This window comes from Girardinichthys multiradiatus, chromosome Y, assembly GCF_021462225.1.
Source record: "Girardinichthys multiradiatus isolate DD_20200921_A chromosome Y, DD_fGirMul_XY1, whole genome shotgun sequence".
Taxonomy (NCBI): domain Eukaryota; kingdom Metazoa; phylum Chordata; class Actinopteri; order Cyprinodontiformes; family Goodeidae; genus Girardinichthys; species Girardinichthys multiradiatus.
This window is the reverse complement of record NC_061818.1, coordinates 7,837,842-7,909,930: the sequence shown is the minus strand read 5'-3', so window position 1 is coordinate 7,909,930 and position 72,089 is coordinate 7,837,842. Positions and strand designations below refer to the sequence as shown.

Here is a 72,089-nt window from a genome sequence, read left to right as displayed (position 1 = left end):
TTACTTACATAAGCGTCATTAGTCAGCAGTAAATTTCAACCTGCTAAAATGCATTGGAAACACATTTGTTTGAATGAGATTTATTGTGCAACATAAATATCTTTGTCTCCAGCTATAATCCTGATGACCATCTTGCAAGGGCAGGGCAACAATAGGAAGCATCACAATGTTAATGTTTTACAGTATGTGTCAGCAGAATATCTAACAGTTTTATGCTTTGGTAAGTAACAGCAACAGTTACATTTTGTTTTAGTTTTTGCTTCTGCCAAACAACCTTTTAATGTTTCAAAGTTTCAATAAACATTACCCTGTTAGCAAAAAATATATACTTTTTTTTGCTTCCAATTGATATAAGCCTACAAATTACAACCCTATCATAGCTCATAGACTAAATGAATTGTGCGTGTCATTGTGAGTCAGTCGCCACTACCAGGCAACTGTGCCAAGGCTGCGAAACGACCAGCTGGTGCAAAGAACATTACATCCAAAAAAACGTGTTTCCAAGGCATTTTGCATTTGCTTGTGAAATTATTTAATTCTGCTCCCGAGTATGCACTCTGTTAGTCAGTATCAGTTGCAAACGGATAGAAACACGACTCCATGCCTGGCAGGTATACCGAAAGGACAGAGTAAATTTCTCTCATTAATTTCCTTTGCATATTAAATCTTTGAGCTCAAGAGAATTTGTGCAAAGAACAAATAGACCAAATATTTATATTTTGAGCAAATTTGGGTCTTAAAATCTGACTTTATAGTGATAGAAAGCAAAAACAAAATATATTCTGTTTGCCATTGATGCACCTTCCTGTTTTTTCCAAAGCCCAGGCATGAGGATTTGATTTTTTCAGCAGGATCTTTCACTCAATCATATCTGAGTCCTCTACAGTGTTGTTATGATTCATCACTACCATAGATGTTTTAATTAGTAAACTTAAATGCTGGTTAAACATTAAAGTTAGTAGTTGCATTGTCAAAATGGAAGAATTAAAGAGTTCATCCTATCCTCCTGTGGAGTGCCTGTTCGATCTGTACCAAGGCTTTGGTAGCACAACCCACTTAAACAATAATATACATTATATACTGAGGATTTTTTTTTATGATCAACTGAATAAAAAAAACATAATATGAATGTAACCCAGAATCTAGGATTTTCGCTTCAGTTTTTCTTATTTGTTTCTTATTCTCTATTTCTATTCTTGCTCTTTTCCAGGTACAGCTCCTGTATCTTGTTTGCTGATTAATGCACCTGTTTTCCCTTCCTCTTACTTTACAGTTCAACTGCTTAACTTATCAATTATCACAGGTGTATTTATGAGCCCGCTATTCCTTTCATGCTTGATTGAGTGTTTAGTTTTAAAATTTGTGAAATTAGTCCTTTTAGTCAGTGTTAACTTTTACATGGATCCCATTTCCAGTCTGGAGTCATGCAGGGTTTTATGAGTGATCACTTGGTTCTGTAAGTACATACTTAGAAAGCAGCAAAATGTACAAGGAGCATTGATCAAAATAAAACCTTTCCCAGGGATCAACCTTGAAAACTGGGTCTTTAAACATAAGCTCCGCATGGCAGAATATACATTTAAATCTGCATCTGCATCTATATAATGCCGACCATTGTGAGTTTATGCAAAAGAGGTTAATGCTTGTGAGATAAGAATGAGTGTGCAATTTTGCAACCAAGAAGGGACAATGCAATTAGCTGGATGTTATTTCCAAAAAATTATAAAATGAACAAAAAGAACTAAAAGCCAAAGTAAAAAAAAAAAAAAAACTGTTATCTTTCATCTTAGTGGTTCAATTTGTGTACAGCGTGAAGCCAACAATTAACAAATTAAACAAATTATACCTGACTCTATTGGTAGAAGAGGCATCCCAGAGTTCCGTCCAGTTGTCTTCAGCAAGCACACATTAAACACATCCCTTCAATGGACAGGATTTTCATACCCATCTGATAAGGCGAAATATCTGGCTCCTACATATTTGGGTAACCCAACACAGAGTCATCACTAATGAAATCGTGTGCACGACACTTATTTCCATATTTCTCTCCACCTTTATTCCCTATTCAAACACAACATTGCGAGTCCAAAGGATATTAAGTTCTAAAGCTGCAGCAGAAACAATGGGTCTGCTGCCATAATTATAAGTCATGGTTGCATTAATTGTGTAAGAGTGGTACGCATGTTTTTGGTATAACAGGGATTTTAAAGGAATACACAACACCAGCCTGTTGAATAAAAACATGACAATACAAATAACACACCACAAATCATATTTTCGCATACATAGAGATTTGCAGATTGAGGCAACTTGGGGTTCAAGGAACATGACATGGTGAGGAAGCTGGAATTAAACTGACAACCTGAAACTATCAAACAATTAATCAGCCCACCATGAGCCACAACCAGATGTAGATGTGTAAATGATTAAAGAATATTAATAAATAACATATGTCACTACGGATTTGTACAATTGATAGCAAAATATCTTCATACATCTGATCATAAAACATTGCAAAACAAATCTGCTCTCTATATATTTAGTTACTTTGCAGGTATGCCATGTTGGTAGTTCTTGAATGACTATCTCTGTAAAGTACAGCACAGAAACACTTCCTCCCTACAGTTCAGTTGTAATTTAATTCCCAGTGGACTGCAATTTTGCTATCTTACTATGAGTACGTCCAGGGTCATAAATGAGACCAAGACCTGTACTTTTTACCATAGTTTTCTATTCAACAAACCAGCATCAGAGACACTGGTAAGTTAAAATTATCAATAACTGGGCATAAAGTGGAGCAGATTCAAAGCGCGTGAGATCCTTGATAAGCCCTTTATGAAGTGGATGATGGCTAAGCCACACATTGAACATAGGTTAACACTTAATCAAAAAGCATTTATCTTAGATGTGATACAGTGTGCAATCCTGTTTTACAATACACAGGATGAGCTGATAAATGACCGCATTGTCAAATGAACTGGGAGAAAAACTGGGGGAGGAGAACCAATTTGAGATGAAAGGGAAGACATCAGGGATGGAGAGAGAACAGTAAGACCATAAAACATCCCCTGCCCTGCTGTGCCTGATTCCTAATTGTTTTTCTCTGTTGTTCACATTTGTTACTTTGTATTCTGAAACTGAGGATACATGACAAATAGGTTTTGACAGTTTACATCATCAAATTTAAATAGATTCACCTTTATTTGGTTGTACTTTATTTCAACGTGTGTGTTTGATTTGGAATTGTACTGTTAGAGCATAAAACTGGAAACAAAGAACAGAGTGTTTTAAAACTTTATTGATCTTTATTTCCTTTGTGGAGAAATTTTGTTTTGTTCTCCTGTAAAATCTCTTCCATCAGTGCTTAAGCCATTTAACATTGGTGAACTTCTTTAAAATAAATGTTATGATTTTTATTTTTATGCTAAACAGTTGGTTTACACAGAATTTTCTATTTTGTTATTTTGAAACACTCTCTTTGAAAGTAAGACATACCCTGCCTCAAAAAAGTATTCTTACCTTTTTTAATTTTCTACATATTCCAGCATCAAACCTCCATGTATTTTATTGGGATTTTATGTTATCCATTTATACCCAGCACCTCTGAGTCAATAATTTGCAGTCACATTTCCCTGAAATTATAGCTGCAAGACATAGATAGTACAACTCTTGCCCATTCTTCTTTGCAGTATAGTAAGGATCATCTGACTGAGCTTCCCAAATCCCCAATGCCCAGAATAGGACACACAATCTTCAACAGGTTAAAGATGTGACATTCAAGATGAAAGTTAGGATCAAAGCTAAGAGCATGAAGGTGGAAGTTTGAATCACTTCTTCCTTCAGTGGTCATTTGGAATGTCAGATCCTTGGCAAAAATAACTGTTAAAGACCTGACAAGCACACATTTGTAATGCAGTTTTATTCCCAAATGTCTTTAGCTCTGCTCTACAGTCACATGACAGCTAAAAACTAAACTAGACTGTATTGGGTAGATGGTAGAGCAACAAGGAAACACATATGCATAAAACATAAAACACACTATGACACCCATATATAAAACCAGTGCAACTAATCATCTGGAGATGTTATCCAGCTAATTAGTAAAGCTCTCAATATGAATCCAGCTATTCTGTGAAGGCCTCAGAGGTTTGTAGAGATTAGTGAACAAACAGCATCATAAAGACCAAGAAACACAGCAAACAGGTCAGTTATAAAATTGCAGAGAGGTTTAAAGCAGGGTTAGGTTGTAAAACAAAATCCCACATCTCACAGAACATTGTTCAATTCATCATCTGATAGTGGAGAGAGCATGGCACAGCTGCAGACCTACCAAGACATGTCCAACCACCTAAACTGAGAGGCTGGGCAAGGAGAGCATTAACCACAGAGGCAGCCAAGAGGCCCATGGTAAACCTGGAGGAGCTGCAGAGATCCACCAGATTAACTGACTGAACTTCCACAAACTTTTATGTAGTGGCGATTTATGAAAAGGCTTGAAAAAAGATGTTTACAGACACTCTTTCTCCAATATGACCGAACTTGAGCTACTTTGCAAAGTAAAAATGAGTAACAGCCTCAGCCTCTAGATGTGCAAAGATGGTAGACATATGCCCCTTTTTCCATGGGCTCCACTTTGACCCTCGCCACTCCACTCAGTCTGCTTTGCCACCATTTCCTTTACTGGTTTTTCCAGCCTGGTACGGGCTTTCTTGATCCTTGCTCTTCAGCAGGTCCAATCAGAGCTGAGCAGGGCCGAAATGTGACGCGAACAAGGTGCTGCTCACTGATTGGTCATGAGCGTGGTCAGCCATATGTCAGTGGCATGAGAAAGTGTTCATCGAGGTAGCGAAGAGATTGACAAGCTACGGATATTAAACTCAAGTGCCACCGCAAAATTATTAAGAACCACAAGGGCCAGAATAGGTCATACCGAAAGGCTCCATCGTCCCACGAGTTTTTTTTACGGCACGGCGTTCTGGACTCTGCAACCTCACTGTTTTAAAAGGACATGATGTGTAACGGTGAGTGTTTATTTTGCTTTGCACAGCACAAGACGCTGAAATGCGCAGGTGCGTCAATGGAAACACTACAGGTTAAGTGATGACCAGAGCGAGATAGAGTGGAGTGGAGCCGTGCGGTGCTGGAACCGTGAATGGAAAAGAGGCATTACACCTAAAGATTTGCAGCTGTAATTTCAGCAAAAGGTAGTTCTACAAAGTTACTCAAGGGGGTGAAAAAATATGCATGCCACATTTTCATGTGTAAAGATTTTACTTTCAGAATTCTGCCCTATTTTTGTTGGTTTATCACATAAAATTCCAATAAAACACATTGAAGTTTGTGGTTGGAACATTACAAAATGTAAAAAACGTTTCGGAGAAACACATACTGGAGCAATATAATATCCATTTAGGACTTGTTCAGCTCCCAGGAAGAAATAAAACATAACAAATTGTTCATATGTCAAGTCATTTGAAGAACATTAGTTCTTAGCTCTTATCAAAGCATTTCGCTTGAGAGCTTGCCTTTATGCAGGGGAATGTCCCTGGCAGCATTAGCATCCCTCATCCCCACTTTGTTTGTCCTTGCTCTGGCAGGATTTAAGTTTTTATCAATGTTTGAATTACTGGGTCATAACAACCTCTTTCCATTGCTGCACGGCAAGATACCACATTACAGTCATTTATCCAAATCCAATCGTCTCACATTGTCAAACACACAAAGTGGCGCTTGCCCCGGCAGCCGCCCACACGGGGCACTGTCTCACATCGGTGGTCTCTGCTTACATTAAACAGTGGGAGCAGATGCACGCAGTGGCACATCTGTGAACACAGAATTACAGCACAGATATGAGCCCAATCTGGAGTTAAAATGGTGGAGAGAAGGGGTGAGATAGCGGGGGGATGTAGCTGTTTTGAATTGTGTCATGATTACTTTTCACTATGGAGATGATGCCTGCAGGCTACTTGTATGACATACACCAATAAATCCGTGTGTTGTCTAACACAGTGACACAAGCAACAGTGTAACATCAGGAGGTTATCACAGCAGTTGTGTCTAATAAAACTCAGCTCTGCTGCATCTGTTGTACTCGTGCATCTGCAGTGGTAAATGAAGGAGTTATGCATATTTCCCTAACTAGGCCACAGGGGAAGAAGGGAGGGAGCACGATGCGGTTGAAGGAGGTAATGTGATTGCCAAGACATGCAGAATTCCCACTTTAGCTGTGGCTCTGTGTATTGGAGAGAAGAGAAGGAAATAAAGAAAAGATGCATGAAGAAAGACAGTGGAAGATGAAAAAGCAACCAAAATTCTAAGACTTTAAATATTAAAACATGGGATGAAGCTTGACTTATTTTTTGCCCTTCTACTTTTTTCTTTCTCTAACTGACCCATAACACAGCAGCGATGGATAACTTCTTCCTCCTTTTCATTCCTGTGTACAGCTTTCTTAACTCTAAGTCCAAACAACCACAAACATGAGCATGCGCTATATTGCGTCGCGAGCAAGGTGGCACACTCAGAGGCCAGTTTGTGCAGAAGATGTATGGATGTTTTACAGGTTATGCTGCAGTTCAGATGCTCACATAAAGGAGAGGCAAAAGAAGAGGCAAAGGGGGGCTGGAAGAATGGGTGCTTTTGTTGCTATGCAACCAGGCTGTGCTGTTATAGAGTATAAGCATTCGCTCTGATATGACTTAATGCATGTCTACACACTTTCATGTATACAGAAACATGCACGCACCCACGCACATGCAAATGGTGCTTTAATCTGACACACAAACAAGTGTCCAGAGGTATCCTTGTCTGTGTGATCCTGTTGTATAAAACTCTCTCTCTGCCTCTTTGCCATTGAGAAGTTAATGCTTTTATTGGCTGTTCGTCCCCAATTGTTTGATTGTGCCTCTGTTGTCATTGTGATAGAAATCCCCCCTAAGGAATCCTAAATCAGAAAAATAATCTGAACTCTTGTCAGAAAGTTTTGTTCTGCTCCCATGTGACTGACCAGAAAAGTCTCACAAATGTATAAACCAGTCTGCAGGTAAATCACCAGTAAAAGTAGTAGCTTGGGCTTTCAGTTTTTGATATTAAATAAATATACTTGAGTGTTCTCCGCTTTTGATTTAATAGGCATATTCATGTTTAACATAGGCATTATTTGTTGTAACAAGTACTAGGATAGCAATGTTTATTCTTAAATTCTCATCTTCAGGAAAAAACACGCTCATGTGACAAGAATGCAGATGTAAGTTTAACCATGTTATGATTCCAGGACTGCCAGTAAAGACCGGCAAGAACCTGCACTTGTTTCCAGATTGTCCGGATCGTCACTGGTAGCAATAATTAGGCCAAGACACTTTATAGAGTTCTTCGGGGGGGGGGTTTTGGGGTGTTTAGTTTTTTTGTATCTCTTTTAGATTTCTTCCATCTGATTAAAAGCCAAAAGAGTGCAAATTGCAATTCAATTCAATTCAAAGATACTTTATTGATCCCCGAGGGGAAATTAGAATTCCAGTACAACCCATCCGTGATGGGTCACCGAGGCTTTGCTGCCCACTCACAGGCGCTGCCCTTACATCCTATACTGGTTTGTTTACACCAGTATGAATGAGATGCGAGTAGATAGAAGGTAGTGTTCAACATTGTGAGGTAATGCAGTTCAAAGTTAGTGGAGGAGGGCTTTTTGTCAAAACTGTCAAGAAGATATTTGACAATGTCAGCGAAGAGAAAACAGATAAGGTTTAAATAATTCATTGGCTGAACAGCACCAAGACCAGCTATTGAGTAGGTTGTTATTTTATCAGCATAGGATTTGGCATTACTTCTTTACCATTATTGCCTGCTTTTGTTGACTATGGTGGTTGGTTCAGTTTTCTCCTGTTGTTCCTTTCCTACTCTGTTCATTACACTTTTCAGCAGTCCATCTCTCTCCCTGGAGTCCTTGGCCTCTATTTCGAACATCGGCTCTTTCACTCTCCAACACCCCCACCCCACCCCTCTCTTGGTCTTCAAAGCAGCAGGCAGAACTCTACAGAAGCTCTGCAGCTCTTGAAATATAGATTTTATCACCAGTGGGACGCTGCCTGCTGCACTGATACACTTAAAGACAAAAACACACTCAGCTTTATGTCTCTTGGCTTGTTAGTTAAGGAAACAAGGGTAATCTCTCAATATAGCATAAAGTCGGATACAAATAAAATATGTTATTCATTGACTTATTTTACTTTGTTTATTACTTTGATAGTATTAGTTCATTAGTATAGACTGAACTGCAGCCTTTGTGAATATCATTCCAGACCTCTAAACTCTGTTACTGCTGATCTCAACAAACGTTGCATAAAAAAGCACAAAACTGCACTGAACTGAAAGAAGCATTACTAAACAGAACATGTGTACACCCCAGAAATCTATTTCAGAACAAATGAATAGTTCCCTCCTGTTATTTGCAAGAAATTCATCATCAACTGTTTGTAATCTGTTTTTAATTGAACTACCAGAATACAAAAGTCTGTGTCTGAGAGGCAGTTATGCCAGATGCAAAAATAAAATAAAAAGGAAGTTGTCTGCACAAATAGAAATTGAATGCTATTTTAATAATTTCTTAACCATAAAAGCTCATTCTTAGTTATCTAATAATAGAAAGTCTACAACTGGTGACCTGTCCAGGGTGTACCCCGACTCTTGCCTGCTGGAGATAGGCCCCACGACAAGATATGGAAGAAGCGGGTATAGAAAATGGATGGATGGATTTTCTCTACTTTATGTAAACAAAATGTGTGTAAAACTATTTGCCATAGCATTTGTAACAAAATGTCTACTATGTTCATTTAAAAAGTGTTTTCAATCAAACCTTTTAATGGAAAAAATAAAGACTAGTGACCAAAATATTCGTCGAATCGCAAAAAAATTCCTAAGAGGAATTTTCTAAAGATTACAAGGAAATCACAGAGAAGAAAACAAACTAAGTGGATAAGACAGAACGAAAAGAAAATAAACTGGAAGAAGGCATTTGAGGAGATTGAGGGGAGTTTTCTTTTACATGACTAACTAGTCCCTACTGGAAAACACACAAAAACAATTCGAAGCTTCTTTTATTTCTGCAACCATTAGCAGAAAAAAGCGGTGTTCTTGCTCGTCCCTTGTGCTGCTGGTGGCTGATGAGGGAATGACGAACAGGTCGGTAGATTGACGATAGGCAAGCTCCACCCAAAAGAGAGAGAGAGATATCAGCAGTTTCACTCACAACAGGTAGGGGAGCGGCTAAGAGATGGGAGAGGGACACGAGACTACCACAAGTCAGCCAAATCATTAAACATTTATGTTTAATAATAAAGCAAAACTGTTCATTGCATAGCATCTATTTGGATCTGCAATGTTCTTATTTGGTTCAAATTTCCAGAAGCAAATTTATGAGATCAGACTTGCAAATTGATGTTGGATGCAAAGGTCTGACTCAAAGTCTCTGCTGTATTTCTTCCTAAAGGTGCTCTGTGGTCAGGACTTTGTGCAAGGCAGTCAAGTTCTTCCACTCCCAGCTCACTCATTCATGTCTTTATGGACCATACTTTGTGACCTGGTGGTCATCTTGGAACAGGAAGGGGGTACCCCATACTGTTTCCACTAACTTGGGAATATTAATTTGTCCAAAATGTTTTGGTAAACTGAAACATTAGCAGGTTCCTTTAACTGTAACTAAGGGGCAAGGCCCAACTCCTGATTAACAGCCCAACACCAGATAAACTTCTGAACCACAATGCACACTTGACACAATTCAGTAAGACAAAGGTTGTTCTCCTGCTAAAAAGACTCATGCCAAAGACTCATGCACTGGATTGCCAGACAGGGAAGCATGATTCCTACCACTCTACAATCCAGTGTTTAACACCACTGCATCCAACACTTTGCATTGGACTTTATGATGTGAGGCTTGGATGAAGTTGCTCAGCCATGTGAACATACTCTGTAAAGGTGCATACACACTGTTCTTGAGCTAATCTGAAGCCCTCATAAAGTTTGGAGGTCTGTATATCTTACAGAAGGTTGGTGACCCTGCTTTGTGATTTTATTTGGCCTACCGCTTCATTGTAGTGCTGCAGTCATCCTGAATTGCATCCACTATGTGATAATACCAATAACAGTTGAGTTCTGAGAGCGACTTACCTTTCACAACTGCTCCTCCTATTTCCATCAGTATTTTAAGAATCCATTTGAACAAGTTTACAGCACAGCAAATGCAAGTTGGTAACTGCAGGGCTATCCCGAGCACTTCTCTGTTGGTTTACAAGAGAGCAGACCATTTGTCCACTGAGATGCATTTTGGGATAATGGGCCTCTATGGTTTCATAGTAAACTGGGCTTTCATGTAAATAACTCTCATGGGATGCTTGTTCCATGCCACTGTCTCTTTCTGTTTTATCATTGCCATTTCCCTCCAGTAATTCTTGTTCAACCACATGTTCAAGCTCTTGCTTTCATTTCCTGTCCTCAGTTTGTTCATTATTGATTTGTTTCAAAAACCTCTCACATCCCACAGAGTTGCCCTGCTCTACATCAGTACGTTTGTGGAGCAGGATTTTAGTAGTAAATTTTCTTGACTGACAACAGCAGTTGCGGGTGACCCTATTGTCTGGGTGACGGCCATTATGTTGTCAGAGAAGCACTCAAGCTAATGGAGAAGCCATCTTGATGATGATGATGGTGTGTCCCCTCCATCTGCAGTTGTTTTTTACTCTGTACGCATCTAGATATGCATGCATAGCATTCATAATCAATGGCACCTTCATTCCTCTGACTCCAGCTATAAACTGATGACACTTGTACTTGACCTCCTCTTTTACTCATTTGTCGATGCACGCATAGGCACAGTTGCATTGATGGGAACTCCAGGAGAGCCCTGTCCCCTATTGATTAAAGTTTTATGGAGGACAAGTAGTTAATTTCTGTAAGCAAAAAGAAACTGCAGACAGTGTGATAGGCATGAGCTGTTTTTGTGTAGCAGACTTATGCACTCGGTGTACTCCAAGCAGAAATAAATCATGATCAGTCAAATGGTGATGCCACATAAATTTTTTAACACAGATGGATACTAAGAAGGCTTGTGCTGAAAGGAAAGCAGGTTAGTACACATTAGTTGAAAGGACTTGCATGTACCAGGGTACCATTTTTACTGTTTTGAAGCCGTTATATGTCTGTCACAATATATCTGGCTCTCTATATTGGTACTTTCCAAGCACTGCCAGATCTTTGTGACGTAGGAAATCGAACATGTCAGTCTGAGGAAATATCACTGTGGGGTAGAAAGGAGCATGATGGATGGTTGATGGATGTATGGATTCAGCTGGTAAGCAAAGAATGCCATGTATGTTGTGCATTTTAATTCAGTAACAACTTTCTCAGGATTTATGTTACTTTTTATCCATCCATGCGTCAATCCATCCATCCATCCTGCCAATGAGGACGTTTTTTTTTTCTGTGACCCAAACACATAAACACATTGAGAAATGTGGCATATATTTGTGCTAAAATACACACCACAACTGAAAATGTTTAAAGGCCTCAAGTCTCTTTCACAAAGATTTAACCGACAAAGATGAATGTCTCTCTCAACTGCCTCAGGTCATATCTAAATCAAGCAGGCGAAATCCTGTCCATGTGAGTTTTCAGAAATCAAGCCCGGTGTGAAGTGGAAATGAATGCAGTCAATGTAGGACATTACATGTTGAATATCTTTGTCGAACATATCCCTTTCAACATTTTTGTTTTATTCTATTTTCAAGTAGTAATTCTGCAGAAGAAACTACCCTCTGGTATAGTAGCAGGACAAATTTACACTGTGTGTAAAAGAGAAGTTGCTGCAGAACAGGGTTTTACTATTTAGAGAGAAAATAACAAATTAAGTACAATAAGATTACAGAGTTGACACTTTGAACTGTTATTAGCGACCTAAACAAGTGATTAGCAGAGTTAGCAATACTAAAACAGCAGTCTCTGTGTATATGCAGAATTAGGATGCTTACCTTAACCATGAGATTTCCAAAAGGCTGCTAAAATTTCCCAATCCAGCATGTTGCATGACTTACTGACGTTAAAAGCTCAAAATGTGAAAACAGAACAATTTTGCTGTACTCAATTCAACCTTCCTGTTGTCTGCTTTAAAACTCTCTCTCGTTCTCTTACAGCCTGAGTGAACTGCAGACATGTCTGGGCATGCAAGACAAAGAACAGTCAGGCAGCCACTTGATTTCACATTGATGAAACAGAGATAAGTTTTCCAACTCGCAGTTTTCTAGAACAGTAAAGCAGATTAAAAAAACAAAATATGACAGGTGTAAACACTATTGTTTTATACACTGCCTTACTTTCTATAAGATAACAACTTTTGGTTATTGACAGTGGATGATCTGCATCTCACCTTATCTGTTGCGTCCTCCTCTTTTTATTATTCAGCGCTGCTAAATGCAGCACAATGAACTTGTATGAAACGTGTAAAATGCCTGAGAAAAAGTCAATGCTATCTAAGCATACTGTTCAGTGATACAGCAGATTTTCAATGGGATTTATCATCTGTTGAAACAGATGCTCAGAAACCTTTAGAAAGGTTTGTTAATTTGAATAGTTTTTTTCTTCAACTATATAATGTTTTTTGTAATTGTTTTATGTGGTAGATGATAAATGACCCAACTCTGCTAATATTTCAGCATTCTGGCTAAGGTTCAGGACCTGATGTGGGAATATCCTGTGTAAATTGCCCTTCCACCCTGGAATGGGATTTCCCACATTCATCAGCTTTGAACCACTATAGATTAGTTCTGGCAACTGAATTATGTATCTGATTATTTCACTTTGTCCATATACAGGGTAATCATGTGTAATGACTAACTGATGATTTTTAGTGTCATTACACACTAAACATGCCATAGTTTGAGCCTTCAGAGGTCCAAATGGCACAGCTTTTAGATTTACCTGCTGTCTTATAGTAAAGCCACCTGGTGTGCAACCCAAATCTTTCAACATTTCCAGTAAAGAGGTTTTTACCATGTTCTTAAAGATCCTCTTTTTGCTTTTTGTGTTGTTTTTATTTGATAAAATACAGTTTTATATCAGACCAAAAAGCTTGAGTAAATAGAATAAGATGTTTCTAATTTAATTTATTAATGAAAAATAAAACCCAAAACAACCTGCCTCTGTGTGACAAGATTGTCAGCTGGCATCACACGCCTGTAGTGATTGGCAATGAGTATTTTATATTGATGTGGAGAAATTTAAGCCCATTCTTGCAGCTTGTTTTTAATTCAACACCCTTGTAAGGGTTGTTGAAAAGCCTGTTTAAAGTCATGCTACAGCATTTCAATCCGGTTTAAGTCCAGACTTTGACTAGGCTACTCAAAAACTCTTTCATTTTTATTTTTCTGAGCCAGTGGAATGTAAGGCATTCCTAGAGCAGGTTGTTTAAAACGAAAATAATAGAAAATAATAATTTTCTGGCCTGTGTCATGTGCCCAAAATTGGGTGTTGCCTCTGTTGGACCACTTGTTGCTGAATATTGGACTACTTGCACAGACACCAGGCCTCCTGGTGCTTTCGGCCATTTTGTATCCAGGACATGGCGGCTGTTATGACATGCCCCAAGTCTGACGTCACAGGGCGCTATATATGGAGGCCTCCATGTTGAAAACCCCGCCTTCAGCTGGAAATCTTGACACGGTTACCACGCAACTGAAGCATCCTCTGGAGAAGAAGAGATCCCACGTGGAGTCTTCATTTATTCTCTCTTGTTGGCCAACGAACAATTCATAACTGAGGTTTCTGGACTAGGAAGGCCAGAAATTTCACTTTGCCGATCGAAGACGTGAGTTTAACACATAACTAAAAACACGGAGTTCGAGGAACGAACCGCCACCGTATTTTCATCCCAAGTCGACTTTGATGGTCAGATCATATTTTTCCTTTTGGTCAAGAAGGCCAAAGGACGGGGACTGACCGCTTTCCTGGAGTTGAGCTGCGGACGCCCACAACGCTTCAACCCCCCATCTTTCCCTCCCACTCGCTGACCCAGAAGGAAACTTCACCAAGTAAAACCCATCCTTTATTTCTATTTCTTTATTAGAAGGCCTGGGCAGGGTCAGAGGTTGTAGAAGCGATCAGAATCGCTAGTTAGGATCTCATGTGTTCTGAACGATATATGCATGTAACCTTGTTATTGAAACTTTGATGTGTTATTTTGATATCTGGAGCTGCCGCGTTCCTAGCTCTGTGCGTGTTTTACCACATGAGAGTCAACGCAGGTGTGTGGTAAGACTGGACTGTTAAAATCACCTCATGGTAAAATTCTCCATTTTCCTTTGTCTTCAACCTCACTGCTTGCTAGCTTGCCGCCAAAAGGTTTATAACTCTTTGTCTGCTCAGGAGTTGGGGGAAGTTTTATGATCAAGACATCACTGAATACAGTTGGAGTTGCGCCCCCGCCCACTCTCCACTCACCCCACACCTCTTCGCCATATTCTCAATTTTGCCATAAATTCTGGTTGATTCAACACCCACTGCTGTGTTCTTTATTTTGCTTATTTAGATGTGTTACCCTTGTTATGTAGAATTTTGCATGTTGAGTAGGTGAAGATTAATAAATATGCACATAGATAAAGAGAGAGCGTTTTGTGTTCATTGTGTGCAAAAAGTGATTTGTCAAGATAAGGTTAAAAGTTCCACACGTTTCGGCAGAAACGGTCGATTAAACAGTGACATCTCCGGTAATAGTTATTAATTATTACTGAGTATTTAACTGTTGTAATTGTCAAAGGAGTTGAGCCGCAATTACAACACCAGAAACATCTCTGGTCTCGATTCATAAATGAGGATTTTGGTTAAGAAATTGATTTTGTCAAATTATGATTTGTAATTATAATTATTGATCAAGATTAATCAATCAATAATCATAACCCCCATCACCTCTAAGAAGTCTGTATGACTTCAACAAAATTAAATTAAATGTGAAACTTGAACGTTGTTTTGATGATTAATCTAAATAACGAAAATACTTAACTACTAACACAATAAAACCAAAATACATGCTTTAAATATATGAGTTAAAAAAGGGTACAAAACAGAAGTATGAAGGTATGAAATTGGTCTACAAGTGAGGGCCAAACTGACCCTGCAGCTGGTTGATTTACATGAAAACAGTCATAAACAAAAATGCAGCAGTCACTTACCTGTGACTTGCATATAGAAATAATCAATCCCTGTTGTCCAAAGGTTGAACATCAGAGTGAGGAAGTAATTGTCTAGATGTTTTCTGGAAGTAAGCTTTAGGCCATCCTTGGTCAACAGTTTTACTTCCCAGTATTTTCCACGCATACAGCGTCCTCACTCGCCCAGCTGGGTCACGCCCTCAAAACTCTGCCATGTAGCCCCAGTTCCACAACAAGCTATCCACCATCATTGAAGGTCATCCTTGTCTCTGTCGAAAGCCAACATGTGCATTTCAACACTTATCCCAAAATTAACTTAGTCTTTAAAGTGTGCATGGACATACAGGTCCTTCTCAAAATATTAGCATATTGTGATAAAGTTCATTATTTTCCATAATGTCATGATGAAAATTTAACATTCATATATTTAGATTCATTGCACACTAACTGAAATATTTCAGGTCTTTTATTGTCTTAATACAGATGATTTTGGCATACAGCTCATGAAAACCCAAAATTCCTATCTCACAAAATTAGCATATCATTAAAAGGGTCTCTAAACGAGCTATGAACCTAATCATCTGAATCAACGAGTTAACTCTAAACACCTGCAAAAGATTCCTGAGGCCTTTAAAACTCCCAGCCTGGTTCATCACTCAAAACCCCAATCATGGGTAAGACTGCCGACCTGACTGCTGTCCAGAAGGCCACTATTGACACCCTCAAGCAAGAGGGTAAGACACAGAAAGAAATTTCTGAATGAATAGGCTGTTCCCAGAGTGCTGTATCAAGGCACCTCAGTGGGAAGTCTGTGGGAAGGAAAAAGTGTGGCAGAAAACGCTGCACAACGAGAAGAGGTGACCGGACCCTGAGGAAGATTGTGGAGAAGGGCCCATTCCAGACCTTGGGGGACCTGCGGAAGCAGTGGACTGAGTCTGGAGTAGAAACATCCAGAGCCACCGTGCACAGGTGTGTGCAGGAAATGGGCTACAGGTGCCGCATTCCCCAGGTCAAGCCACTTTTGAACCAGAAACAGCAGCAGAAGCGCCTGACCTGGTCTACAGAGAAGCAGCACTGGACTGTTGCTCAGTGGTCCAAAGTACTTTTTTCGGATGAAAGCAAATTCTGCATGTCATTCGGAAATCAAGGGGCCAGAGTCTGGAGGAAGACTGGGGAGAAGGAAATGCCGAAATGCCAGAAGTCCAGTGCCAAGTACCCACAGTCAGTGATGGTCTTTGGTGCTGTGTCAGCTGCTGGTGTTGGTCCACTGTGTTTTATCAAGGGCAGGGTCAATGCAGCTAGCTATCAGGAGATTTTGGAGCACTTCATGCTTCCATCTGCTGAAAAGCTTTATGGAGATGAAGATTTCATTTTTCAGTATGACCTGGCACCTGCTCACAGTGCCAAAACCACTGGTAAATGGTTTACTGACCATGGTATCACCGGGCTCAATTGGCCTGCCAACTCTCCTGACCTGAACCCCATAGAGAATCTGTGGGATATTGTGAAGAGAACGTTGAGAGACTCAAGACCCAACACTCTGGATGAGCTAAAGGCCGCTATCAAAGCATCCTGGGCCTCCATAAGACCTCAGCAGTGCCACAGGCTGATTGCCTCCATGCCACGCCGCATTGAAGCAGTCATTTCTGCAAAAGGATTCCCGACCAAGTATTGAGTGCATAACTGTACATGATTATTTGAAGGTTGACGTTTTTTGTATTAAAAACACTTTTCTTTTATTGGTCGGATGAAATATGCTAATTTTGTGAGATAGGAATTTTGGGTTTTCATGAGCTGTATGCCAAAATCATCTGTATTAAGACAATAAAAGACCTGAAATATTTCAGTTAGTGTGCAATGAATCTAAAATATATGAATGTTAAATTTTCATCATGACATTATGGAAAATAATGAACTTTATCACAATATGCTAATATTTTGAGAAGGACCTGTAATAGTGATATTCGAATTTTACTTTTTTCGCTATGATTATTGCAAAAAATTCTGGATTTGGGACTTTTATTAGATGGGACCCTGTGCCTAAAAGTAATGATTGGTAAGCAACCTGATTTTGTGACCGCTCTAAGAATTCACTGCCTCCACCTTATTTCATCCTATAAGCATTTAGCCAACACTTTCATGCTGACGTCTCTGAGAACAACAAATAAAGGGATGAGCCTAATTCCAGTAATCCACATTACAAGAAATCAATAGTGCATCACAGAGCACTGAAAGCATGATAGATGTGCAGAATAACACTGGAATGGACAAGAAGCTGAGATAGTCAACAAATCACTGAGATAGTCAACAAATCACAGATAAGAATATTGGTTTCAGTATTAAAATGTTTTCCACATAAACAGAGAGTCTGCCTGTTACAGTAAAAAGCATCATGACCTTCTATTTCATCCACTGGGAGCTCTGTAAACCAGGCTGACCTTAAAGATTGACTCCAGTGCTGAATATTTAAATAGCCCCCTTCCCTTTTTCCTACTTAACAGCTGTTTGATTTGCTATTCTATTCTCATTGTATGCTTCCTGATGGAGCAAGAAAGCATCTGACTCTTTTAAGCCAGTAGCTTTTTCAACTCTCCCTGTATTTTACTCCCGTGTCACCTTGCCCCCTCCCTCCCTCCCTTCCTTCTCTCATCTCTGGTTGTCCTTTCCTCTGTAAAGGACAGTAGAGGTTACAACATTCAGTGTTAGCCTGCAGGCAAACACTGCTCTCAAAAATTGAGGACAAGGCTAATGTTTCCTAGAAATGTTCTTTATAAGGGCCTCTCTCACCAGTCATTCACCTTTAATAACTGACTGAGTTTTGGTTAAGGTGGTTTAGAAGAGGAGTGTGTCTAAGGGAATTTTCCATAATGGTTGCACCCAGTAAAAATGTGGCCCCATGTGGATTTTGCTAAGAAATGGGAACTAAGTGGGCCTGTGCTCATAACAGGCTTCATGTATGGGACCCACTTGGATTAAATACATACAAACTATTTTGGCAAAACCAGTTGAGCACCTTCTTTAGGTATTTAGAAAATAGGCAATGCTTCCAAGACATATATGGCTCCCACTTTTTAGGTAGATTTAAATTGAACTGATCATGCAAAGAAAAGTAATATGGAGCCATTATCTATGTAAGCCCCATATGTAAATGCTGCTAGGCTAACTTTTGCTCAAGAAAGCCAAAAAACACTTTGTTCTACAAAAAGAAAAGTGAGGAAAAATGTGTTCAATCTTTAGCCATAAAAGGTAAAATTTCGGAAAGAAGATTAAAAACCCATGTGATAGCTTACAGTAAATAGTTTAAAACAGAGCAGAGAGGGTTAAGTAAATTGGCAAAATAAACCAAAGTGGTGGAAGTGGGTGATAAGGGCTGCCTGAGTACATAAAGAAAAATGGTAATTGTTTATTTGACTGTATTGATAATATAACCTCAGTCAGTCGTCATTTTCTACCACTTATTCCATAGTGGATCACGGGGAAGCTGGTGCCTAACTCCAGCAGTCTATGGGCAAGAGGCAGGGTCCACCCTGGACAGGTCGCCAGTCCATCGCAGGGCAACACACAAACAACCATGCACACACTCATTCATACACCTAAGGGCAATTTAGAGAGACCAATTAACCTAACAGACAGAGTACCTGGTGAGAACCCACGCATGTACAGGGAGAACATGCAAACTCCATGCAGAAAGACCCCCCGGCTGGGTATCGAACCCAGGATCTTCTTGCTGCCAGGCAACAGTGCTACCAACTGCACCACCGTGCAGTCCGATGATATAACCTTTTGTCAATAATTGTGTATTCTAAAAAAATAAAATTCAAACCCTACATTTTATGGTTTTCTAGGCATGTCCCATTGGACAAGGATGCCAGGGCAGAACCGGAACCTGAGAGACGGGGTAAGTATCTGTCTTGAGGACCCATATTACTGGATGGATGGATGGATGGATGGATGGATGGCCAACAAGATGAATTACACTCAAGAAGAGGAATATTACAGCATGTTATGGTAAGAGTGTTTCATATAGGGGCCTCAAACCATGCTTAACTGATTAGGTCTCTTTCATTTTAAAGAGGTGATTCTGTTCCATACGCTTAGAAATCAACAAGTAATTATTGTGCAATATCCCTCTGGGCAAACGTTTTTTGAGAATACAATGAAAAGCTGGTGTAATATTTTGCCCTAACATAGTGCAAAGGTGAAAACTGAAAGGTGCAGAGATGCCCACAAAAAGACATTTATCACTGTCTAAATGTAATTAGAGTGAATCAAGTGTGGAAGTTAAACTTGACTTTTAATGTATTTGTTTATGGTTAAATTTGATTCTTATATATGAAAGAAAAAGTGTAATTTTAGTCATTTTTGTCACATGACTTGTTGACTTGTATTTTGATGCAGTTTTACCATCTAACATTAATTTTAGTTAATCCGATTTACCTGAAATAAAATTCAGCAGTGATGGCAAAATTATCTCTTTGTGCAAAGGTATTAGTCAGGAAAATGTTACAAAAAACATGGCACAGTACGGACAGTTATTTCAAGGGAAATTTAGGAAAATCCTAAACTGAATGATAAAAAGCAAATAACAAGCAGTGAAATAACTGAAATAACCAAAGGAAGTGAGTCAGAGAGTGAATGAGTTACAAACAAGATTGTAGCTTGGGCACCAAATCAAGCATAAACAAAAGAACTCACAGGGAAAGACAGTGGTGGCAGCATAATTCTGTGGGATTCAGTTTTTTTCCAGATAGAACTAGTGAATGAAATTTTGTCGTACTCGTACTCGTCAGCCGAGCGTCCTGGGCCATCCCCTAGGCCTCCTCCTGGTGGGACGTGCCTGGAACACCTCCTGAGGAAGGCGTCCAGGAGGCATCCGGTATAGATGCCCGAGCTACCTCAACTAGCTCCTCTCGATGTGGAGGAGCAGCGGCTCTACTCCGAGCCCCTCCTGGATGGCCAAGCTCCTCACCCTATCTCTAAGGGTGTGCCCGGCCACCCTATGGAGGAAACTCATTTCAGCCGCTTGTATCCGGGATCTCGTTCTTTCGGTCATGACCCAACGTTCATGGCCATAGGTGAGGGTAGGAACATAAACCCACCGGTAAATCGAGAGCTTCACTTTTCGGCTCAGCTCTCTCTTCACCACAACAGACCGGCACAGTGCCCCCATTACTGTGGCAGCCGCACCAATCCTTCTGTTGATCTCCATTCTTCCCTCACTCGTGAACAAGCCCCCAAGATACTTGAACTCCTCCACTTGAGGCAGGAACTTCCCTACAACCTGAAGAGGACCCTTTTCCGGTCGAGTACCATGGCCTCTGACTTGGAGGAGCCGATCTTCATCCCAGCCGCTTCACACTCGGCTGCGAACCGCCACAGCACATGCTGTAGGTCTTGGCTAGAGGGGGCCAGCAGAACCACGTCATCTGCAAAAAGAAGAGACGAAATCCACTGGTCCCCAAACCAGACCCCCTCCGGCCCTTGGCTACGTCTAGAAATCATAAAAGTTATGAACAGGACCGGTGACAAAGGGCAGCCCTGCCGGAGTCCAACATGAACCGGGAACAGGTCCGACTTAGTGCCTGTAATGCTGACCAAACTCCTGCTCCGCTTGTACAGGGACCGGATGGCCCCTAATAAAAGGGTCCCCGATTCCATACTCCTGAAGACCACCATGGGGCACCACGAGGGACACAGTCGAATGCCTTCTCCAGGTCCACAAAACCCATGTGGACCAGTTGGGCAAACTCCCATGAACCCTCAAGTACCCTGCAGAGGGTTTAGAGCTGGTCCTGTGTTACATGGCCGGGACAAAAACCACACTGATTCCTGCCAAGTCTGTCTGGCTTTCTCCTCCTCCAGCGGATCCAACTCACCACCAGGTGGTGATCAGTGGACGGCTCAGCCCCTTTCTCCACCAGAGTGTCCAAAACATGATGATACGACAACAAAGTCAATCATTGACCTCCTGCCTAGGGTGTCCTGGTGCCAAGTGCACTGATGGACACCCTTATGTTTAAACATGGTGTTCACTATGGACAATCCGTGACTAGCACAGAAGTCCAATAACAAAACACCACTCGGATTCAGATCGGGGAGGCCATTCCTCCCGATCACGCCTTTCCAGGTGTCAATGTCGTTTCCCACATGGGTGTTGAAGTCCCCCAGCAGAATAATGGAGTCCCCGGGAGGGGCACTATCCAGCACCCCCGACAGGGACACCAAGAAGGCCGGGTACTCCGCACTACTGCTCGGCCCGTAGGCCGAAACGACAGACAGAGACCCATCCCCGACCCGAAGGCATAGGGATGCAACCTTCTCATCCACCAGGGTAAACCCCAACACGAGACAGCTGAGCTGGGTGGCAACAAGCAAACCCACACCAGCCCGCCGGCTCTTCCCATGGGCCACTCCAGAGTAGAAGAGAGTCCAACCCCTCTCAAGGAGATGGGTTCCAGAGCCCACGCTGTGCGTGGAGATGAGCCCGACTATTTCTAGTTGATATCTCTCGACCTCCCACACAAGCTCAGGCTCCTTCCACCCCAACAAGGTGACATTCCATGTCCCTAGAGCCATCCTAAGCATCCGGGGATCGGGCCGCTGAGGTCTTCACCTTCATCCGCCACCCAATCATCTTTGCCCCGGTCCCTCACGTTTCCAACTGCATGTGGTGGGCCCACTGGGGGATGTCCTCGCGTCTCTCGTTCGGGCTTGGCCACCAGGTGCTCTCCGGCGAGTCCCGACCCCAGGCCCCAGACAACATAGCCTCTAGGATCATTTGAGCACTCAAACCCCTCCACTACGTTAAGGTGGCAGTTCAAGGAGGGGAATAGTTCCAAATGACAATCAGTCTTGACCGAAAACTTACATCCAAATCAATTACAGAATGACTCCACAAGACCTGGAATGCCCAGAGTCTAGAATTATATTGCACAAAAAATCTGTGGAGCAACCTGAAGAGGACTGGGAACCAGAGATATCCTCACAATCTAAAAGGTTTAGCAATTTTTTTGAAAGGTACAGTATTGCCAAGTCAAGATATGGTATGCTCATAGACCCCAAAAAATAATAAATGCTGTTATGGAGTTGAAAGGTGCAAGAAGAAGCATAAGATTGTGCACCAACAAGCTTATTGCTTTTACATTTTTTACATGTTCCCTTCATCACATCTGTTTGTGTTTCAATTGAATCCTTCAGGATATTTCACACTAAAGCTGTGCAAGGTAACCTAACATTTTAACTGGTGTGTGCACTTTGGAGATTCACTGCACACGTATTACATGTGAGCCTTTCCACAGTCCAGTTTCTAAGTGCCCCCCTGCGCTATATGCTTTACATGTATAAACAATGGTTATTTGAGTGAATGAGCTCATTTTCATTGGGCAAATGTTGATGTAATATTTATCTTTTACTCTAATGCTCAACATGACACTGAGTAAGAATATGTACTTTCAAATACATGTAAGCCAAACACTGGTGATTAGTAAACCTGGTCACAGCTGTAGAAGCTTTTATGACATTGCCCAATATTTTAATAAAAGGTCCGATTACAGACAGATAAGCCCTTGAGAGACTCTAAGTCTGAACCAGAGACATTTGGAGAGAGTCAAAGGCAGTTAGGGCTGCCGGAGAGTGGGAGGGGAGGGGGGGGGGGGAGTTTAAAAATACAATGTGGAGTTTTGGTGCCTGTCCCAGAGGGAAGACAAAATTCTAACTGGGCCAAATATGGACCACACATACACACACACACACACACACACACACATGCACCCATGCACTGACAAACACTGGGGCACTGAAAAAATGTCATGCATGCTAGATGCAGTGCATTCTAGGTAAGGCGATGAAAAAGAACATTTAGACAACAAATGGTTTAACCAGAAACAAAGGCAGGTGTCGAGAATGAGCAGCAACAGCAGCAACTCAATAAACTGGGTTTGAAGGACAGCAACAAACAGCTAGGACTTCTGTTTTCTTAAGAGACAGAATGTCTCGACAGCTGCAGATGTCTCGACATCAGTAGTTGACTTTAAAAGCCACCAGAGGATGATGTGGAAATAATGTGTATCATTACTCATACATCTCTACAGCAAGACCTCCTCTAGGCAAATCAGATCACAATCTTGTTTTTCTCTGCTCGAAATATAAGCCCCTTGTTCAGAGGCAACCTGTAATAAAGAGGACTGTGAGAAAATGGTCACAGGAAGCTGAAGAAGCTCTGCAAGTTTGCTTTGAGGCTACAGACTGGAACGCACTGTGCCAGCCACATGGAGAGGACATCAATGCCATGACTGAGTGTGTAACCGACTATGTAAACTTCTGTGTGGATAACATCATCCCCACCAGAACCGTGAGATGCTTCCCCAATAACAAACCTTGGATCACCAGTGACCTGAAGGACCTGCTTAACAAGAAAAAAGAGCCTTCAGTGAGGGAGACAGAGAATTATTGAGAAGTATACAGAAGCAATTTAAAGTCAAAATAAGAGACAGCAAGGAGGTGTACAAGAAGATGCTGGAGAGCAAGCTCCAGCAAAACAATATCAGAGATGTGTGAACAGGGATGAAGAAGATCACAGGCTTAAAGCAGAAGGATGATCAGACCAATGAAGGTCTAGACAGAGCCAATGAACTGAACACATTCTTCAATAGGTTCAGTTCAGAAACAAGCTTTGCATCCTCCTCTCCTGCTCACAGCCAAACAGACATTCCACCCTCCTTTGACCCACAGGACCCACAGCTGTCCAGTAACACCTCAAATGTTTTATCTTCCACCTCAGCCCTAGACCCTTCTGCTTCTACATGTTTGCCTTCAACCATATCAGAAGATGCTGATGCTCCCTTTGCTTCCCCCTTCCACCTGTGTGTCTCAAGAAGTCAAGTGAAGATGCAACTGGAGAGACTGAATCGGAATAAGGCTGCAGGTCCAGATCATGTCAGCCCTAGAGTCCTGAAGGCCTGTGCAGAGCAGCTCTGTGGGATTCTGCAGCACCTCTTCAACCTTAGCCTGGCCCAGAAGAAGGTTCCGGTGTTGTGGAAGACCTCCTGTCTTGTTCCGGTACCAAAGAAAGCTCATCCATCAGTCTTCAATGACTATAGACCTGTTTCCCTGACATCCCACATCATGAAGGTCCTAGAGAGACTCCTGTTGGCCCACCTGAGTAAGCAAACAGTAAACCATCAGGACCCCCTTCAGTTTGCTTATTGCTGTGGAGTTGGAGTTGAAGATGCCATCATACACCTGCTTCAACAAACCCACTGTCATCTAGACAAAGCCAGCAGCACTGTGAGGATCATGTTGTTTGATTTCTCCAGTGCATTTAACACAATCCAACCTGATTTGCTTTGTCAGAAACTCCAGAAGACTCAGGTGGAGGCCTCAACAATCTCCTGGATCAAAGACTACCTGACAAACAGACCACAGTTTGTGAGACTGAAGGGTTGTGAGTCTAACCAGGTAGTCAGCAGCGCAGGAGCACCACAGGGGACTGTACTCTCACCATTCCTTTTCACTCTGTACACCTCAGACTTCCAGTACAAGACAGACTCCTGTCATCTGCAGAAATACTCGGATGATTCTGCAGTCGTGGGGTGGATCAGAGATGGACAAGAAGCTGAGTACAGGAAGGTGGTGGACCGCTTTGTGGCATGGTGTGGAAACAATCATCTCATTTTGAAGGTGACTAAAACAAAGAAGATGATTGTATATTTTAAGGGAAACAGGAATAAGTCAAAAACTATTTCTATCATGGGAGAAGAGGTGGAGGTGATGGAGGAGTATAAATACCTCGGTGTTCACCTGGACAATAGACTAGAGTGGAGATGCAACTGTGAAGCCATCTACAAGAAGGGACAGAGGAGACTGTATTTCATGAGGAAGCTTAGGTCCTTTGGTGATTGCAGCAAGATGCCAGGGACTTACAAAAGCTCAACAAGCTGATAAAGAAGGGTGGCTCTGTTCTGGGGACTCCTCTAGAACCTCTGGAGATCATTGTGCAAAGAAGGATTCTTCATAAAATGAAGAACATTATGGAGAACCCTGAGCATCCTCTTCATGAGACTGTCCTACAACAACAGAGTGTCTTCAGTCGGAGGCTTCTTCAGATCTGCTGTAGGACGGAGCGCTACAGGAGATCCTTCCTGCCATCAGCATCTACAACGGCTCTTTGAAGAAACCTTCGTAATATGAGCTACAACATTTAATTTCCCTTTGGGATTAATAAAGTATTTTTGAATTGAATTTGAATTGAAAAAAAAAGGATAGATGTACAGCACAACCTGTTCTAATAGCTAGACTCATTTTGAATAAAGGATTTGTGTGGCAGCAGAGATAATGATTTTAGATGCAAAAAGATTCTAAGGAAATATTTCAGCTAATCACTTTAAACCCCACCTATCTCACCACCTTCCTACATCCACTGCACCAGATGTGGTGGTTGCTTTTACTATCAGTCAATCTGCTCATGATTTCATTCATTTCTTTTTTGCTGATTACAATATTACTCAAGTCAGAAATACAGAAGTTGATCAGCAGCCTAAAATTAGGCAGTTGTCCTCCACAATAAAGAAGGAGGTGATGGTAAAAGTGTCATTCATGCTCAAACCTGTATGTGTGAATGTCAGATTGAAGTGCTGTGCTGGTAGTTGCCTGATATCGCAGGAAGACCAATTTAAAATGTAGTTAGGCTTTTAAGCAAAAGGATCATTTAAAATGCAATAAAAGCAAATACCACATTTGGAGATTACCCATGAGTCCGCCTTACTGCTTTTGTTTTATAGGTATGTCATTGTAGATTAAGGCACAGGTATGACATGGAGTATATAAATTAATTCTGACACAAGGATTAGCTTACATTTCAATTCAATTCAATTCAATTCAGTTTTATTTATATAGCGGCAATTCACAACACATGTTGTCTCAAGGCACTTCACAACAGTCAGGTACATACATTCCAATTAATCCTAACCATTGAATAGTGCAGTCGGAGTTAGCTTTTTATTCAAATTGGATAAAAAGTTTTTCTGTCTAAGGAAACCCAGCAGATTGCATTCAGTCAGTGACTTGCAGCATTCCCTCCTCCCGGATGAGCATGTAGAGACAGTGGACAGTCACTGGCGTTGACTTTGCAGCAATCCCTCATACTGAGCATGCATGTAGCGACAGCGGAGAGGAAAAACTCCCTTTTAACAGGAAGAAACCTCCAGCAGAACCAGGCTCAGTGTGAGCGGCCATCTTCCACGACCGACTGAGGGTTTGAGAGAACAGAGCAGAGACACAAAAAGAACACAGAAGCACTGATCCAGAAGTACTTTCTATGGGAAGGAAAAGTAAATGTTAATGGATGTAGCTGCTTTAGTTGTTTCACCTAGAAAGAAAGAACAGATAAACTCTGAGCCAGTTTTCAAGGTTAGAGTCTGAAAGAGAGCACATATAATTAGTTACAGTAAAAGCCCAGTCAATTTCCATGTCTAGGAGAGAGAAAGGGTTAAACACTAAAAGACGGGGCTATGTGGATCATCGGTAGAGGGTGAGCATTAAGTTGTTGCCAGCAGAAGCTCGGACAATTCCCCTCTCCAGAAAGGTGTCACAGGCAGACACAGAGCCAGGCCAGGTGTAGCTTCTAGGAAGAGAAAAGAGAGAACAAGGTTAAAAGCTGAAATAACAGCAAATAATGCAAAATTGGAGAGTAGTGTGAGAATGTAGCGAAGAGGGTGAAAGTGGTCATTATGTCCTCCAGCAGCCTAAGCCTATAGCAGCATAACTACACAGATAGTTTCAGTTCAGATTATTTAGTTAAACGCTGCTTATTTACAACAATGTCATCTCAAGGAACCTCACAAAGGGTCCCACTGATGGTCATTGTTATACTAAAAACCACAATGATTGGGATACCTCCCTCTGTCAGACTGATTATAACCCTTGGAAAAGAGAAGGGGTCATACAGGTAGTAGAAATGGAGTGTGTGTTTGCACCTCAACCATAACTGAGCCGGTTTAGGCTAAACCTGACTCCCCCTTACTCCAACCAACAGGGAGGGAAGAAGACGGAGGTAAAAAATAAGGAAGATAGCTCAGGATAAACTAAGCCACTCTAACTATACATTTGAGGTCAGAAGTTTACTTGACACTTTTATCAATCTGAATTTATGGCATTTGGCTTGTCCATCTGGGCTGGTGCACATTGTTGACCTTAAAAGTGTGGACTTATGAGCAATCGCTGATTTCTTAGTCAGAAACAACTCAGCCCACTGTAATGGTAAAACTTTAACTTTACCATTACAGTCACACTGATGTCTCTGCATCTTCTAAGTCATGTTAGACTTGAACTTTGATGGTTCCTGTGTTGTTCTTGAACATCCCTGTCGTAATGATTCTTAAAGATTCTGAACTGGTCACAATCATGACAAAGCAGGGAAGGTGTAAAAGATTTATTTTCCGTTCTTTCAACAAGATGAGAGAGCAGATCGGTGGGACTCGAGGCAGGTCTCCAGGTGGCCACTAGGGGGAGAGGAACAGTTAGGCTGGGTGTGAATGAAAATGAGGAGTTAATATAAGTGTAGACATTCTTACTGTTCTTGGGTTGGAGGATGAACCAGGGAAAAGTAAGTCACGTCACTGAACTGATTGATTGACTGATTGTTACCCTCCTGTTTGACATGAGTTTGGGCTGTGATGATATTCTTTTTCTTGTTTCAGATGGAGGGGGGACAGGCAGGTGAGTACAAGGGAGGTGATGGTGGAGGTTTCTGTGTGAGCACCAGATAAGCTGTGAAACTGGGAAGGAGGTCAGCGCAATGATTCCCCAGTAGATGCCTGTTTAAGGAATGAGACTTCCGGGTATTCAATAATAAAGCTTAGATCTTCAGGAGGATCTGAAGAAGGACAAAAAGACGATCAAACTTGGATAATGGAGAGAAACACACATAAAGAGGTGAGCCTGTTTACCATTCATGAGAACAAACAATCTTGCGTTGGTTCTGGGGATCCAGGCCCTCTTATTCATATCCTAGCCTTAAAAAGCTGCTGCTGCAGAGGCTGCACCTGCCTGTCACACCCTGGACAAAGTGAGAGAGCAGAAACAACCCAAACAACCTGTGCACAGAAACAGTAATATTACAATCCCAGACAATTTATTTTCATCTAAGGGTGAAACCTTGGGTCAGATGGTGAAAATGTGAACATAATTTGGTGGTAAAACGATCTCAAATATACATCAAAACTAGATTTGAAATACTCTCAACCTCTAGCCATTTGAAAATAATACTAAACCTTTTTACTATTTCTTAGCAAAAATACACCAAACACAAAAACGTTTCTTACCTACCCCAGTGTAAAGACGTGTTGAAAAAAGACAAGAATAGCAGTCAATGTATTAAAATTACTTCTTAACAAACGTATACATACAGAGTAAAACTTGATACTTAATACAGTTGCACATTTACCCATTAGATGTTTTGGGGTTTCTTCTGTCAGTCTTTCAATCAGAAAGTTGTGGGTTTACTTAAAGGACCCCACCATGTCGATGTGCTGTTGGGCAAGACACATGCATTTTAAACTAAATAAATGTCCCTTCTGCATTTTCTGTGCCACTGACTCCTGCTCATAAAAAGGCTGTCGCAATAATGAAGACGAGATGAAAAAAAAGATCATCTCTAAATCAGCATTTGACACCATAGTTCAGTTAATTATAGTAATTTAATTTTAATGTGGATACACCAAATTTCTATGAAAATTTGAGAAAACATATGTTACATAAAATTTAAAAAATAATTTGCCTGAAATAAATATTTGATCCCCTACAACACACTGAAAATTCTGGCTCCCGCAGATTAGCTATGTTCATATGCTGAACACAGATACTCCTGACTTTAACTTGTTATGTATTCAAAGCTTACCTGTCCACTAAGAGTCAGTTTTCCTCATTTCCAACCTCTCCACCGTGGAACAATTAAAGAGCTGTCAAAAGTTGTCAAGCACAAGACAGTAGATCTGCACTAGACTTGACTGGGCTCCAAGAATATCAGCTGGGAAACTGATGAAAGAAAACATGACCATTTGTCAGCAGCAAGCAAGAAACTAAAGAGGAGTGGGCAAAAATACCCGAGATGTGTAAAAACCTGTCGATCAGCCACAGAAAATGACTGGAGGCTATGCTTGTCAATAAAGTCATGCTTTGATAGAAGAACAAATATTTATTTCACTCAATGAAATAAACATTTTATCAGCCATTTCTTTTGAATTTTATTTGCTACTCTGTTTAGAGACTGTGCTTTTGTCTGAAATTGAGTAAACCTAGAAAGAATTGGATTGATAAGATTAGACAGGAGAAAAAATTAAATCATCAAAATTTGCAATTAGGGGGTTGAAAATGTGGAAAACCCATGCATTTTTGTTGTGTGTATAAAGAACTGAAGTAATAATGGTTTGAATTTCAAAAAATAGAAAACATATGCTAATACATAACATCAAATGCACCATTAAATCGGAACGAAAGACATTCCTTCCTATAATGGGTTTACCAAAATTTGGCTGAATGATAACACCTCGGACTGCACACTTCTGATACTGGGCTTTCAGCTGTTTAGAGCAGACCGCAAAGCGACTTATTGGGGAAAAAAGGTGGAATCTGCTTTTACATGAACAAAGGCTGGTGCAGAGATATCAACGTGTTGAAGAAGACATATAGTCCTGACCTGGAGTCCTTTTTCATAAACTGTAAACTGTTTTATTCAATGAGGGTGTTCTTCTCAATTAAACTGGTTGGCGCTTACATACCACCTCAAGGCTCCACTGTAAATGTTGAAAAACAATTGGCTGAACTGATAGTAGACGTGGAGTAAAAACATCAAGACTCTCTCATCGTTATTCTGGGAGATTTTCCCAAACACAGACAGCACATTAAGTGTCCTACCAGGGATTTAAAAAAAACTCTGGACCACTACTACACAACTTTAAAATATGCATATCATGCTGTCGCCAGGGCTGCCTTGGGACTTTCTGACCACTCTCTGGTCCATCTCACCCAACCTACAGGCAGAAATTCAAATCTTTCAAACCTGTGGTTTGGACTGTTAAAAAGTGGACTGATGAGTCAAAGCAGATGTTACAGGCCTGCTTTGACTGCACAGATTGGACTGCTTTTGAAACTTCAGCCACTGATTTAAACCAACTAACTGAAGTGATGACATTATGCATCAGGCAGAACCCAGCCCCACCTGCCCCCATCACCCTCTGTGACTCCACAATTGACACTGTGGAATCTTTCCGCTTCCTGGGAACCATCATCTCCCAGGATCTCAAGTGGGAGCCAAACATCAGCTCCCTCATCAAGAAAGCCCAGCAGAGGATGTTCTTCCTGCGGCAGCTGAAGAAATTCAACCTGCCAAAGACTATGATGGTGCACTTCTACACAGCCATCATTGAGTCCATCCTCACCTCCTCCATCACCATCTGGTACGCCGCTGCTAAAGCCAAGGATAAGGGCAGGCTGCAGCGTGTCATTCGGTCTGCTGAGAAGGTGATTGGCTGCAGTCTACTGTCGCTCCAGGAACTGTACACCTCCAGGACCCTGAAGCGGGCAGGGAAGATTCTGGCTGATCCCTCCAAGCCCGGTCAAGGACTCTTTGAGACTCTCCCCTCTGGCAGGAGGCTGCGGTCCATCCGGACCAAAACCTCACGCCACAAGAACAGTTTTTTCCCATCTGCCACCAGCCTGGTTAACAAAGCCCGGAAACCACCCTGACACTCTCCCTTTCCCCCACACCCCCCCTTTTTTTGCTGACAGGACACCTGTAACCTGTAACTCTATGCGTTACATTAACGCTCAGCATGGACTCCTGCTTTACTTGCACTGCCATACTTGCACAATGATCACCTGCACTGTTGTATTGCTCTTGCATCTTATACTGCTCTATATTTACTCTCACTCACTTAAAACTGTGCACATATATTTATATTATATTGTAGATATGTTTATACTGTTTAATTTGTACTGTATTGCACCGACTACGCCAAAACAAATTCCTTGTATGTCCAAAAACGTACTTGGCAATAAAGCTTTTCTGATTCTGATTCTGATTCTGATCAGTTTCTGTGAGGACATGTGTGTGCAGACCACAACTTTCTGCACAAACAATAACAATAAACCTTGATTCACTTCTTATCTGAGGCAGCTGTGCAGGGATAAGGAAGAGGCTCACACCCATAGGGACCAGGCCCTGCACAAGCAGGCCAGGAACAAACTGACCAAGGAGATCAAAGCAGCAAAGAGAAGCTACAGTGAGAAGCTAAAGAAAAGCTTCTCACATGGAAATGCTTCTGCTGTTTGGATTGGTTTGAAAAACCTGACAGCCTACAGGAGCCATTCACCCAATCCTGAGCAGAAATCCTGGGAAAGCAGTTGAATAGCTTCTACTGCAGGTATGAAAAGCAGCAGTTCACACCTCAACCCAACTCCTTCACATCCCATTCAGAGACAAATTCTTGCCATACGCAAACCACCCCCTGGTGTTGAAGCATCTGAAGGACATCACAGGCCCCCTGCTGGACCCTCTGCAGTTTGCCTACCAGCCAAACAGGTCAGCAGATGATGAATTCAACTCTGAACTACACTTCATCCTGCAACACCTCAGCCACCCAGGGATGTATGCCAGATTCCTGTTTGTCGGCTTCAGCTCATTCTTCAACACTATAAAACCCAGACATCCTCCACCAGAAGCTCACCCAGCTCAAAGTCCCAGCCTCCACCTCTCACTGGATCTCCAGCTTCCTGAAGGACCGGCAGAAGCAGGTGAGGCTGGGAAGCATCTTCTTTTTCACTTAGCTTTCTATTAACATTTTTTCTTTAGTTCTTCATCAATCATTTTCCATCTCTTCTCTTTACTCTCTTTACCGTCGACCCCACCTTACCCCCTGCCCACTTCCTTCCTAACTTGGGAGGTAAAGTTATTTCAGTTCATTTAAAGAACTACTATAGATTAAAATGACGAAGATTTGATCAAAAGAATTGTTTTATGCTAATTATATAAATATGTCATGACAGTTTGCTTCCATTTTCAAAAGCCTCTTGTCAGGACATTTCCACCATAAAAGCACTGGAAGCAGAGAACAAAATGTCACTTTCAATAACATATCACGCTATGGGCTTTCATGTTCATCCCTCTGATACATGCCTTTGGCCTAAAAAATTCTATAAGCACACTCTGGAACCATTGACTCAGTGAAAAAGTCCAAAGAAATTGAATCCCACCTAGCCCAAAAGTGGCCCCTTTGGAGTGGCTGCACTGCAATAACTTTTACTGGCCCACCATCCATGAAGCTGTCTGAATCTAAATCAGGCATTTGGCAGAAACGAGAAGGGCTGCAGAGATGGGAAAGGGAAAGAAAGGGGGTCAGAGAGCTGAGACAAAACAGAAACAGGCTAAACAGGGACATGAAAGAGATAGGCAATGGGAGCATGAGGCATCAAAGCTCTCAAGATGAGTCAGAAAAATCAAATAAGGTCCAATTTGGTCAGTAAGAATGAAAGAGGTATTAAAGGAATGACAGAGAAGTGCTTATAAGGTCACAAAAACTGATGGAGATAGCATTACAGGTGAGGGGCTGGAGAATATTATGCCAAAAATGTATTGGTACTAAAGGAGGAGATTGAGAGAGATAAATGTAAATCTTTTGTAAAGTGACAAGCGAGTAAGACGAATCACAAACTGCTGTTGGCAAAGAGTGCTGAAGGTACAAAACCGATACAGCGTAGATGAAAAAGGAATGAACCAACGGTGGTTGAAAAGAGAGCTGCTGTTTGGGGAGCATCAAAGGTCAGAGGCTCAGGGTGGGCCTCCGAGTCAGCTGGATACACAGAGACCTATCAGACAGGCAAGAGAAAAAAGGGATGAATAACAGGGGAGAATAACAACACAGACCCTGGGTGGGTGGGGGTTACTGCTATGTTTGAAACAGCTGATCTGGCCACACCCAAAAAATAAAATAAAATACAGCAAGTGATTTGAACATCAAGCCATGGGGTTTCAAATATCTGAGAGGGAGATTTTTGAATAAATTTTGATCATAAATCCATCAACATTCATCCGTCTCTAAACTGTGTGGTTAATTTCATGCCCAAGGCTTTAACATAAGGAGCAATGAAACACAGACGCCCTCATCTTGTATGAATACACTTGATCTTAACTTTTTCATCGTAGTTCTGGCGTATCTTTAGGATTGTCCTGCTGCACTATATTTAGTCCAGCTTTCCATTAATTCTGACAAGCTTCCTAGTCCCTGCGAAAGAAAAGCATCATCACAACATGATTCTACCACCACCATGTTTCCCATGGGGTTGGTGTGCAGTGCTGGATTATGATGCACATATTGATTTGCATGTAGGTCAAAAGGTTCAACTTTGGTTTGATCTGACAGGGCATGTTACACCACATGTTTGCTGTGCCTCTTACAGGGCTTGTGGCAGCCTAGAAATGTGAAGTCTCAAGGTGTTCCTTCAAATTGTGTCCACTTCTTGCCACTCTTCCATAAAAACCAGGTTTATAGGTGTTTACAACTTGTAACTGTGCTGTCAAGAAATTCCCCCATTTGACCTGTGGATCTCTGTAGCTCCTCCAGAGTTACCATGGACTTCTGGGCTGCTTCCTTGTGTCAATTGCTCTCTTTGCCCAGCCTGAGAGTTTAGGTGAATGACATGTTTTGACTGATTTGGATATGTGACATGCTCTTTCCATTTTCAGACGATGGATTGAACTGTGCTCTGTAAAGTAAAAATGAACTCTCCTTTAAACTTTTTACAACTTTCTGGGTCTTTGTGATGCTGTTTGTTCACTAATGTTCTCTGAGGCTTTCACAAAACAGCTGGATTCACATTGATTTTAAACTGCACACAGGAAATCACTGTTTACTGATTGGGTGACTTCTAAATGCAGCTGGTTGCAATTGACTTTATTTCAGGGGTACAGAGTACAAATGCTCCCCAAACTTTTCAGATTTTTAGGTAAAAAACAAATGGCAATAAATGGTAAAAAAAATAGGATAGCAATTAACTGGCCTTTTTTAAGCTTGACATTACAGCACAGAGTTGACTCTAGTGATCATTAACATGTAGCCATTTTGTAGTTGCAAGGATTCAACAACATTTCTGTTTTAGTCCCATAGGAGACTCTAGCATAGCCATTATATGCTAAATCTTGGTAAAGCATTGCTAAGTATGTGTAGGTAATGTAAGTAAGATATTAAGGCGAAAAGGTTTTCTCTAAATGGAGTTAACTTACATACCTCAGTGTTTTACTTTTATGTGGACAACCATGTTCATTTTTCCCAAATACAACAAGTGGAGCAGTTTTCCATAAGACTTGTCAAATTTGACACTCGTATACTTTATATAGAAGATACATGATGTGTCCACAGTGACAATTTTCTAGTTAGCACCAAATATATGAACAAATTTTGTTATTTTTTTCTATTTCTTTTTCATTTTTGACAATGAATGCATCCTTTAAGCTCCGAAGAACAATTTATCCATTATTTGTTATCCAGACCTTGCGCATTACTTAATCATGTTGAGTCTGTTCGAGAGTTTTTTAGGTGAAGCAAAGGCTTATTGTTTTTCTTGTTTGCGTTTTGTGGTTGGAAACAAATTAAATGTGTGCCACCACTTAGTATAGTGGAGTATGAAGCTCAGGAAGCGGTGCCGAGTGTGAGATGTAACATAAACTTCACTGCTCTAATTGCCTTTATTTGCTGGATCCATTAAAGTCTCAGAGTAATGTATGCAATATTGAGGCATTTGGGATTTTGTCTTTTGGTCTGCACCTGTTAATGTAACTCTCCTTTTAGTGCTTTGATAGAGTTCTATATATTTCATGCTGGCCTATCTGATCTTAAATTAATTTGCTAATACACATCTGTTCATGCAATTTAGGCACGCAACACATCCTCAAGAACAAGTTGGGACAGAAGCAATTTAGATCAAGTGACAACAATTTAAAAAAATGTACATTTTAAATATGGGATGGCACAACAGATATGAAGGTGTTTGATAAATAAATAAATGTTGTATTTGAAAAAAATATCTTTAAAGATTTAAAAGGATGTGCATAGTTCACAAAACTGCACAAAAATATTTATATATTATTCTAAGAACCATACTTTCAGAGCCTAAATAGCAAGAATAGCCTGAAATGGCACTGCATCAAAAACCATTGGGTACATTATATATCAAACATTATATACATTATGTAACCAGACTAATAAAGAACTGAAAAAAATGCTCTCCGACGAGTCCCGACCCCAGGCCTGGTTCCAGGGTGGGACCCCGGCTCCGCCGTACCGCGCAATGTCACGTGCCTCGATTTTGTAGTCGTCATGTGGGGTTCTTGAATGGATGCCTCCTGGACACCTTCCTCGGGAGGTGTTCCAGGCACGTCCCACTGGAAGGAGGCCCAGGGGACAGCCCAGGACACACTGGTGGGACTATGTTTCTCGGGAACGCCTTGGGCTCCCTCCGGAGGAGCTGGAGAGAGGGACGTCTGGGTGTCTCTGTTGAGTCTGCTGTCCCCGTGACCCGGTCCCGGATAAAGCGGAAGACCACGAGTACGAGTACGAGGTTTCAAGGCTAAATTGGACCAGCCTGGTAGCCTGGTAGCCAGTCTTCATTGATTGCACATTGCACCAGTAAGAGCAGAATTAAATGTGCACCTCAACTCTCCTGTTTCCACCAGAACTGTCCGTCGGGAGCTCCACAGGGTCAATATACACGGCCGGGCTGCTATAGCCAAACCTTTGGTCACTCATGCCAATGCCAAACGTCGGTTTCAATGGTGCAAGGAGCGCAAATCTTGGGCTGTGGACAATGTGAAACATGTATTGTTCTCTGATGAGTCCACCTTTACTGTTTTCCCCACATCCAGGAGAGTTACGGTGTGGAGAAGCCTCAAAGAAGCGTACCACCCAGACTGTTGCATGCCCAGAGTGAAGCATGGGGGTGGATCAGTGATGGTTTGGGCTGCCATATCATGGCATTCCCTTGGCCCAATACTTGTGCTAGATGGGCGCGTCACTGCCAAGGACTACCGAACCATTCTTGAGGACCATGTGCATCCAATGGTTCAAACATTGTATCCTGAAGGTGGTGTCGTGTATCAGGATGACAATGCACCAATTCACACAGCAAGACTGGTGAAAGATTGGTTTGATGAACATGAAAGTGAAGTTGAACATCTCCCATGGCCTGCACAGTCACCAGATCTAAATATTATTGAGCCACTTTGGGGTGTTTTGGAGGAGCGAGTCAGGAAACGTTTTCCTCCACCAGTATCACGTAGTGACCTGGCCACTATCCTGCAAGAAGAATTGCTTAAAATCCCTCTGACCACTGTGCAGGACTTGTATATGTCATTCCCATGACGAATTGACGCTGTATTGGCCGCAAAAGGAGGCCCTACACCATACTAATAAATTATTGTGGTCTAAAACCAGGTGTTTCAGTTTCATTGTCCAATCCCTGTAGTTATCGTTGGATTTATTTTTGGGAAACTGCCGCCCTCTTGTGGCCACCTTCATCATTTCATTACAAACCCTTGCGCTCTCGTTCAGTTTGATCCAACCTAGTAGCTGTAGGGAAACACGACCGTTGCCTTAGCAACGAGTTTGAAAAAGCTAAGACATTAGATTATCAGCAGGTTTCATTTAAACAATAATTAGCAGAAATTTGGCTGAGATTTGTGATGGAAACAACTGTGTTTCTTCTGACGGTGAACGGACAGATTGAAGGAGCGAACGTGAGTGGTTCTTTTATTGCTTTAGCTTAGCAACTAGCATTAGCATTAGCAGCACCAATGCAACGAAATGCTTTCGTTTCATTTCCCTTTTGGTCTTGTTTCTAACATTTTTTTTCTTTCACTCCAGTTTCCAGACTATGACAATTTATACTGCAAATATTGTTACGTCTACGGCCATGACTGGGCTCCCACCACAGTGAGTAGTCTTTCGGATGCAACATTTGCAGTATGTTCTTATCTAATGTTATAATTGTTGCTCATTAGAAAGACTAGCAGAAAAACTCCACACACCATACAGGACAGACTAGTTTGCATAAGGCATGCATGAAGAAATTGGGTTGTGTTGTATATGTGTGTTTTGGTTTTTTAGGGTTTGGAAGAAGGCATCACACAGATAGCCTCTAAAAGCATCCAGTCTCACAGGTTAATATGGAACTTTCCTTTGGAGACAACATTCAAGAGCACAAATCCTTCTGGGTGTAAGCATTTCACACTTAAACTTTATGATTTCTAGCAGTTACCGACATCATCCTCTTTATTTCTGAAATATTTGCACTATTTTCAAGCGATTTGGATTATAGGGTATACATTTTATAACAGAAAAAACGTCCCCTCACTGAATCTAAAACTCAAAAGATAAAATTAAAACCAGAAATCTACATACACTGTGTAAAAAGATACATAACCCTTTTTTTCTCACTGTTTGAGAACAAATCTTTTTTTTTAAAATATCATTTAAGATAACCAACATCATATCTAAATATTAAATGCCAGAATAATTACGTTTTTCCATATTTATGTGTTAATTAGTTCAAAGTTAGAAGCTAACATACATTTCTTTAGTATTTGGTAGAATTACCTTTTAAGCTGGTATGTCTTTGGTCCTACTGGAATTCTGGCCCATTCCTCCTATCAGAACTGGTGTAACTCAGTCATGTTTTTAGTTCTGCTTGGTGACGCACCTTTCAGCTCATCCAACAAATTTTCTATAGCCGTGTGAGGCGCCATCTTGTAAGTTCCCTTCAAAAACATGGCCTCTTGTGATTTTGCCACTTGGTAATAATTTGGCAGCATTTTTAGGGTCATTGTATGGAAGACCTTTCTGCACTCAGGCTTTAACGTCCTGGGTCATGTCTTGAGACGCTGCTTCAATATTTCCAAATGGTGTTGTTTTCCAGTGATGCCCTCTATTTTGTGAGGTATACCACCCCCCTTGCAACAAAAAAAAAACATACAACCTGATACTGATATACCCGTATTTAACATTTCTGATAGCGCTCCCAAGATTGCAAGTTTCCTTCTATTTTGTTCAAATGTATTGATGGCCATAACGTCCAAACACTTACATTTTAGTTTTATCAGACCACAGGATATGTTTCTAAAAATTATGCTATATGTCCTCACATGCATTTGAAAGTTGTAATCTGACATATTTTGTTGTTTTTGGAGTAATGGCTTTTTGCTTGCTGATTGGCTTTTCAGTCCATATTTGTATATAATTCTTGTCATTGTTCATAATTCTCATAGTTCATCCGTTCTCATAGTAGCTTCAGCCAGCATCTTCACAAGGTCTTCTGCTTTTTTTCATAGTCTGTTTGTCTGTCACAACACAATTCTTTGAGAGGTGGTCAAACATAGGTACACATTCACGCCCATATACAACAAGCAGCCAGACAGCATTCAGACCCTCCCCCCTCATCCATCTGTGCTGCAATCCAACAATATAACCATCCCACCAGGCTCCCCAATCAATCCCCACATTTACCTCCCAGTGACAGGGGGAGAACAGAAACCCAGAGACCCCGGAGAATCAGTTGGGAAGGAAATGGCAAAACATCACACCAGGACAGGCACCCAGATCCCCTACATCAACACCAAAGAGCCAGTCCAGGTGCACCCATGCCACCAGGACCCTCAACAGCAGTCCACCTGCGACCCAGCACAGGCCGACCACAGCCAAGAAGCAGAGCCGCCACAGCAACCGCAAAGAGGGACAGAAGGCACCCAAACCAAACCTTGAGCATCAAGACAGAATACCGGACATCCCGGCCAGCACCATGTACCACTCACACCTCCCCCAGAGTTCAATAGGAGCTCTCACAATTCAGCCTCCATCATAGATAACCAATGAGATTCTGGGTTACGTTTATTTCAAGTTATAAACAGGAATTCTCAAGCCTGCGGTCAGCAAAGGCAAATAAAAAGCTGTTTTTGAGGGGGCCGCTCAGCCGGTTGCATATTCACTAATCAAGCAACTAGATCATTAAAGGTCTCGCTGGTAGGAGCATTCCTGCTACTACTGAGGTGTAACTTTCTGTACATTTTCCAGGGCCTCAGCTTGTGGTGAGTGTCTACGGACCAGATGTTTTTGGCAATGATGTGGTCAGGGGTTACGGAGCAACACACATCCCCTTCACACCTGGACAGTGAGTATAGCTTTCATCGACCCTACTCCTACTTCAAGCATGTTAACGTTGCTGATGTTTAAGGAACCTAAGGTATAAACTTTGTATTTGTTTCAGTTTAGAAAATGACTAAATAATGAAAACAGTCTGTTCCCTTTTCTCAGACATACAAGAACCATCCCCATGTTTGTTCCAGAGCCCACGTGGAGGCTTCAAAGGTTCACAGAGTGAGCTGTGTCTCCCCACCGCTGGGATTTATCTGATAGACCAAAGCAAAGTAGTGCATAATTGTAAACAGTAAATAGAAAAATCTAAAAGAAAATGTTGCATGCAGCTATAACCAGACCACTTTACTCTGATGCCCCTAAATAAAATCTGAGGCAAAAAGATATTCTTCAGATGTCACCTAATTGGCAAATAGTCCAAATTGAATATTAGGGCCTGTAAATGCTATTTTATATGAAGAAAAACTAATACTGCACATCACCCTAAACACACCATCCTCACTGTGAAACATGGCAGTGGTAGCATCATGCTGTGGGGATGCTTTATGTCAGCAAGGATAGAACTAACTGAATACAGGGGGAATAATTTCTCAAAGGTAGAGGACAAAAGGAGCACCTTTAACCTGGACAATGACTCCAAACATTCAGCCAGAAATGTTTACGATCATTGCTTAGATCAAAGGGTTTTCATGAATGGCCCAGTTAAAGTCCAAACAATAATACAACAAATACACATACTAGCTTGTCCTTACAGGGTTGCGGGCTAACCTGCAACGGTGTGAAATATCTTAGTGATTTTGAAGTATTTTGCATAAAATAGGCAAATGTTTCAGTCTCTAGGCCTCCAGAGCTCCAATAGAGACCATTAGATGTACAGTTTTAACTGCAGCAAATGGTGGTTCTTCAAACTGTTGACTCAGGATACAAATACACCTAAATACTTTAAAGTTTATGGCTCTCGAATGACAAAATGTGTGAAAGTAGAAGGGTGTGAATAATTTTGCAGGGCATTATATAAAACTTGTTTTTTCAGATTTTTTTTCTCCTGCTCAGTTGGTTGTTAGGATGGCGGCCGGAGTACACCGACCCTAAAGTGGTGGCACAGGGGGAAGGTCGAGAAGGTCTGTCATGCTTACATTTCGTTAACGTACCAAACAGCTGTTTATTGGTTTCCCTGCATTTTCCGCAGCTTCAGTTCAGCAGTAAAGATCAGAGTAAACAGCAGTGTCCATAAACTGCTTATGATCATACAGCCAAAATCATGTTTGCACGTTTTAAAATGATTTTCTGTTTCAGTGACAAGGGTTCGATCTCAAGGTTTTGTTACCGTCTGCTTTCACATAATGACCAAAGACATGAAAAAGATGGGCTACGACACGGGACCATCGACCCCATCAACCGTCCAGTCTGCCAGTTCTGGTTGGTCAACGGAGGTGGAATCATATGCGAAATAACATAAGACCTAACCGGGCTACATATCAGTTATCATCCTGAGTGAGCTCCCAGCAGTCCAGTATGGACAGAGAACAGAAAAAGTCTTAAATTTAGGCCTTTTTGATTTGTCATACTAGGTCTTAAATTATTTGTTAACTCTTACATTTGTATGTTTGTAACAGAAAAATTAGAAAATGTGGTTTTAATTGTTCATCTTTCTTTGAGGAAAGATTCATTCATTGGTCTGATTTTAAATACTAGCTGCTGATTTCGGGTGTTACATTGTGAGATGCTCTGTTATTTACTAATAGCTCCTTTATCATAATAAGCTGTATGTTTAGTTAGATCTGGCTTTCCATTAGAACCACCATTGGAAAGGTTTGCTTTAACCTACTTTTTACTGTAGAAGCTGATTTTAAGTAGCCAAGCTGTAAAAGCATCTTCTGGTATCTAGAAAGCTATAATTAATCTAGGTCTTACATTTAAATCATAAAGGTGAGCAGCAAACAGTTACTTGACACTCTTACAGCGGATTGTTGTAAATCCAAGCACTGCAGTCCAGCAGCCATGAATGAGTTGATGTGGTCATTTCAGACACATTCTGCTTTGTAAAGTTGTACCTTTTTTCATTTTGTTTTTTAAATAAAACTCAAACATTGGTGTTTGCTCCAGATTCATTCTGATTTACTTTTGGAACACCAAAATCAAGAAAATAAAAACTAAAAGCTACAGAGCTGAAGTGAAAGACGTTTTATTTTTGAACCAATGCCGTTACAGTTGTCCTCGTCCTCATCCAACAGGGAGCGGCCAGCTGCGTTTGCTCGTTTAGAGGCCGTTAAAATACCACAACTTTTTTCTACAAAAACCCATTACACAGAATAATAAAGTATACAGAAGAACAGTATGTTACAATAGTACAAATGATAAATTATATTATACAGTTATAATGCCAACGGGTTGAGCACAAATCCAATAAAAAAAAATGCAGTTTGCTCCCAGTACTAAGAAAAATATAACTAGTTAGACATGAAAGAGGAATAAAAGGAGTCAGTTTATGCATATATTGACAAGACAACTCATAAAGTCAGTTAGTCCTCTGGGGAAAAAGCACTCGGTACATCACTGAACCAGTGAGGAAATCTGCCAGAAATCAAATAAAGGTGAGGAACTGCACACACTGGGAGTGTTTAATTTATCCAATAAGGCTAAAGCCTTTTCCCTCCTTGTTTCACTGCAGTCCTTTTTCACTTCTTACTCTCCCTACTCTTGCATAATGTTTTGTAGAGATTAAACATGTTTGCTGGTTTGCGAGTACGTTTCACATCCATTCAGTCAAGGGTCCGAGCACAAACCCTCCTCATTGCCATCTCAAACATTTCCCTTATCTTACACGCCTGGAGCAGCTCCTCCTTTTTGCCTGAGAGAAACACGTGGTCTGCATTCAGTGGAAACATCCCAAGTTCTGCAGAGAAGCCAGCACAGCACATCATTCCACAAGGAGGCACCAACCCACTAAAAATTTAAAGCAATTTAAAAATGACATAAAAAAACTTGAAAGGGTTGTTTAGACTTTTCTGAAGTGAAGTTCTGTGAAGTTATGAGTAATAGGTCACCAACTTGTAGTAGACAGATGTAAGTATTGCAGTAGTTTTATAGAAGGGTGACCAACTTAAAACATCTTAAATTGAAGGTTTTATCCATGGAATACCACCAGGGTTCCAATTAATGTTTTGTTTCATAATTCCACACTTTTCCAGACCCCAATTCCTGGATTTCTCTGGCTGTTCTGGACAACTGTGCGCATAACATTTCTCACATATTCTGCAAATCATGAAACAACTCAATGATTTGTCTGATTTGCCATTTCACAATTTTTCTGCCATTTTTACGAACATTTCAAAATCTTTTACACTTTGACATATCAAATCTAGCCTGGATCAGATTCACCCTTTTTTAGTAGAAATTCAGAAAATTGTCATTATTATTCTAAATCCGAATCAACCTTGATCGACAAACCTTGTTCAAAGAGGGTCTAGAAAGCAAAGCATAGCAGCGATTTTGCTTCTGTGATTCTGTAGCTCCTGTGAGTAACTCTAAAGCTGTGATGTGGCAATTCATAGATAAACGGCATCATGCAAATGTAAATCAATATAAAATCGAAAATTTGTTATTTAGGTTATAGAATAAGGAATAAAGTCTTGAAACTCAGTTTTCCACACTACATTTTCTTTTCCCCCTTTTATTCATACTTGGAAAATGCTCAAATCTCCAACTTTTCCGGATTGCGTAGGAACCCAGTAACGCTATAATGTGACGGGTTTCTCAGCTGCGCACGTGTTTCTACGCTGAGGTTAAAATAGCTGCCAGCTGCATCCCTCCATTCATTGTACTTGTCAGGAAAGAAAGGAGTAAATGTTTCATTTGTGCAATGGGCCTTGGAAGATGGCACAGTCCTGTGCTTTTTCAGGTTTTATAGGTGCTTGGAAATTATTACAGCAGACCCATTTTCAGCTGATGAGGTGGACTGATACAGCATACAGCTGTAACTTCAGCATGGATACACAGTGGATGTTTGGCAGAAAACCTATATCAGTTAATACAGCTCTGTATCTTATAGATACGAACATTATTTGTTTTAAATGACTAAAATCAGCTAAAATGGGGGGTGGGTTCCATTTGTGAAGCTTGTTTGTCGTCTTATCACAATGAACTTGTAGAAAAAGGAAGAAAGCCGGTCATTCATTGTGATAAGACATCAGTCTGCTACAGGTAAGAAACCTATTACCGTATTTTCCGCACTATAAGGCGCACCGGATTATAAGGCGCATAGAATAGAAGCTACTGCAGTCAAACGTTTGACTGGGGTTGCGTTATGCATCCACTAGATGGAGCTAAAGAGAATGTCAACAAAACAGTCAGATAAGTCAGTCAGTCAAACTTTATTAATACACTACAAACCAGCGTTCTGATAACTCCATTCACTCTCGTGGTAAGGAATAGAGCCAACCTCACGTTAGGAAAGCATTGGAGTCTATGAAGTTGAAGTTGAAATCAAACGTTAGTTAAAACGTGAAAAGGAACTTTTCCCTGATTCAGTAAACACGTAAAAGAAACAGTTTGATGCACTAAATCAAACGTTAGTACATTCACAATATAGTAGCGTTAACAGTTGAATTCTCTCGCTGCTGCTCTATTCCCATGTTCGACTGCGTAGCTGACAGCCTTGAGTTTGAACTCAGCATCGTAAGCGTGTCTCTTGAAAGGTGCAATTTTGGGGTCGTTATACACACACAGGTGGTGTTGGACTAGGAGTAAGCACAGTACTATTACTTCGGCGACGCCCCTGACTACGGTAGCCGTAATGCTGCAAGCGGTGCGACTTTGTAGTTTACCAGTCGTACTGAAACATTTTGACAGAGCGCCGTGTACAACCAGTATGGATCAACCAATTAACCAATTGATCCATATATAAGGCGCTAAGTCATTTTTTGAGAAAATTAATGGTTTTTAAGTGCGCCTTATAGTGCGGAAAATACGGTACTATTAATAACTGAACAGAACTTCACATCCAAAAAAAAACCAAATATGCCCCGTTAGAAAAGAGGACCAAAACAAAAAAGGGGGGGGGGGGGGTCTACAAAACCTGTGCATTTTATTTTAAGCCAAAATTCATCCACCCACTTATCAACCAGCTGCTCAACTTCTGATGATAATCAGCCATAAGTAACAGTTTAATTACACAAACACTTGACAAAGTTGTAAATTAGAACAATTATAAAACAATTTTATCATAGAACCTCTTAATTCATGGATATTAATAAACAAACAAGCAAATAAACGTAATGCTAGTGAAGTGTTACCTTACTGTTCCAACTTTTTCCACTTGTCCTCAAACATCACAGTCACTATGACTAGTTGTGCTTCTAAGTGAAGAGAGTAACATGACCTACCCATAGAGGGAACCAAAAACAAAACCAGAATGAAAGAAAGAGAATGGAGCAATTACAGAACCAAGATGATGCACGGCTTTTCTAACTGGTAAATAACAAAAAGGACAACAGAAGAAACAACCGTTGCCTTACGTTGCCGTTTGCTGTGGGGACTCGCCTGCGCTACCCATAGTTCTATGTGAAACTGTGTGTGTTAGAGACAGCACTGATGGATGTTCCAAGAGACCGATTGACCACAGAAAAAATCCTGTTGGTGATAAAGGTTCTTCGCAATGCTGAGACCTCTTCGCCAAAAACCAACTTAAGGCTAATAAGTTAACTAAAATGACCTTTGTTTTGGGTTGCAAATTCTAACGGGGTGAAATCAGAAAAAAAAAAAAAAACTTGCCCAGTAAAGTACACTTGGAGGCTAAATGCACACTCACACATATTCCCTCATCCCTTTGACCCTAGAAAAAAAAAATTTGTTTCACAGCTGCATCCACTTGTTCCATTCAGAAAATACTGACACTTTTCATCTTCTCTTCTAAAAATCATGACTGGGATGGAGAAGCAGTAGAAAATGGTTTAACATGTGGTCGTTAGTATCTGAACAGTAACAGTACACCAGCATACGAGCACGTACATATATATATATAAAAAAAAAACATCTTTTCTCGCCTCTCTGCAGTCTTTTAGGACTAAAATGAGCAGTTCCATTTCCTCCTGGGGAGTGTTCATGTTTAAGGTTGTGACCTTTCAGGGGTCATGTGGAAGGTTGGAAAAAAGGTCCAAGGGGAAGATGAAGGGTTGGGACTGAGTAGTACCAAGAGCCAAGGCAGTATAAGGGTGTGCCTTGTTTGTTTAATCAGACTTCCTCTGTGAACTAAGGTGTAACGGTGAGTCCAACAGTCGATGAAAGAAAAACAAAACAAAAAAGCAAAAATTGTGCAAAATTCCTGCTTTGTAATAAACACAACATACATGCAGGGAGTATAAACATCTCTCATCCTTGATCCAGCGAGTTAGAGTTAAACTCACTGGAATATACACAGTGTAAAAGCACTGAGATGTGCACTCAAACAGACACACTACAACTGATGGGGCTTATAAAAGATTAGTTCTAGAGACCAGATAAGATCTGTGAATTAGTACAGGCTGACTACTGTCACCCCATCACAAAAGAGGAGAGGAGCGGTCTAAAGGGTGAGGAGCCAGCTTAACAAGAGGAAGAACGGATGAAACTGGGTCCAGTCCCACCCCCGTGGAGAATCTAAAGTCTACAGACAAGTACAAAACCTTTGTGGTCACCAGCACCATATTAGATTCAGACTGGAACTCACAAGACTAGGCAGCTTGTAGCTGAGGAGCAGAAGAGCAGAAAGGAGTCAGGAAGTGGGGTCATTTAGTAGGGCGCCTGGCTGGGAGTGGCTTATAAATGGTTACATGGGATAGGATATCTCTTAGTTCATGTTGAAGCTTCTTAAGGAGCAAATTAATAAGAAGTAGGTTTTTTCCCCTGACTAATCCTTTCACAAAAGGAAGGGGTTGGTGGTTCCGGCGGGTTGTGCCCCTGCCTGGGGGGGCATGCTCATCAGTGGTTGAGGCATTGACATAAAGGGTGGGATCCCTGCGCTTCCGCCTACACCACCGGCTCCCAATCCGGGCATTCCCCGGCCCATTGGGGCCATCCCCGCCAGGGGGACCATGGCAACGGGCTGAGCGGGCACGGAGGCCAGGGGCATGGGCTCCGCAATGCTACCGAAGCCAGAGGGCATCGGGCTGACACGCATCTGGTTGAGTGTAGGAGGAACCGGCTGGCTCACTTGGAACGGGTTGGCAGTCGGAGCTGGAGCAGGGCCACCTGAATAAAGCAAACAGATAGTCAGTACAGCAGAAAATCACAAAGTTCCTATATGTTTTTTATGTATTTTATTGTAATAATTTTAGGGGATAGACCAATACAAAGTAGTGAATAATTGAAGTGAAAGAAAAAATGATGCACGGTTTTCAAAATGTTTGATTAATAGAAAACTGAGTGCGGCGTTGCCTTATCTATTCAAACCCCCCGTATTCTTATACCGCTAATTAAAATCTGCAGCAATGTGAAGGCCTGCTTGACCACAATCGCCACTGTGAAACACGGCAGTGGTTGCATTGAGCTTTTCTTCCCCAGCAGTTACAGGGCAGCTGGTCAGACATGGAGCTAAATACAGGACGGGACCGGGACAGAGGTTCGCCTTCCAGCAGGAAGACTACCAATACAGCCAGAGCTCCTACAGAATGTTTGAAGTGGGAAAGGGGGAGATCATGTGCTAGAATGGCCTAATCAAAGTCCAGACCTAAATCCCATTATGAAACCATGGCAAGATTTGAAAACGTATGTTCACAAATGTTCTCCATATGTTTCCATTTCCGCTTCACAATTATGCGCTGCTTTCTACTGGTCTATTACCTAAAACCGCAATAAAAGAAATTGCAGTTTGATGATGTAATGGGACAGAATTAGAAAACATTCAATGGAAATGAATACTTTTAGAAGGCACTGTATCCTTCCAGAAACATCTTGATGGTACAGAGATACTATCAGATGCACAGACATTATTTTGACATGTTTGGACAGTATTGAGTGAAGATCTGCATGCAACTAATGAGATTAAGAATGGTCTCAACATCATCATTAACACAAAACTGTCCACTTTAGAGTAAATACAACAGGTACCTGCTAAAGCTACCTGTTGGAGGTGGAGAACAGCTATGTCATACTGTATTCCTTGCACTCTTACCTGTAGTAGCCAAGAATGGGTTAACGACTGGTGGAGGCTGCGCTGGTTTGGTCACCAGAGAGTCCAGATTGACCAGCGCGGCGTTGGGCCCCAGGAAGGACTCTGGAGTCTTTCTAGTTGGGTTTAAGGAGATTGAAGTAGAGGCGGGAAGAGGGTCAAAGAGATCCAGGCTGCCGCTACTAGCCAGACTGACTTGGGAGGGGAGAGAGGACGTTATGCCCCCATCAGCTGAAATGGAGAAAGGAAGGAGGATGTTTAGTTTAAAGAGTTTTGTGTTGAGCGAGCAAAACACTGAACCCCAATAACTCCTATCTAAAGTTTTAAAATACACAGCTCAAAAAAAATAAAGGGAACACTTAAACACAATATAACTCCAAGTAAATCAAACTTCTGTGAAATCAAACTGTCCACTTAGGAAGCAACACTGATTGACAATCAATTTCACATGTTGTTGTGTAAATGAAATAGACAACAGGGGGAAATCTTTGGTGATTAGCAAGACACTCAATAAAGGAGTGGTTCTGCAGGTGGGGACCACAGACCACTTCTCAGTACCGATGCTTTCTGGCTGATGTTTTGGTCTTTTTTGAATGTTGGTGGTGCTTTCACACTCGTGGTAGCATGAGACGGACTCTACAACCCACACAAGTAGCTCGGGTAGAGCAGCTCATCCAGGATGGCACATCAATGTGAGCTGTGGCAAGAAAGTTTGCTGTGTCTGTCAGCGTAGTGTCCAGAGCCTGGAGGCGCTACCAGGAGACAGTCCAGTAAACCAGGAGACGTGGAGGAGGCCGTAGGAGGACAACAACCCAGCAGCAGGACCGCTACCTCCATCTTTGTGCAAGGAGGAACAGGAGGAGCACTGCCAGAACCCTGCAAAATGACCTCCAGCAGGCCACAAATGTGCATGTGTCTGCACAAACGGTTAGAAACCAACTCCATGAGGATGGTATGAGGGCCTGACGTCCACAAAAGGGGGTTGTGCTCACAGCCCAACACCGTGCAGGACGCTTGGCATTTGCCAGAGAACACCAGGATTGGCAAATTCACCACTGGCGCCCTGTGCTCTTCACAGATGAAAGCAGGTTCACACTGAGCACATGTGACAGACGTGACAGAGTCTGGAGACACCGTGGAGAGAGATCTGCTGCCTGCAACATCCTTCAGCAGGACCGGTTTGGCAGTGGGTCAGTAATGGTGTGGGGTGACATTTCCTTGGAGGCCCACATGACCCTCCATGTGCTCGCCAGAGGTAACCTGACTGCCATTAGGTACCGAGATGAGATCCTCAGACCCCTTGTGAGACCATATGCTGGTGCGGTTGGCCCTGGGTTCCTCCTAATGGAGGACAATGCTAGACCTCATGTGGCTGGAGTGTGTCAGCAGTTCCTGCAAGATGAAGACATTGAAGCTATGGACTGGCCCGCCCATTATTCCCCAGACCTGAATCCGATTGAGCACATCTGGGACATCATGTCTCGCTCCATCCACCAACGTCACGTTGCACCACAGACTGTCCAGGAGTTGGCGGATGCTTTAGTCCAGGTCTCGGAGGAGATCCCTCAGGAGACCATCCACCGTCTCATCAGGAGCATGTCCAGGCGTTGTAGGGAGGTCATACAGACACGTGGAGGCCACACACACAATACTGAGCCTCATTTTGACTTGTTATAAGGACATTACATCAAAGTTGGATCAGCCTGTAGTGTGTTTTTCCACTTTAATTTTGTGTGTGACTCCAAATCCAGGCCTCCATTGGTTAATAAATTTGATTTCCATTGATGATTTTGGGTTATTTTGTTGTCAGCACATTCAACTTTGTACAGAACAAAGTATTCAATGAGAATATTTCATTCATTCAGATCTAGGATGTGTTATTTGAGTTCCCTTTGAGCAGTGTAGAAACTTGCATCTCTCTAATGGCCATATTTTTTGCACATTCACTCCCAGTCCACTAGAACACAGAAGAGTCTCCATCTGCACTTAAGAACGTCTATTCACATTCACCCAAAAATGAAAACAAAATCAATATGCCATATAAAAGATGATGCCATTATGAAGGGAATATCAGAAGCAGACAGACTGGCTGTTACTTGTGGCAACAGTCAGATAGCAGGGAAGACAATCATTAATGCATTAACAACCTTTAGATACCTGCAAACACACAGAAATATAAAAGACAAAAACTGTTTTCACGTAACAGGAAGGTTGACATAATCTGAGCTCCAAAAATACTAATAAGAAACTCAAACATAATGTCTGTGTTAATTTTTTATGTTCATTTCAATCAGAACCGAATAATATTGATTAAAAACAAACATGTTTTATTCTCTTCAGGTCCTTCTTCCTTCTTCTTTATAACAGTGTTGAGCTAAAGCTTAGATCCAGCCACCAAAATTGCCCCACACCTTTAAAAACTAAACAACAAAAAAAAACTCTTAGATGTGCCAAAGCAGTTAACTGAAACCCGGTCAGAACCTGGAAAAAGTTTCACATTTGTTCATTTTGATTACTGCAAAAATGTGTTTTCAATTTTAATGGAATATCACAGCAGATCTGAGAGGGTTTCCATAATTTAGCCTGTGGGAACAAAAAAAGATCACATCATAGTGATATGAAAAAACAGAATTGAGCCAGGCAGTTTATTTCTACAGAGAAATATGTGTTTTTTTTTATCTGCCATAGAAAAACTTAATTTTGTACAAATGCTGCCTTTGCTCAAGTCTGTTGGTACATTTATACAAAGACGGGACAGTGTGTCTGTGCCCCCTGCAGAGAGGTTATATCTGCAGTGGGACATCTTCTGAGACACTGAGGGGAAGAAAACACAGAATCCGTGTCATTAGATGGACGAAGACAGGGTGAGTACCAGTGGGGACAGAGGAGGAAGAGCGCAGGCTGTCAAACTCTGAGAAGTCTTCCTTGGATGTACCATTGGATGTACTGAACAGGTCAAAGTTACCTGAAAGGAGACAAACCCGTTCACACAAACATGTGTACACACACAGAGACGAAAATACACAAAGTGTACAAAATTTACATATACAGCAGAAACAAAACACAGATAAATGGAGACATTACAAGACCAAATGTGTGTGGATATCTTTATTAACAATATATAACCAAGGAAGCATGCAGATGGGTGTAATCCTGCTTAAATGTGGACTGTTAGAGCCCTACTGAGTGTTCATTAGAGCTCCCTTCCAACAAAGACCAGAGACAGTAACCACCCTACAGTTCACCATTTTCCTATTTCTTGTTCACAGGTTAACTAAGTACTGAGATTTAAAGCTTCTTTGTGATTATTGGGTGAATGAAGTGTATGTGCTTGTGTGGAGAGAAAATAAAATGTTTTTTTACCTGTGTTGGAGGTCTTAGACCGGCCAGCTCCAGAACCCCAGGGATCAGATGCAGGACTGGAGTTGGCCCAGGGGTCGCTGGCCTTCATGGCAGGCAGAGATGAAGGAGCAGCCCATGGGTCTGCTGGCACTGATGGTTTAGGGGCAGATCCTGAGAGGAGAGTTGAGGAGTAAAAGTGAGTTTTATCCACAATAACGTTTTTCCGTCTCATAAATGAGACAAACAACAAAGTTCATGAGAACAGCTCTGGTAGGGAGGTGGTATGTATTCCAAGGCATAAATAAAAAAATGTCAAAAACATCAACAACTATTAGAAATGCATAACATGGGGCGCAATGCAGGTCGTAGCGACCCATATACTGAGGCTTTAGTCCTTGATGCAGCCGTCCCAGGTTTGAGTCCTGACCCTGGAGACCCCCTCTCTCCACCCCACTTCCTGTCTAGCTACTTTAGAAAAATAACAAAAAAAAGGCCACCACTACCACACAAAAAAATGCAAAACATTATTTTATGTTGTATAACCACTGCAAAAACAGAAACAATAGCTAAATTTGCATGGACATAAGTAATCAGAATAAATAGCCGATCGGACTTAAAATGTGTCACGTAAACATGTCAGTTGGAATATTCTGATTGGATTCGGCAGGATCGGAATGAAATTGTAATTCGTTTAAGAGGGGTGGTTTACACCGACTGACAATCCGATCGACATGCATGTAAACATTAGACAGGATCAAGTTATTCTGAATGAGGCAAACTGACCTATGTGCACCCCGCGTCAACTTGGCGTATTTCCGACTTGCGTGGCTAGTCGCTCTGGCTAGATGCCGATCAGCAAGATCACATGACACATTTTTAGTCCGATCGGCCATTTTATTTCGATTACTTATGTCCATACAAACGGTACAATCTGATTATTTTTTGTTTTAATTCATCTGAATACATCATAATCCGATCATGAAATTATGCGCGTGTAAACATAGCTACTGTCTTGTTACACTGGTTAATAGCTACCGTCTGATCAGTGCGGCAGTTCAGGAACCCCAGTTTACTGTAAATACGTCCAGATTTAAAAAGGAAAGAATTTCTGGCCCCTTAAGAGCAGCAGTGTACCTGCTGTCAGCAGAAAAGCACTAAAGCTCAGGGATGTCACGTAAAGAAAAAAAAAAACACATTTGAATTTATAAGGGTGCCCTGGCTGGACCAATTTGTACACCACACTTTTCAAATTTTTATTTGTATAAATATTTTGAAAATCATTTATTCCTTTCCTTCTACTTCACAACTATATACTACTTTGCTTTGGTCCTTTACATAAAACCTCAAGGGAACACCTTGAGGTTTGTGGTTGCAGTGAGACAAAATGTGAAAATGTCAACGAAGGATTGCAAATTACATTATTTAGCTACCATTACTTAGGTGCCAAATATGAGTCAAACCAATCAATTTGCCAGTTCATTTTAAATTCATTCACTTTAACCTTACTTGGTTCAGCTTAATAAGGGTGTTTGTCTTGAAGGGTTTACAGCCAAATGACTAACGTAATGAGGCAGGAGAAGCCAGCATGGCCTATTACTGTGAGTTTAATGGAATAAAGTACATATCCTCCCAACAGAATGGGTCTGCACCCTGTTGCTTAACTGAAACTAGTGTTATACTTTTATCTCCTCAAGAATCCCTTCCTGCATCACAAATGCTCTGCACTCCCTGTCTCCCTCTAACTGCCTCCCTGCTCCCAGAGCAGTAATGCTGCCAGCCAGTCGAGCGGCATTCCTATTAAACAAAGGGTCACAGTCCAGCAAGCTGCAGGTGGAGAGCAGCGATGCCTTTCACGCGTGTGTGTGTGTGTTTACCATAAGGCTGCCACGGGTCTGCTGATGCAGCTCCAGCTCCAGCTCTAGCTCCACCCCCCATGCCCCAGGGGTCAGCCTTGGCACCTGGCTCAGGGACATCCATTAGATCCATCAAAGATGACTGTGGCTACAAAGACAGAAAAAGAATTTAGGAAGCTGGGAACAGGGAAAAACAAAGCCTGTAGAGATAGGAGTAACATCGAGATGGAAACTAGATTTACAGAAAGAAAACTAAGCAGGATCCACTAGACAGGTATAGCACAACTCACTCCTCAGACACACTGCTTATAGTTAAGTCTTTTAGGCATTTTTCAAAGGAGCTCTGTGTGCCTTAAAAACACAGCGACTTGTGCATTCGGGTAGAATAACGATGAGGTGCTGCTTTGAGATCTTGAGTGAGTCTTACCTCCTTCTTCTTCTTGGGCAGCTTTGCTGAGCCTGGATCTTCTTTTTTACTCTCCTCCAAGGCCATCTGTAGTCTCAGGTCGTCACCTCTGCGCAGGCGCTCCTCCTAAACACACAGGTCTGAATTAGCAGCCCACTTACTTCTTCAACTACATGAATGCCACTTCATGTAAATCAATATCTATTTGTATTACCCTAATGTCTTTCATCCATAGAGAAAAGATTCGGCTCACAAAAGCAAAGGAGTGGACGCATGTTGGAGCAGGCATTTGAGACTATGTGTGCATACCTGCTCTGCAGCTTCTCTGCTCATGGCCAAAGCAAGTTGTAGCTGTAGTTCCTCTTCTCCACTGGTTTGAGGTCTAGCCTGTTCCAACTCTGAACCCGCATTGGGAGATGTTGCTAAAACACAAAACCAGAGTGTGCGTTAGTGTCACAGTCACCATAGGCTACATATTCAGCATAGAAAATAAGTATTAAACACATCAGCGTGTGTAAAAATAGTTCCAACAGGTCTAATAACATTTAATTAATGCTTTATGTTGGTAACAAACCCAGTAATGCACACATAAAGAACACAACACAGATTAGTCTACAAAACCACTTATGTGTAATAACATGACCAATGTAATATGAGCAACACTCCACTGCAGAAGAAAAAGCATCCAGAAGCTCATTTGAGACAGGTTCTGCTGGAAATGTTTTCCTGGTAAAACAAAGCTGTTCCTTTCCACTTGTGCCACATACCTGCTCAGGATAGGGGACTGCTGCAAATGTAATGACCCCATTCATTCAAATCCATTGAAAAACAAGAAAAAAATTATTCTGGTCAGATGAAAGCAAAACTGAACTCTTTGGGGGAAAAGCACAAAACCACCAAAACAGGAAATGAACAGAGAGGTTTGGAGGTGAGAACACCAAGGCGGGGCACTGTTTTTAGGCATATGGTACAGGCAGACTTCAGATGGATGCAAGGATGAATAGAGAAATAGACATTTAAATGCAGCATTTTAGTTAAAGTCTTAAAAAAAAAAAACTAAAGAGAGTCTAACTAGATCTTGTGTGACTGCCTGGGATCCATGTCTTCTCCAAGCCTCTGAGAGACGATAGGTCCACTCAGAGGACAGCCATGTGGCAGCCGAAAAAACAACAACGCACACGCTCCACGTTGCAAACACAAACACTCAATCTGGCCAGGACAATGTGTTATGAGCGTGCTCATTAATGGGGCCTGCTGTGTTTACTCCAAGCCCATTTTTGACTTGTGAAAGCTGAGCGGTTTCCATGGAAGCCACAATTTTCTAAATACATTTTCTAAACTTCATTTCTCTGTTAATGCCTATATGTTTACATCATGATTTATGTGAAAGATGTGGGTTTGTCAAGGTGTTTAAAATGTAAACTTTTTTTCTTCAGCCTTCAGTTTCACAGCTGAAATCTGAATATTTTCTTTCATATAAATACTACAGATCTAAATATGTTTCAATAATTTAAATAGCTAAATGTTTCCTTTTTCTTTCAGGCTACTGTTTTTCCTGTATTTGCTGTCCTAATTCATTCTTACTGCCCAGAACAGTAAGAACTCAGTTAGGGTTGAGATTTGGGCTTATGAAAGCCTAACGCTTCCCCAAATCTCTTTCCATCATGACTAGAAATGTGAATGATGCATAGGCTGCAACACAAAGCCGAACAAAACAACACTGACACAAATATGCTGTGACAGTTTCCCTATGTGACGAGACAAACTTCATACCCAACACTCCAAAAGATGACTAACATCCGCCCGCCTGTGATGAGGTCAGTCTGCTCGCTGCACACGTCAAATCTTTCCGTTTGCTGGAGAAATGAAAACCTTACCCTAAAAAAATTAAATCAATCTGACCTTCACTGCTTACAACTTCATATTCTAATCATACAAAGCCCCAAGAGGGGATCTTAAAAAAAACCTACAGTCCTGTGACTCATATAGAGCCATATCATACTCTCCATTTGCTGCACTGCCGAACAAGAAGGCTACATTTCTTATAAATGCATTAGAGATGCCTTAATTAATTGCCGGGAGGTCCAAAATTGCCAGTTTACCCTTAATTGGCTAAATCCTAAATCCATCAAAACTCTTGATGCATTTTTTTGAGCTTCACAATTATCAAAAAAAGATGGGGGACTAATGCTTTGATCCACAATCTTTCCTGTTGGACTAAAATACATCTACCTCTAAAAAAAAGAATCTGCTGCACATTCTCTCACGTATGTGTTCTGCTGACTAGGAAAGAAAAAATGTACTGAATCCATTCAAATGGACTCATTTAAAATCATTAAATAAAATGACTGCATTCACGGCTTCAATCTGATGATGCATTGTTTTTATCCTCCAGACAACAACAAAAGTAGTGGTAACTTAATGACACTAAAGAAAAGTACTTGCTTTACATTTTTCTTATGTGTTATATTACTTAGGAAAAAAATGGAACCAGTCAAAATTGAAACCACAAAGAAAACCTGAAATTACCATCGGCCTGGAAAAGCTGGATAGGTGCATCTGTAAGACATCTGATATTTAGCTACATCCAGCTTCCTACCAACTCCAACTACTAAAGATAGAGTCCCCCAGAGCCGGAGGCTGCCACCACCGTGTTTCAATATGGGGACTGTGAGTGCCGCCACTATTGGTTTTTACTACGGGGATGGTGTTTTTCATGTATTGAGTAGTGTTGGTTTTCCACCACATTTAGCATTTTTCATGTAAGCCAAACACATTCCTCCACACATCTGCTGATAAAAATTACATTTTTAAACCTTGCTCAATAATACCTGTGTCTTTTCTTTACACTCAGTAAATAAGTCTCATTCTGTTCACATTTGCGGATTTGTGGTCCACTCTCCTCACATCATTTAATTTTTGTTTACATCTCCATGAATATTACATTCCGCCTCATTTCTGTCAAGCCTGCCTGTGCCCGTCACATCTCAAGGGATCGTGACCGGGAGCATTTCTCTGTTTAGCAGAGATATTTTCATGTTTCAGATTTTGCAGCATCAGAGCCAGGGACTTAAAAACAAGCTGATAAAGAAGGCTGGTTCTGTTCTGGGGACTCCTCTGGAACCTCTGGAGATCATTGTGGAAAGACCGATTCTTCATAAAATGAAGAACATTATGGAGAACTCTGAGCATCCTCTTCATGAGACTGTCCTACAACAACAGAGTGTCTTCAGTCAGAGGCTTCTTCAGATCTGCTGTAAGACGGAGCGCTACAGGAGATCCTTCCTGCCCACAGCCATCAGCATCTAGAAGGTTTCTTTGAAGAAACCTTCATAATATGAGCTACAACAACATTTAATTGGCCTTTGGGATTAATAAGTATTTTTGAACTGAATTGAATTAAAGCTGAGCTATGTCTAAAAGCAGCTGCATGTCTGCTTTGAAGGTATATAAACCCCATGCCAACTAAAACACACAACTGTGGGAATAGACCATATATGGCATCCTGTTGAAATGCAGCTGTGCCTACAGGGGCGGGGTGTCTGAAACTGATTCTCATCTATCCTTCTGCCATTTCCTGCCAACTTACGATTCACTGAGCGCTACATAATTCTTATTATGAATAGAAGAATGAATTTCAGACAGTGAAATAGTCTGGTGGATTTCTGAACCGATAGTGGTGTACAACGTTTTAGATCGAGAACAATCATGAAATCCCATCTCATTCGCACCTGCAGTGAAGGAATTTAGCAGCTGTTGTGGGACGAAGTGTCCAATGTGTACATAAACTAATATCCATGCTTTATGTTAAACTTTAATTCTGATCAGAACCTGGAGAGAAGGATAGATAAAAATGCCTGTTCAATGTTGCTCAGCAGTGTGATAAAAAAAAAGAGAGAAAACTGTATTAAAATGTTACATGGGATTTATATGACACTGGAGAAACTGAATTGAGATTTTAAAAACATTAACATGACTTATTCAGTAATGATGATAATGAGAATGATTTACTAGTGTCATTAAGTTCTATATATGGTGCATCTCAAAATATTTTTGCCTGTATATGTTATTGGATTTTGCGAGAGTATATTTTTATGGATAAGTATATATTTATATGGACTGCATTATAGTCGATGAAACTGAAATATGCTTATCTAAATAGGATGTGATCAATCGGATTATGTTTGGAGGAGGGGTTGGACAGGTTTATACTTGTACCCACCCCCTTGAATATGTATTTAACCATGCTGCGTGCACCATTTAATTTACAATATATCCAATAAATTTAACTGCACTGAACTGAAATCTAGGGAGTTTTCAGAAACGTTGGATACTGTAGGTCAGGTTAAAAGCTGCTCTCACAGCTGTGGGACCATTCATTTATTCACACCACGTCTGGACAACAATACTCGGAAGGTTTGACTGGAATGACAAAAATCCCCCCCCCACACAGACTGCCTGGCTAAACTCCAATTGGTTCTCTGCTGCCCTGATCATAACGTTCAGAGGAAAGATTCAGGCCAAAAAGCTTGAGCATTTGTGTAGAGGACAAAACATGCTAGAAATCCAAAAAACAAGTTGTTAATCAACATTGATATGCGTAATTCTTGTAATAAAACCGTATTCAATATATAAGAACAAATCAAATTAACTGAAAGGGTCAATTTATTAAACAATAAATATTTATCAGTCAAAATGAATTAAAATCTGAATACACATCGTGTTAAAGTCACATAGCGTCATTTCATAATTTATTCACTCATTTCCTGTACCTACAATCCATCATAATAAAAACATGCAAGCCATTATAGGTCATAAAACAGGCCCCAACATCTGATTGGTACAGCAGCTAAACTACACTCCCATCACTTTGGCTATAAGTGTCAATCATGCCCAGTGACTTTAATTAATAAGGCTGATATATATCATTATGGAAAATATATAAAGAATTCATGACATGTACATGGTCTAAATAATCATTGATCATTTAGCATTTATTGAAAACATTTTTTTATTGGTTTACATTTAATTATTTGCACATTTATTCACCAACTTATTTTAAAATGTACTTGCTTATAAATCATTAGGGTCTAGCATAATTGCCTAAGTCATGTAAGCCAAAGTATGACTTGGGCAACTATGCGATAAGGCTACAGAAATGCATTTATTTAATGTATGCGTTTCCAGATTTATTCAAATAATATACATGTTGACTAAATTGTGGCACTTCCTGCCCTCGATAGGGATGAGTTTCATCTAATACATGCAGGCTAAAACCATAAGCAGACAAACAAGCCAATAGCCATCCTTGCAGACAGTCATCCTGCTGGGTGCAAAGAAATAGGGGTCAGAGTGTAAAAGAAAAAGAGGTCAGGGTTCACTCCTTTCATTTCATCTCCTCTGTCCTTCTCTGTGGTAACCTACTTCCTAAATTTGACTCATGCTTTTTATACGTGGCCACGTCCATGCCATCATTTTTCAACAGATTACAAGTCCCCAAGGGCTGAATTCAACTCCTTGTAGAGTAATGTGCACAACTCTTTATAAAAACTAGAATAGACTATCCAGTTCCCTTAAAATGATTGTCGTCCGTTCTCCCTGCCACACTGTCACTGTGTCAGGAGAAATGAGCACATCACTGAAGACATGAGCAGATTCCTCTGTCATGTGGATGAAAGATGAATTTAGGGGGGGGGTTGGTGGGTGGGGATCTCCTGCCTCTTCTGTTTGTGTGTGTGTGTGTGTGTGTGTGTGTGTGTGTGTGTGTGTGATGGGGGGTGGAAATGAGCTCAGGAATGCAGTCCTAGTCCAGAACGGCGAGGCAGAGATGGAACAGGGGGAGGGCTTCATAGTAGGGCAGAAGTTACAGTCACTGAGATACAGTATTAACAGCTGATATAATCCTTCTTGATTTGTTGTTTAAACAAGAACAAACCCTGTGTGCCTGCGTAACATCTGCCAGGTATTTATGAGGACATACTTACAGCCATGGTAGGAGGCAGGGGAGCCCTCTGATCTGCCGTATTCCTCGCTGTAGGATGTGGAGAGGTTGGGTTGGGATGAGCCCCGGCCAAAACCCATCGGAGTGCTCCCTGTGGACACCTGGGCCATACGCTCCTTAGTCTTCAAAGCCTGAGACCTAACATGGCAAAAATAAGAGATATTCATATTATTTTGACCTCTGCGTATTAAAATCTGAGTTGGGGGAATAGTCAAGTAAGAGATAGCACAAGGGCCAATATTCAGGGTTACAGACTCAAATTAGCAAAGCCATATGTTCATTTTTGGGCCATATAAATTCAAAAGTTATTGATTAATGCAGATATTTCTACTGTACAAAAAAAAAAAAAAAAACATGCAAAAAACTGAGTGGAAATGAACAAATCGACAAAAAATTGACCAAAATTAAAAATGGATAGATGGACGGACAACAAGATAAAAACAATAGGGAGACGGATGGATGGATGGATGGATGGATGGATGGCAAACGTATGAACAAATGAAACAACAGAACAATGGAGTACAGTTAAACAATGGGAAAGGAAATGATGCAAAGAAATAAACATGTTTTTTGTTCGTTTTCTTTTTTCATACTTATCCAAACTTGGAAAGCACCTAAATCATTTTCCACTCGATTCAACACTGTGTAGGAACCCAAGGTCTATTAGCAACCCAGAATAAGAATCAGGTCGTCTAGTTCCCACAAACACTCAAATTTAACAGCAACATTTTTCTTTTTCCCATTCATGAGCTATAAAATCTTCATTCTAACAGTTCCCACCAATGAAAGGTCCAAAACATTTAGTCTCTTTAAAGCCGTAGTGGATTCTGGAAGATATCGTGTCACCCAATCTTCTTAACCATTACAGAAAAATAAGTCAAACAGAAGACTTTGCTGTATAAATGCTGAAAGCTAGAAAACAAGGTTTCAGTTGAATTTACAAAGTTTTATTTACATATTCTTTCTGAAATTTGTCAATACTCTCACCTCTCTCCTTTAAGGCGTTTCTCATCTTTGAGTAGGACCACCAACTGCTTGCTCTTCTCCCTGACATTGATGCCCTGATCTTTGCCGTCTTTGTCAACGTACTGGAAGTCCTTCAGGGTCTGGATGGCGAAGATATTCTCCTTACACTGCAACGCCACCCTCTCTGAACCCGTCTTTATCAGGTAGTCGAGGAGCATGAGGGCTTTGTAGACGTGGCGCCAGTTCTTCCCATGATCGTTGAGCCGCTTCCAAATCATGTTCATGATCTCACTGAAGGCCACCACGTTGTAGGTGAGGTCCGCGATCTCGGACATGAGCGAAGACGACGGGCCCCAGGGGTCGTTGGACGTAGCCTCTCTGACCTTCTTCTCGGCATCAGAGTAATTGTTGACCATGTTTTTCATCTGCCGGCGGATGGTGCTTGGCATGGTGGCGGTGAAGATGGGACAGACAGGAAGTAATAAAAAAAATGGAGAGAAGCTTGGGCTCTAGCAGTACCGTGGTAAAAAAAAAAAAAAAAAAAAAACACTTTTATCCTTGAGAAGAACTTTGTCTAGTCCACGTGTCTGTGTCCTCTATTACTGCACAGTTGTAGCAGGGCTATACTGATGTTTATCCTTTTGTATCGAAGTGTGTTATGTTTGCTTAAGAGGTTTCTCCAGGCCAGTGCAGTGTTCCCGAGTCCTCCAGAAGAGCATCTGTTAAAACCATCTCCACACACGTAACGCAGGCAGTACACAAGACCACGCCATCACCTAAAACAGACAGATAGCCAATGAGTGTACAGGGAAAAAAAAGGCTAAAAAGTATAAAATGAATTAGCTTTCCGGCTAACTACAAACATTTGACTGCATTCACGAATCTCACTGCGATCCTAATTGACACATCTCAACAAAAAGATCATGCTGAATTGTATTTATATAGGCAGCTGTAGTTGCTTCTATTTTGAAACCAGACAAACATGTTTCATACTTTCAGACTTAGATAGGCATTTTCCACACCTGCCCACTTCAGATCACACAGGGCCTTAGTGTTGTGAAAAGAGCTGCGTTTCAGCTTTTACAAGATCACTTACGTTTACAATAACTTGACACAATGGCAAATTACAAGGTAAGGTACTGAAGATGAGTAATGTCTGAAGAGTTAGCTCTCCATCCATGTTCAAGCTTCTCAGGGAAATTCAGGTGGTAAAGTTGCACACATGGTGGGCTTTCAGGGAAATTAAATGAAGAACGTGTGGAAAAACTCTGCAATAATGAACTTGCACACATCTGTATTCAGAGACCAGCTTACCAAGTACATTTAAAGTCTGAAATACTTGGTTTAGACGCGTGGTTCTCAAAACGTTCTACTTGGGCAGCCTGTAGTGTAATTTTGCTACCATTTCTGCAACAAAATTACCAACAAACAATTGTGTGTAGAGCTAATGAGCAGTTGTTCAATTGTTTCATCAGAAAGATCTCAAAGAGCAGCAGAGAAAATTCAACAACTTCCGTCACAAACCGAAGTGGACCACAATAAACCAGGAACAAGAACTGATGGCAACATATGCTGCGATTTTTTTGCCTCGAAGATGAAACTTCTTTAAATAACATCCAAACCCAACTTAACTATATTCCCGTTCCAACTTAAATAAGCAGTGGGAATTACTAATTTTCTGGATTTTGGACCTTGGAGACACTACAGCAACATACTCACTCAAGCGGGCTGTACAATGCTGTGAGAAAATTTTATAAGATAAAAAAAAAATAATTAACAAAAGGTCAAAGAAAGAAATTATTTACTGCAGCTATTGCTAACTTTAGATGCAAGGTGGTAGAGCTGAACTATATACTGAATCATAAGTTTCGAAAATTCAATTTGTGCAAATATCATAATCAATGATTGGTAGGTTACAGTATCTCAGTGGGTATGCACACAAACTCTGCTTGCCGGTAATATACTGGGCCACCTGGATTGACTATTACTGTCCTTTATGTGCAAACAGGATATAGATGCGAGTGATGCTAAAGCTCAAGGATAATGGTGGGGCCGTAGCTAAGATGTAAAGGAAAAAAGTGCCGAGAATGCGAGTTAATTGTTATCATCGCAAGACTAATAATACCACAACTTCATGCATTTCTAATATTAAATATGGAAATTTCAACTTCGGAGTAAACAATTATTATATATTTACATAGCAATGTCCAACCAATTATGCAATAAAAAAGGAAAAGGAGGTTCCTATTGTTGCTTTCTTAAGTAAAGAAAAAAAGAGGCTCATTCCTGTTGTACTTCTGTTTCAAAATGTCTGTCCAACTATGACAAAAGCATATATAAATCAGTCATCAAAATATATTTTTCTACCCTTCCTGTTTTTAGTGGTAACAAATGAATTTAGGAGCATACTGGAAATCTGCCATGTGTGTCCAAGAGCAGAAGCTGTAAAACAGAGTTTTAGGAATATTTAGCAAAAGCAAAGACAAAATAACAGACTTTAGCATCTTACATTAGCCTCCAGTGCAGCTAGCATCACTAACGCCAACATTTCCAAATCCACCATGTTCCATGAAAGTGTTTGAAAGCTCAGAAAGATAAATCTGAGCAACACTGTTTCACTGTGTATAGTTCCAGTTATCTGCACTTTCTTGCAGTGTCAACACTACAGTTTGCTTTGAGCTTTGCACATTTATGCACCCTCTCAGACTTCATTTTAAAATACATTGCTGACAATAAAAAACACCCAACTTAAAGTCTTATTGTCTCAGCGACAGCATCCATAACATAAATGGAAATAATTTGTAAAAAAGGTTGAATGAAAAAAATATAAAAGCATGTAGTGTTTCCTAAACTAATGTGAAAGTATTAAACAGTTGCTTTCATTCAAGATTACTATAAGAAATCTAAACGATGTAGACCTGACAGCTTGAGCTTCCTGTGCAAAAGTGACACCCATTTGTTAATAGATAAAGAAAATTTACAAATACTTTTCTCTTATCAATCTATCAAAATTGCGATAGATCTGAGTCAGTCTGGAATATCCTGATCGGTGTTTCTCTTGCAATATACACTGCTCAAAAAAAATAAAGGGAACACTTAAACACAATATAACTCCAAGTAAATCAAACTTCTGTGAAATCAAACTGTCCACTTAGGAAGCAACACTGATTGACAATCAATTTCACATGTTGTTGTACAAATGGAATAGACAACAGGGGGAAATCTTTGGCGATTAGCAAGACACTCAATAAAGGAGTGGTTCTGCAGGTGGGACCACAGACCACTTCTCAGTACCGATGCTTTCTGGATGATGTTTTGGTCTCTTTTGAATGTTGGTGGTGCTTTCACACTCGTGGTAGCATGAGACGGACTCTACAACCCACACAAGTGGCTCAGGTAGTGCAGCTCATCCAGGATGGCACATCAATGCGAGCTGTGGCAAGAAGGTTTGCTGTGTCTGTCAGCGTAGTGTCCAGAGCCTGGAGGCGCTACCAGGAGACAGGCCAGTACACCAGGAGACGTGGAGGAGGTCGTAGGAGGGCAACAACCCAGCAGCAGGACCTCTACCTCCATCTTTATGCAAGGAGGAACAGGAGGAGCACTGCCAGAACCCTGCAAAATGACCTCCAGCAAGCCACAAATGTGCATGTGTCTGCACAAACGGTTAGAAACGACTCCATGAGGATGGTATGAGGGTCCGATGTCCACAAATGGGGGTTGTGCTCACAGCCCAACACCGTGCAGGATGCTTGGCATTTGCCAGAGAACACCAGGATTGGCAAATTCGCCACTGGCGCCCTGAGCTCTTCACAGATGAAAGCAGGTTCACACTGAGCACATGTGACAGATGTGACAGAGTCTGGAGACACCGTGGAGAGCGATCTGCTGCCTGCAACATCCTTCAGCATGACCGGTTTGGCAGTGGGTCAGTAATGGTGTGGGGTGGCATTTCTTTCCATGTACTCGCCAGAGGTAGCCTGACTGCCATTAGGTACCGAAATGAGATCCTCAGACCCCTTGTGAGACCATATACTGGTACGGTTGGCCCTGGGTTCCTCCTAATGCAGGACAATGTTAGACCTCATGTGGCTGGAGTGTGTCAGCAGTTCCTGCAAGATGAAGACATTGAAGCTATGGACTGGCCTGCCCGTTCCCCAGACCTGAATCTGATTGAGCACATCTGGGACATCATGTCTCGCTCCATCCACCAACGTCACGTTGCACCACAGACTGTCCAGGAGTTGGTGGATGCTTTAGTCCAGGTCTGGGAGGAGATCCCTCAGGAGACCATCCACCGTCTCATCAGGAGCATACCCAGGCGTTGTAGGGAGGTCATACAGACACCTGGAGGCCACACACAATACTGAGCCTCATTTTGACTTGTTTTAAGGACATTACATCAAAGTTGGATCAGCCTGTAGTGTGTTTTTCCACTTTAATTTTGTGTGACTCCAAATCCAGGCCTCCGTTGGTTAATAAATTTGATTTCCATTGATGATTTTTGTGTGATTTTGTTGTCAGCACATTCAACTTTGTACAGAACAAAGTATTCAATGAGAATATTTCATTCATTCAGATCTAGGATGTGTTATTTGAGTTTTCCCTTTATTTTTTTGAGCAGTGTATAAATAAAAATACACACAGATTTTTAAATATTTACTTACAATGAGCTCCTCACCCTATCTCTAAGGGAGTGCCCGGCCACCCTATGGAGGAAGCTCATTTCAGCCGCTTGTATCCAGGATCTCGTTCTTTCGGTCATGACCCAAAGTTCATGGCCATAGGTGAGGGTAGGAACGTAGACCGACCGGTAAATTGAGAGCTTTGCTTTTCAGCTCAGCTCTCTCTTCACCACAACCCTTAGAGATAGGGTGAGGAGCTTGGCCATCTGGGAGGGGCTCGGAGTAGAGCCGCTGCTCCTCCACATCGAGAGGAGCCAGTTGAGGTGGCTCGGGCATCTATACCGGATGCCTCCTGGACGCCTTCCTTGGGAGGTGTTCCAGGCACGTCCCACTAAGAGGAGGCCCAGGGGACGGCCCAGGACACGCTGGAGGGACTATGTCTCTCGGCTGGCCTGGGAATGCCTTGGGATCCCCCTGGAGGAGGTGTCTCTGCTGAGTCTGCTGCCCCCGCGACCCGGTTCCGGATAAGCGGAAGACGACGAGTACGAGTACGAGTACTTACAATGAGGCAAAATGCTGAATTCAAATGTTCGCATTTTTCTATCTCTAAAAAGGCATAAAAAGTGTTAAAAGAATCAAGTAGTAGTAACCTAGTAGCTTTAATCTATTGATCTAATAAATGCTACTGAACATTTTTACACATTTGAATTTCCCACTTGTGGCTCTTCACTGCTATAAATTTACATGTAATTTTATTATTTTCTCTCCTATTAGATTCTCAAAAACACAAATGTAGACTTCATTGTTCCTGCACAGAAACAGCCTATGAAAAGGTAAACAGCTCATCTTGTAACCACTTCCTGACAAATATAGAAAGTGAGAGTATACTTGCAGCTGCATAACCTACACATCCATGTTCCACATGAAAACTTTTGACCATGAGAACCTCTGTGTGGCATGGAAACACTTGGTAGTGCAATTAATCTATTTTTTAACAAGTGGTGCTTTTAATACTCAAATGTGGCAGTCAGCTGGAAAGTAAAGAAAACCAATTCTATGAAATACGAGGTTTATTTGAAAGTTGCATAATGCATACCGACTCTGCTGATCTCGTTTAAGTCGCTGAATGCTTTCTGTGCCCTCCGCGTGTCCGTCTGCCATTTAGGTACACCAATGATGACTTATGCAACTCTGTAATCTGATCTCCACATCGAGCATGAACCAACAAGCGCTTTCACAATAATTTGTTTTTCTTTTCAGTTTCTCTAGAGAATAAGTGTTAAGACTTAACAATGTAATTTGTACTTTCTTTTAAACCATCAAGTGGCTATTTGCACTTGCATTTGTGATTATTTCATAGACTTCCTGTAAAGTAGTGCCACAGACACACAGCTGAAGGCAATACAGGAAAGGAAACAAAGAGTATGTTTTTAAGGGATAATAAAACAACTTGGCACATCCCATAAATTCACTTAACACCAGCGAAACGTGATCCCAGAGGAGCACGCCCTCCCTCCAAAATCCCTCATCACCCTCCACCCCGCTGCATCCGCATGAATACTTCTAAGACCTAATGACACATCTGCTGCTATAATCACCTATTCACCCAAAGCTGACAGGAGGAAGAGAGGAGAGTCTGTCCATACAACCCCCCTCCTGCAACCCCTTCTTGTCCTGGAACAGCGCCGCTCAACCCCCACAAGCAGCCTTGGCTTTGCTCTGTCCTGGGCTGCACTCAGAGTAGGTCTAGAAGATGCAGCGCACAGCTTGTGTGTCTGCTGAAATGCATATTCGTGTGTCAGGGAAAGTCAGCTATCTCTAAATGATTGATTCTGTCATCAATCCTGTCATTTTCAGTAAGCCATGTAAAATAGTGGGGTAATTTAACCTCAAAATCTGAGTTCACATGCTGCCAAACATTCCACTTCCTCTTCCCTCGTTCTGGATTCATCCGACTACCAGACTAACGCAAAGGACACAATCATTCCGACCCAGTTTCCTTTTCGTCATCTACAGCTAAAACAGTGATTCTTATTCTACATCATTATCCATATCATACATTGCCTCTTTTCCACCTTAATGTTAAGCATTCTGGTTATAATAACAACATGTATAAGAAATTAATGGATTCAAGGGGAATATATATATATTTTTAAAGCCAGAAAACATAAAAAAAGAAATACAAATAAATCAGAAAACAGCCATTCCATTGGTTATCAAACCCAATAAGTCGTTTTAAAATGCACTTTTCTGACACACAAGAGACTTTTAAGTCATGCCAGGAAGACACTACCATATAGAAATGATAAATGTATTTATCTTTAACCGCATTGTCTTTAAAGCCTGTGAGTTGCAATGGCTGTAGACAAATAGTTTTCTTAAACAGAAAAGACATTTTCAAAAGGAATATGTTGAATGGATGTGTGGCTGCTTAATGCCACCGCAGTAAAAGAAAATAGTATGATCTTTGGAGCAGTACTTCTCCACCAAAGATCTACTCAGGGAATGTGGTACAGCTGTGTGGAAGAAAACACAGGTTGAGAGGATGGATTGCTCTTTGCCCACGACAGTCTCACAATTGAAACAAATAAAATGTTTGATTTAAGGGAAGGAACAAAAAACCTGAGAGACAATTTACGCCACAAAAAAATACATGGCTTAACATTAGTTGGGTATTGGCATTTGAGTTGATCCACCGTTTCAGGTTGAGTATAACTTGTTAGCTGCCTCTAAGTTGGTACATTTGGAGATATTGTATTGTTTTACTTAATTGATTCTGACTGCAGTGTGGTGCTGTAGGATTGGCAGAACCGGAGAAAGGCCAGCACAGCATGTGAAAAACAGGGCACTCTTGCTTCTTTTTTAAATATTTTTTTTGCGGCACTAGAGGCCTTTACTTTTTCATTTTTCCAACAGTAGGTAGACAGAAAAGAGGGCAAAGAGAGGGGGAGACATTCAGCAAAGGTCATCGAGTCCGGGACTTGAACCTGGGACAGCCGCATCGAGGACTATAGCCTCTGCACATGGTCACGTGCTTAACCCCTACACCACCAGCACCGTGCCCCACTCTGTTACTTCTACACCATTAATCAGGAGCTGTTTACCGATGCACCCTCCTTTCCATGATATAATTCTACTGCAAGTGCTGGACTGAGCCGACTGGTCATTTCTTTGAATATAGCTAAGACACACTATAGATCACTGCCACACACTGTCCATGGTTGTACACATACACGAAGAATGGGAATGTTAGTCCCAGTTCCAACTGATTTTTGATGCCCAACCCTACTTGACACTGCAAAGGATTTTGCAGGATTTTTAGGCTTTTGGCTGAGTTAAAGCAGACCTTCCACTACACTGCTGATATTCCAAACTGGTGACAAGTTTAAAAAAGTCCAAGGAGATCACAGCAAACTTCTATGAAGTATTAGTTAGCTTACTTGACATTAATTGCTAAGCAGGTAGTGCTTGCTGGAGGGGTGTCCAAAGTCAGTCCTCGAGGGCTAGTGTTCTGCACGTTTTAGATGTTTCCATGCTTTAACACGCATGATTCAGGTGATAGCATTTCAGCAAAAGCCTGTTAATCAGTCATTAATGGAAATCAGGTGTGCTGAAGCAGGGAAACACCTAAAACATGCAGGACACCAGCCATCGAGCCCCAACTTTAGACACTCCTGCTGTGCATAAAGTAGAGAGTCCAAAATACTGCTACATTAAACACTTCGGGTGCTTTGGTGGTTTAAATGTCCCTGCTTTACTGCCATCTGTTTCATAGGCACAGCCGATGTTTGAATGTTAGAGTAACTGTTTCAAATAAAAATGTAATACTAACTAAATATTAACTAAATATTAAATAGTTTTAATTAAGCATGAAAACAAGTAACCGTTTCATCTCTACTACATTAAAGCTAATTTATGAAACTGATGGAAGAGGAGGAAAAACAAAACTTGTACATCTGAGCAGGAGCAGAGAACTGCAATGCATAGAATGTACGCTATAAACAATCCTACCATGTCTGATCATCCACAAATTATAATTTTCAATAATCTAATATTGTTACATTGCTCTTCCTAATTTACAAGCAGATGACACCTGTGTATTTTAAATTCTCTTTCATCGACAATTTTGAGGAATGCAGAAACTCTGAAGCGTGTAAATGCGACACCCGGACAGTTTGCGGTAAATATTCAAGGTCACATGCAAAGAGAAAACCATTTGGACAAGGCAATCTTTTCAGATGCGAGAAACAATATTGCATGTTTTGACCCAGGGGATGAAAGAAAAACACCTGATCTTTTGCTGCCACTGTAAACCAGAAGCCCATCAAGCTAGCAATGTTAAAGGTTTCCCTTAACACTATGGAGCAAACCGTTTACACAGCATCCTCCCTCAAAGACACTTAGATACTGATCCCAAGGCACTATAGCAAGACCAAAACAGAGTGACGGGATCAAAAGCAGGTAAAATAGCTGTAACATTATCGCGCCATAGCTGTGCATATTATGATGTGCAGCAGAGTGCTCCAAACAAGAGCATCAAAGGTGCAGTACACTTCTCTAACAGAGAAAAGACATTTCACTAAGAAGGACTTAGTTTTAGTTACAGATCACTAATAGACCTGTAGTTGTGTATGGGGGTGTTGGGTCAATTTACCATCATCGATTTATAATCCAACATCTTGACCTTCTGAACTGTAATTAAGTCAATTCATCAAGCGTCTTGAGATTCTTATTCCTACTAATTAAACAGGGCTATTCCTAGGTCTCCAAAACTGTTACGTTCATAAACTGCATGTATTTTCACACTCCAAGTTCACACAATAGCAAAACCCTTATTTTCATATTGAACTCAGTCAAATTAGTTTTGACTGCTAAAAGAAAATCTTGCCCTTTTGCCCGTGTCTTGATCATCTAAATTAGGAACTGACTTATGTGTCTTTTTAAAGATCTAGGAATCATGGCATCTGTCTCAAGTGGAAACGTTTTGATGCAAAACAAACCGTCTTTAACAGATGGCTGTATGATTGAAAAGCAGCTTTCCACTAACATCCATAACAATAAGTCACACTTTTATTCTTAAATAAATAAATCAAAAACTACTCTAAATGCAAACCCTACATTAGCAGTACTATTCAAATGCAAAAAGAAATAAACCTCATCTTTATTCCAAGAAATGCACATTCCCACTGGTATGATTGACATAAGCAACAAGTTAAATTCCCATGCTGACTTATAATTCACAACAAAGACATCTTCACATTCAGAGATCAAGACTGAATCTGTCAGATTCCTGGGGCATCAACGATAAAATGCCTGGCCTCTTCCCAGTTCTACAATGTTTACTTCAAGTCCAACAGCTGACAAAATTTTTCCACGGATAGAAACAAAAACCACACAGTCCTGCAAGTGAACTAAAAGGCACAAAAACATTTAACTTTGTTTGAAACTGTCTTTTCACAGAATCAAACTCTGGAAAGCTAGTGCAGCCAAGGCTAAATGTGAGAAATTGTGCAAAAAAAGACTTTTTCACAAGTGTGAGATAAACTGCAGTGACTTATATGGCTTACCAGTATGGGAGTAAGTTAGTGTGTGTGTCTTGGCAAAACCCAGGTAAACTGTGATTAGCATTAAAGGTCGATAAGGCAGCACTCAGAGAACAGGTCCACCTTGTCACACAGAGACTAAAGCTGATCTAGTGAAAGAAAATCTTGTGCAACCAGGCACCTGTGTATGAGTGTGACATCTAGCCTGGTTCAGAAACAGGCTAGATGACTTGATGTAGCAAGCTCAGCGCTACATCAAGTCATCTAGCCTGTTTCTGAACCACACAGAGACTTCCTTTTAGTGACTTAGCAATTATCATAACCACAAATTATTATTATTTTACAACTTTATGATCCTACAAAAAAAAAACTGAAGATCCAAAAAAAACATGAATTCTAGGTATTATAAAGATCAACCATTAAATACTAGGGAAAGACAGGAGAACCCACTTTGTGATGGCCCTTTGTCCTCCCTGGCTGTCCCATATAGACAGGGACGGAAGGAGGACGGTGATGATGCATTTGTCAGTCACTGTGACTGATTATTCTGACAATAGATAAAGCCGTGGCCCTTCTTTGGCTATGTTAGTAATGACATCTGCGAAACCGCTAATACGCGCAAATCTGAACACAAATCTCTGCCCGTGCATTAAAAACCAGCTAAAGCGGCCAGCGTTAAACATCTTCGGGAAGACTAACCAAGTAACACAGCTGAACAGAGACAGCGCCCAAACTGAGAAGAATTCCCATTACATTGTTATTACAGTTACTCCGATGATCGCTGCAAGGACACAGTCGTTAAATTCAATTCGGTATAGTCAAACAAATCGCAGGAAAAAAAAGAAAGCTGTACTTTTAGAAAAAGAACAAACGTGAATCATTGTGCCGCCTTCAAGTGATGTGATTGATAGCACAGAAGCTAAAGTAGCGTCAGCTAAGATTAGTCAATTGTATTTTATCGACATCCGACTCACGGTTTAATGATGAGTATAGCACATATCTAACTTTAAGCAACGTCAACTTTAAACATCTACTCAAAAAAATCCCCACATGCGGTCCGCTAATGTTAACAACTTAATCGCAAACTTGCGATAAATACTTTTCGTTAGCCAGCAACCCAAGCTAGCGAACGGCGTTCACTTGTGGCTTTAATTGGGTTTTTTTGCTAACTAGTTTCCTTCAGCAGCAGAGACCCCTAGCATGTCTGTCAAAGTTGGTTGTATTAACATGACATACTTTGTACCGTTCAACATTGCCAGTTACTTGTTTACGCCTGAATAAATGTTTAATGACAACTGTATGTTAATTCGGAAGTGAAAACTCTGCTTTGAAAAAGTTGGATAAAAGCTAACCAAGTTGATATGTCAGCTAGCTGTTCCTCTTTTTCATATACTTCAGCATAAAACAATCACTGTTTACTCACCACGTATATGTAATATCAAGAGTTTTATTTTCTGAATCTGCTGTTATTACTGAACCAAAGTCCACAGCCGCCCCAGGCAGCTCCCCAGCGTATTTTCATTAGCATGCTATGCTAGTTAGCAACACTTCCGAGTTAGCAGCCAAGACGGGTGCTCGGTGGAGACATCACCAGAGCCAACTGGATTACAGGACACCCTGGAAAAACAAAACAACTCTAAATGAAAGCAAGTCGTCACTCACCGTAGTTTTTACGCTATGCCCGGTTATGCTGTTACTCAAGAAACACAAACAATCAGGCTAATTCCAAGCGGGGGGGGGGAATCTCCACTAAGAACTTATTTCGGCGTTCAAGGAGCTTGTTGCGCCTCCGCCTAGCTGTGTGCAGCTAATGCTAATCCGGCTAAAGCCA

General features: G+C 41.2%; 2 protein-coding genes across 5 annotated transcripts; one reads left to right on the top strand and one right to left on the bottom strand.

The window, feature by feature from the left end:
• Positions 1–36,810: 36,810 nt before the first annotated feature.
• Positions 36,811–41,216, top strand: LOC124864492 (B9 domain-containing protein 1-like). Of its 4 annotated transcripts, none has more exons than XM_047359292.1 (7): positions 36,811–36,969; positions 37,097–37,165; positions 37,340–37,448; positions 39,299–39,395; positions 39,539–39,592; positions 40,433–40,500; positions 40,676–41,216. In XM_047359292.1, exons 1-7 carry the CDS (start codon positions 36,916–36,918, stop codon positions 40,831–40,833), a joined length of 609 nt encoding a protein of 202 aa, XP_047215248.1. In that variant the 5' UTR covers positions 36,811–36,915; the 3' UTR covers positions 40,834–41,216. The 4 variants fall into 4 exon arrangements, with proteins under 4 accessions (XP_047215248.1, XP_047215247.1, XP_047215246.1 ...); XM_047359291.1 differs by having other exon boundaries at positions 39,539–39,601; XM_047359290.1 differs by having other exon boundaries at positions 39,521–39,592.
• A 4,098-nt stretch (positions 41,217–45,314) lies between these two features.
• Positions 45,315–71,810, bottom strand: LOC124864867 (epsin-2-like). Its single transcript, XM_047359827.1, has 10 exons — positions 71,682–71,810; positions 60,115–60,869; positions 59,111–59,265; positions 53,436–53,548; positions 53,148–53,252; positions 52,742–52,868; positions 50,889–51,038; positions 50,398–50,490; positions 47,529–47,861; positions 45,315–46,606 (listed from the first exon to the last, which is right to left on the bottom strand). Exons 2-10 carry the CDS (start codon positions 60,540–60,542, stop codon positions 46,275–46,277), a joined length of 1,836 nt encoding a protein of 611 aa, XP_047215783.1. The 5' UTR covers positions 60,543–60,869; positions 71,682–71,810; the 3' UTR covers positions 45,315–46,274.
• Positions 71,811–72,089: the final 279 nt, after the last annotated feature.

Coding starts and splice junctions, on each gene's coding strand:
- LOC124864492 (XM_047359289.1), top strand. CDS start 36,916: ATGGAAACAACTGTGTTTCTTCTGACGGTGAACGGACAGATTGAAGGA. Junction 37,449..39,298: donor GAGCACAAATCCTTCTGGGT/GTAAGCATTTCA, acceptor TACATTTTCCAG/GGCCTCAGCTTGTGGTGAGT. Junction 39,602..40,432: donor AGGCTTCAAAGGTTCACAGA/GTGAGCTGTGTC, acceptor TCTCCTGCTCAG/TTGGTTGTTAGGATGGCGGC.
- LOC124864867 (XM_047359827.1), bottom strand. CDS start 60,542: ATGCCAAGCACCATCCGCCGGCAGATGAAAAACATGGTCAACAATTAC. Junction 59,266..60,114: donor AAACGCCTTAAAGGAGAGAG/GTGAGAGTATTG, acceptor TTGCCATGTTAG/GTCTCAGGCTTTGAAGACTA. Junction 51,039..52,741: donor AGACCCGTGGCAGCCTTATG/GTAAACACACAC, acceptor CTCTCCTCTCAG/GATCTGCCCCTAAACCATCA.